We start from the raw sequence: 72,089 nt of genomic DNA, 5'->3' as shown, positions 1-72,089 counted from the left end.
GACCTAAGGTAAAAAACAATGAAGTGATTGTACCAATATGATTAAAAAATGTTGAAGACATATTTAGCGACAAACACCCCGCTATTTATTGAGTTAGATCAATTTACATATTTACATTTGTGATATGATTTTATTTATTGTTTGTGAAATACTAATTTATGAGATGTTTAATGATAAATTCATTTACTTTGTGCTACTTTACCACTTGTTAAGTTAATCTCACCCAATATTTCATATTCCAAATGAATAGCCTCAAAAGTGAATTATACCATATGAAAAATGAAACAACTTTTGAGTTTCATGCAATTTCTAAGTTGCTTAGTTATATTTTTGAAAAGATCTTTTCTATAGTTCCTTTTGTAAAGACACATATATAATTATATGATTTATCTTTTAGCTAACATTACTAAAAAAACTCATATTACTTACCAATTTTGTTTTGAAATATTTTTTGTAGGAAATACTTATAAATTTTGTTATGAAAAAAAAAATTGCAGGAAATTGGTGCAAATTTTTTTGTAAAATGTTTTGTATAAAACACTTTTCGTAACAAATTTTGTAGGAAGTACTTACGAATTTTATAATTTTGTAAGAAATAATTACCCACGAAGGAATTACCTACCAATTAAAATTCTTAGAAAAAATAGCAAGAAAAAATCTTTTCTTGCAAATTTTTTTTAACAAATTTGCATGAAATTTCCCATGTAATATGAGAATTTTTAGTAATGTAAGTTTTGTACCATTATTCAGGGATATCAATGTATAACAAATACTATGTTACATAAATGTTTCTTTATGTAACTTTTATTATTTACATATTGATGAGTGCGTATTTTTGCCCTCATTTAATGTTTAATTCTGGGTATTTAATTGAATTTGTGTGCTTAAAGAGTGATTTAATTGATAATTCTGATAATTAGGTTGTTTGAGCTTGTGTGATAAAAATGTCTTAAAAAGTGATTTTTAGCTGCATAAATTATTTTTGGATATTTTAACGTTTGTTGATGCAGCTGAAGTTAAGTTTTAAGCTCATTTAGAGGTGTGGAAATAAATTGATTAAAGCTTCATGACACCTTAAAGATAAATCAAAGAATAAGAAATTATCAAAAGCACAAAAATTCAGGCCAAGCATTGCATGAAGACGACAAGAAAAACTTGGAAAAATGAAGAAGTTTGGCTAAACCAAGAAGAGAGGAACAAAAAAATTGGACCTTACGGTTTTCTTTATCTTTATGATAGAAGATAATTTGGGAAAATATATCTTTAGATATTTTATTTGATATTTTTAAATAATTATCTTATTTAATTATATCATAAAATATTAAAAGATAATAACTACCAAATCTGTTTAAATATGACAAGATCTTCTTGAATCTTTTTAGTTACACAACAAACAAATATATCTTGAAGATATTGGATTATTTAGAAGATAATTTAAGGAGATTGCAAAGGGTTGATTTGGAAAATTAATACAAATAGTAATTGGTGATAATTTATCATATATCTTTAATTAATTAATTAATTTAATTATATTAGATATTGATATTATCAACCAATTATATTTGTCAATTATATTTGTCAAACAGTCTATATCTCTCCAAATATTTTTAAATATTTATCTTTATCTTTATTTTAAAAGATATTTGAGAGATTTTAGCAACAGAAAAGCCCAATCCAATTCCTATATAAAGAGACCAAGGAAGAAGCAGAAAAAAGGAGATAAGCTCGGGACTTCGGAGTTTTGGAACCCTTAAGGGTGCCTAATTTCGTTTCCTTTCTCTCTCTTTTCTTCTCTCTATTCTTCTTTTTATTTTGTATTCCATGAATTGCTAACCTTCTTGGGTTGATTCCATTGTAATTTCATTATGGATTCTGAGGTTAGAATGAATTAATTTCTTTGTTCTTTTTATTATTGTTGAGGTTTTAATTTATCTATGTTTTTTATCTTTGAATCACATAAAAAGTAATGATTTTAGATCTATATGCATATTGATCATATGAGTCAAGGGTTTTTAAATTTAATTGAGACTTTACTTTGATTTTATTTAGAAACTTTCATATGATTAAATGAGTTTTTACCAATAATTGAGACTTTACTTTGATTAAAGGTATTTACTCTAACGAAAATTAATTGAGACTTTACTTTGATTAATTAAGCTTTTTATTTGGTGAGGAGATAAAAGAATAGACATGATTAGGCATAGTTAAATTTGATTGAGACTGTACTTTGGTTGAATTTACTGTGGATAATCAAAAAGTTCTCACTTTTAATTGAGACTGTACTTTGGTTAAAAGTGAGAACGCCAACAAATTCATTGAGACTTTACATTGATTAATTTGTAAATCTACAACAATAATTAATTGAGCAATAATCTTTAGATAACCGATGATGAATCTATTTTGAAAAAGCAATGGAATCAATCTATTTTCTTTACTATTGTTTTTATTTCTTTTTATCTTTTAAATTTTATTTCTATCTTTGTTTATCTTAATCCCCTATATTTTTTATTTTATTTGACTAACCGCTTTGTATAGTTTTATAAGAACTAATTTGTTAAAAATCAATTCCGTGTTCGTTGGGAGACGACTTTGGGTTACTTTACCCTTTCTATTTTGTTGACTACTTTCTTAACAATACTGAAGTTGTTATAGATAAGTAGTATTAATTTGATCGCTTGACGACAGCGTTATCAAATTTGTCTACCCACACAGTTATCCTTTTGCACTCCTGGGCAAAATCAAACAATTTCAAAACTTAATCTGAGGTATTTTATTTCACATCAACACTGGATCAAAGGAATGAACATCACTGGAGACAAATCAATACTCTAGAGATCAAATTATCATGTATATGCAAACAGAAAGGTTCTATTTTTCACACATGAGTTAATCTTTTGAATTCACAAGACAATCAATTATGAAAGAAAGCACTCAAGTTAAATGTGTATTTTCTCACCAAAATTCTCTCAAGTGTTTTGGCTTGTGTTGTCACTCAAAATACTCATGTAAGTAAACTCTCATAATACTTAACAAGACTCTAATATTCACAAACTTTCAGAAAATATGCATTCAAAGATCATGAGGACTTTTCACAGGTTATAATGGGGCTAAGGCAAAGGTAGGAAAAAATTTAAGATTTTTGGGATTTTGAAATTAAAATATAGAAAGATAATGGAACATAATTTCAAAAGCAACCTCTTTTCGTTTATTGCTTTGTTGCTCTCTCTTTTTTTTAGAAAGCAATTATTTCAACACTTTTTCATCAACAATTTTTCCTTTTGCCATTTTTATTAATTTGTGGGTGAGGTACTCACCCACACACTTTATTCCTCAACCATTCCTGAACATAACCCATTAGCTCCTTCTTTCTTCCTAAGGTAGAATATGGTCTTTTTCTTTTCAAGGTTATGCAATAGGCTTAAAACAAGAAAAAGAGGTTTAAAGCTCAAAGGGGCTACCAATGGATTAATATCAAGGTGGGCTTATTTGGCCAAGTAACTTAAAACAAGAAATGCCTCAGTCTTATCAAATCATGCATATTCACCTAAGATGCAAAACAAAAGAGTCAAGCTAAACATTTGAGTATAAACAAACATGAGCAAGTCACTCAAGAAAAAATAGGAATGACACATGGTAAACCATCCTTTACATTAAGGCTCAAGACTCACAAGGTCAAACTCTTTCACAAAAGATTTAATCAAGAAATTCTGAAATGAACTCAATTAGCAAATCATAGAAACAATCCACTCATATCAACATGACTTTTATTTTTCTAGAATTATGATCATCCCAATTACTGAATCAAATCCTAAAAATCCAATGTCAATATGTTTTATTGAAAACAGGGAAATATTTTTAGTGGATTTCTTATGAGACATATTGTTTAAAAGTTTCACTTAGTAAAAAGTTAATACTTTCACAATTTTCTCAAAAAGAAATCACAATTTTTTTCTTTTTAAAGGAAAACAAAAACAAAAAATTGAAAAACAGAAAAAAGAAAAAATCCTACCTATAGTTTGTCTCCCCCACACTTATTTCAAAAAAAAAAATGTCCTTGATGGACTTATTTTGGGGAGGAAACGAAAAATCTTGTGACTATTGGCTCAATCTGGCCATATGTCAAAATTTATTTTCTTTAATTTTATAAAGTACAAGTCATCTTGTACAATTTTATTAAAGAAAACAAAAACACATATTTTTGAAATTTTTTTAATATTTTTAAAATTAAAAACAGAAACAAAAAAAAACATGCATGCAAATTAACTTTTCTATCAACAATGATTTCAAAAGAATTTGAATCTAAGCTTTTTACCTGTTGTAGCAACCTTTCTTCTTTTTCTACAGCCATGTCAACAAAGATAACCACTGAAAACTTATTTGCATCATTCACATCAACAAACTTGATGTGTGGAGTGTGTGGCTTCAACTCAACTTGAGCATCATCAGGTGCATTCGAATGGTTAAGCGGATCATCAATAATCCTTGTAATCTCATCTTGTGAGCAAAAATTTTCACCTGGTGTTATTGACTCTGCTGCTTCATCATTAACCAAGTCAGTTATAATAGTAGATGCTTCAGCTGCATCTTCGAATATTATTGGCTCTTCAACTGCACTTGGTTCCTCTATTGTATTATCCTCACAACTTTGCTCTTCAAAATGATCATTTGTACTCATATCCTCATCAATGGGTACAACTTTATACTCACATTGAGCAGCATCAACATATCCATCAGTAGATATGTTTGTGTGAGAATCTTTAATTTCTTCATTAGCAACATCTTTAGCAAAATTGATATGTCCATCAGTAGACATATTACTATGACAATCATTATATCTATCAGTCGATATATCAATGTGATGTGATTCCGCTATTGGTTTTTCAGACTGACTCTGCAAGCTTTGTGTGGCGGCATTCATCATCTCTTTATGATCTGTCTGAGTCATCTTCATCTTTTCAGTCATCAATTTCATCATATCTTCCAAAGTGACCTTTCTCACTGCATCATTCATTAGCTGACTCAAATCTTCAGACATTTGTTCAGCTCTGATGGCCAACTTCAGAAGCACATCTTTGATTTCATGACGAAGTTCATTAAAATCTGGATTTTCAGGAAATTTCTGATGGGGTTGAGGGGTGGTATTAACAGTTACAAGTAATTCTATGAAGTTGTTCTTACTTGCATCCCTCAACATATTAGACAATATTTGCTTATTTTCATACCACTCTTGCTCAATATTTCTACATCTTTGATCAACTCGCAACCTTTCATCCATGGACTCTAATTTCTCTATAACTTCACCCATTAATATCATAACTTCCTTGTAAGATGGTCCATTGGTTGCTTCTACTTGTTGTGGTGGTACATATTGTTGCTGAAAACTATTTGGAACATATGGTTGCTGAGGTGGACACTCAGAATATGGTTGTTGCTCATATCCCAAAAAAGATGATCTAGGATATAGATCATTAAATTGTCGTAAAGTTAACCCACTTGTATCAGGTGCAGACGTAGGTATGACAATTTGTTGCTGATAATCATATGAATCACGTGGTTGCTGTGGATAGTAATCATAATTCACTTGAAAATCACACTGTTGATTATTTTCATATGAAAAACTATTTTGCATTTTTGAAAGAGGTTTTCTGAAAAGAAATAAGTTGAAAGCTTGTTGAGTAGACTTCCAGGAAAGAGAGGTGTGTCTCAATGGACAACTTAAGTACCTTGTCTTTCCTTAGCCAAAGTGTTTCCCAACTAGTTTCACAAATTTCCCAACAAAAATCCTCAAACAAAAATGATGCTTAAAAAAATAAAATAAAATAAAGTAACTAAAAAAATAACTAAAGAAAATAAAATAAATGTTAGAAAAAAAAATTTGAGAAAAGAAAATGTTAGTGATAAACAAAAAATAAAAATAAAAATAAAAATAAAAAATAAAAAAATAAAATAAAATCAAAAGAATAAAAATAAAAATAAGAACTAAAATGATAAAAATTCTAACTGTGTTCCCCGGCAACGGCGCCAAATTTGATAACGCTGTCGTCAAGCGATCAAATTAATACTACTTATCTATAACAACTTCAATATTGTTAAGAAAGTAGTCAACAAAATAGAAAGGGTAAAGTAACCCAAAGTCGTCTCCCAACTAACACGGAATTGATTTTTAACAAATTAGTTCTTATAAAACTATACAAAGCGGTTAGTCAAATAAAATAAAAAATATAGGGGATTAAGATAAACAAAGATAGAAATAAAATTTAAAAGATAAAAAGAAATAAAAACAATAGTAAAGAAAATAGATTGATTCCATTGCTTTTTCAAAATAGATTCATCATCGGTTATCTAAAGATTATTGCTCAATTAATTATTGTTGTAGATTTACAAATTAATCAATGTAAAGTCTCAATGAATTTGTTGGCGTTCTCACTTTTAACCAAAGTACAGTCTCAATTAAAAGTGAGAACTTTTAGATTATCCACAGTAAATTCAACCAAAGTACAGTCTCAATCAAATTTAACTATGCCTAATCATGTCTATTCTTTTATCTCCTCACCAAATAAAAAGCTTAATTAATCAAAGTAAAGTCTCAATTAATTTTCGTTAGAGTAAATACCTTTAATCAAAGTAAAGTCTCAATTATTGGTAAAAACTCATTTAATCATATGAAAGTTTCTAAATAAAATCAAAGTAAAGTCTCAATTAAATTTAAAAACCCTTGACTCATATGATCAATATGCATATAGATCTAAAATCATTACTTTTTATGTGATTCAAAGATAAAAAAATAGATAAATTAAAACCTCAACAATAATAAAAAGAAAGAAGAAATTAATTCATTCTAACCTCAGAATCCATAATGAAATTACAATGGAATCAACCCAAGAAGTTTAGCAATTCATGGAATACAAAATAAAAAGAAGAATAGAGAGAAGAAAAGAGAGAGAAAGGAAACGAAATTAGGCACCCCTAAGGGTTCCAAAACTCCGAAGTCCCGAGCTTGTCTCCTTTTTTCTGCTTCTTCCTTGGTCTCTTTATATAGGAATTGGATTGGGCTTTTCTGTTGCTAAAATCTCTCAAATATCTTTTAAAATAAAGATAAAGATAAATATTTAAAAATATTTGGAGAGATATAGACTGTTTGACAAATATAATTGACAAATATAATTGGTTGATAATATCAATATCTAATATAATTAAATTAATTAATTAATTAAAGATATATGATAAATTATCACCAATTACTATTTGTATTAATTTTCCAAATCAACCCTTTGCAATCTCCTTAAATTATCTTCTAAATAATCCAATATCTTCAAGATATATTTGTTTGTTGTGTAACTAAAAAGATTCAAGAAGATCTTGTCATATTTAAACAGATTTGGTAGTTATTATCTTTTAATATTTTATGATATAATTAAATAAGATAATTATTTAAAAATATCAAATAAAATATCTAAAGATATATTTTCCCAAATTATCTTCTATCATAAAGATAAAGAAAATCGTAAGGTCCAATTTTTTTGTTCCTCTCTTCTTGGTTTAGCCAAACTTCTTCATTTTTCCAAGTTTTTCTTGTCGTCTTCATGCAATGCTTGGCCTGAATTTTTGTGCTTTTGATAATTTCTTATTCTTTGATTTATCTTTAAGGTGTCATGAAGCTTTAATCAATTTATTTCCACACCTCTAAATGAGCTTAAAACTTAACTTCAGCTGCATCAACAAACGTTAAAATATCCAAAAATAATTTATGCAGCTAAAAATCACTTTTTAAGACATTTTTATCACACAAGCTCAAACAACCTAATTATCAGAATTATCAATTAAATCACTCTTTAAGCACACAAATTCAATTAAATACCCAGAATTAAACATTAAATGAGGGCAAAAATACGCACTCATCACATATGTTATTAATTTATGTTATGTCCAAATCCTATCTAGGGTCTTCTTGCGATTTCCCTTTCAGATTCTTCATAAAGGTAATGTGTTCATCATCTTCCTTTATTTAATGAATGTTGTTTCCTTTATGTTACTTGTTCTTATTTCTACATTGTTTTTTGGAATTGACTGAACACCATGGGACATGCTTTCATAACCAAACCTTGTCCTTGCATGGACTTTGGATTTTCCAACACCTAATGAGTTGATTAAGATCCTCTCATCCTATTATAGAAAAAGTCCAAGTGATTTTGATTAAGTGTTGAAAATAACTAAGTATAAAACACATGATTATTATGGTTTGTTTGAGAGACGAAGATTAATTTCAACAATAATAAATAATATAATACATAAGTATTTCATTTGATAGATGATACAATAATATGAAATTTTTTTTTTATTGACATGACACATATATGTTTAAACAATAAGCACAAAAAAGTAAGATAACCTCATAGTAGATAAGATACACGTAGTAAATGCTTACTCTATGTTGTAGGGAACGACTACCACTTTCGTCTACCAAAAAGATCTATTAGACAAGTTACATCATAGGGACTTTTGAATAAAGAACTAAACCTTTTTTTCTTTAGTGGTAAGAATTCCATGTTACAAAAACTTGTTACGGAATTGAAAAGTGTACCAAATTGCACAAGTAATACAGCGCACAAGTTCAGATATCGTATCCTACAAGGACTAATGTGGTATTAATTAATTGGTTAATTACTGATAAATAGTTAGAATAACAAAACATTTGTGGGTTAAAGGAAAAATAAATGTAGAATATAAAATATAATGAGAATTGACACAATGGAAACAAAGAGCTTGATTTAGAAAAATTAAAAGCTTCACCGGGATTGGGTTTCAGGATTCTATTCAAAGCAAAAACACCAAACAATATTCTTCTAATTCCTACTCTAGCATTCACACTTTAGGTAACAAGCCCTAATTTCTTAGTGGCAAGTTTAAACTTTGTTAAGAACTCTAATGTATTTAATCTTTCCTTATTAAGAATTCACATTAATGATCAAAATTTTGATGTTATGAATGAACAATGATGTATTATATTTCTAGATGCATAGTCAATTAGTTGTCTATTCTATCAATTAGTTTTCTATTCTAGTCCAGGTTCTAGTATCGTGTCAGTTAAAGCAAAAATAGAACACAAGAGTGGTGGAAAAGAATTATATTGATTAATGGAATTCACAGAGAATTAAGAATACATTACACCCAACCCCCGTGAATAAGGGAGTTAGCTAATCCTGATGTTGATTGAATGCCTCAATCCTTCAAAATGCCATTCTACATTCAGGTGTAGAGATATCAAGTTTCTTTCTCTCCCAATGTGTATTTTTCCCTCTCTCCCCTAAAGGGGTTTTTCCCCAAAAGGTGTGTTTATTTCCTAGTAGGGTTATTTTTCACTTTTGCCAAGCCCTTTATTTATATATTTTTCAAATTGGACTGGGCCTGCAACTTTGTACTTGATCTTTTAATATCTTGGATATATATATATATATATATATATATATATATATATATATATATATATATATATATATTAATCTTTTGAGACTCAATAATATATATATATATATATATATATATATATATATATTAATCTTCTGAAACTCAATATTTTTTGGATATTCTTCAAATATTTTGACTTGTAATTTTAGTAACCAACTTTGTGGATATCTAATACTGTTAATAATTTTTTACTGTTCAATATTTCACTTATTTTTGTTGATAATCTTTCTAAATCTATGAGATTTTCCCTTATTTTCAATCTCTCTAGTAAGCAATCATGTGATCAATCTACAAACATCTTATCAAAGCCAAGAGTAACTATTTGGTGAAGAATACTTTGTTGACCCATGAGTGACATGTTGAATGAGTACTCAAGGGGGTTAGCATAAAGTGAATACGAGGCTAAACAACACTCAAATTGTACTTTACATCATTACTCTACTTAGTAGCATTGAATCAATTGATTTAGAACTTAATGTAGTCTGCGTGGCAAGATGAACCAATATAAAAGTACAATATGTATTCTCTTATTTTCCATCTCTTTACTTTGCATGCCATTTTGTTTTTATTTGCACTAACTTAGAAGTGTCGCAAACAATTTACGTGCAACTTGTTTTGATGCATGGAACATGTCTACTATATCGCAATAAGGTGAAATATGCTATTGGAGACAAAGAAGGATACAAAGAATGAAAATCATGCATGAAACTCAAGTTTTCCAAATTTGACAACTTGTGAACACAAGTTCAGATCCAACTTTGTCTTCCATGAAGACTAATGTAGATTATATGTATGCAGTACTTTGAGCAAGTCTAAAAGGATAAGACTACATGAAATATGTGATTTAATTATAAGAAATTCATGCAAGATCGAGAATCACAATTTGGACCAAATCTTGATAGATTTGACAACACCAACGCACATATCGGGATATGGCTAAACTAGTATACAATGCAATTATGCAAAAGTGATGATCCAAACTAGTCTAGAATGATGATAAGAGATGGAAAATGTTATTTAATCAAACAAAATATATGTAGAACTCAAAACCACATTTGGAACCAAATTTAGAATTTTTGAGTGTGACAACTTTTGGGTTAAACTATGAATGCAGTTTTTATGCACTACAATGATCTATCTAAGATGCTAACAACTGGAACATGAAGTGTAACATGCAAAGAATGTAAAGAATGTTATTAAAGATCACTAGCAAACCAACTAGGTAAAATAAAGGATTGAAAACAAGGAAATTAAAGAACAAATAAAACACACTTAGAAAATAATTTTAGACTTAAAACTTTTGTTATAATTATTGAATCAAATTTTATGCTACTCAAGAAGACCTCTTGTTAAGTAAGGTTCCCACATGTAAAGGCGTATTTGTTTTAATTTTACGGGACATGGAACCATGTAGGGCAACCTTGCCTTTCCCTTTTCTTCTGTAACCATGCATTGGGTTTTCATTTTTGAAATTAAAGTTATAAAGTTAAACCAATGGGATCTTTCTTGGTGGGCCACATGCAAATTCAACTTTTATCTTAACACTTTTGAGTTGCATACACGTAAAAGCATGTTTCTTTTAATTTGTGGTACTTTGTATGTCTTCATGTCGTGCATAAGGGTCATTAAAATTGGATAATGGTATGTTAATGATAACGCTGTCGTTGACGCGATCAAATTAATACTACTAAACTATAGCAACTTTAGTATTGCTAAGATAGTAGTCAAGAAAATAGAAAGGGTAAAGTAACCCAAAGTCGTCTCCCAACGAACACGGAATTGATTTTTAACAAATTAGTTCTTATAAACTATACAAATGAGTTAGTCAAATAAAATAAAAAATATAGGGGATTAAGATAAACAAAGATAGAAATAAAATTTAAATGATAAAAAGAAATAAAAACAATAGTAAAGAAAATAGATTGATTCCATTGCTTTTTCAAAATAGATTCATCCTCGGTTATCTAAAGATTATTGCTCAATTAATTATTGTTATAGATTTACAAATTAATCAATGTAAAGTCTTAATTAATTTGTTAGTGTTCTCACTTTTAACCAAAGTACAGTCTCAATTAAAAGTGAGAACTTTTAGATTATCCACAGTAAATTCAACCAAAGTACAGTCTCAATCAAATTTACTATGCCTAATCATGTCTATTCTTTTATCTCCTCACCAAATAAAAAGCTTAATTAATCAAAGTAAAGTCTCAATTAATTGTAGTTAGAGTAAATACCTTTAACCAAAGTAAAGTCTCAATTATTGGTAAAAACTCATTTAATCATATGAAAGTTTCTAAATAAAATCAAAGTAAAGTCTCAATTAAATTTAAAAACCCTTGAACTCATATGATCAACATGCATATAGATTTAAAATCATTACTTGTTACGTGATTCAAAGATAAAAGACATAGATGAATTAAAACCTCAACAATAATAAAAAGAACAAAGAAATTATTTCATTCTAACCTCAGAATCCATAATGAAATTACAATGGAATCAACCCAAGAAGTTTAGCAATCCATGGAATACAAAATAACAATAAAAGAAGAATAAAGAGAAGAAAAGAGAGAGAAAGAAATTAGGTCCCCCTAAGGGTTCCTAAATTCCGAAGTGCCGAGCTTGTTCTTTTCTGCTTCTCCTTTGGTCTCTTTATATAGGAATTGGACTGAGCTTTTCTGTTGCTAAAACCTCTCAAATATCTTTTAAAATAAAGATAAAGATAAATATTCAAAGATATTTATAAACTATTTGACAAATATAGTTGGTTAATAATTTATGATATAATTAAATAAATTAATTATTTAAAGATATCTGATAAATTATCACCAAATAATATTTGTATTAATTTTCTAAATAACCCATTTCAATCTTGTAGTCTAATTTTGCAAAGACATCCAAAAATATCAATATTTGCAAATAAAACCCTCTCCTTTGACTAGTCTTTGACCAGAGTTGACTGTTTGACCAACTTTTGAATGTTTGACCAGATTTGACCATTTGACTGTGCAATGACAGGATGACACGTGGCAGAGTCTTCTCTCTCCCAAATGAAACTCTCTCTCTCTCTTCTAGGGTTTCTGCCACAACACGAATTATGAGCTTCCATGGCTGCTGCTCTCACGTTTTTGCTGCTGCAGGTCCATCGCCTTGGTTGCGTCGTTTCGCGTTTTCCGGCGAGTTGCAGATCTGCGGTGGCTGGCGTCATGTGCGGGGAAGATCTGGTGCGTTGCAGATACAGTGTGGTTGCTCCCGGTGGCCATGGTTGTGCGCTCGTTGCTGCTGCGCGGTGGTTGACGGTGCTGGTAGCTGCAGGTGCTGCTGTGCGTTGCAGGTGCTCGCGGTGGTCGGAGGAACTCACGGTAGCTGCCGGCGAGGGTGGAGGGAGGACGACGGCTGAGTGCTGCTGTGGTGCTGTCATGGTTCGTGCTTTCCGGCGTGGTGGCTCACGGTGGTGGTCCGTGACATGGCTGACGGCATAGAGATGGAGGCTAGGGTTTGGGAGGTTAAAGGTGATGACGTGGCAACATGTTATTGGCTGAATTTTGAGTTGCTAGATCATGACACATGTCTTTATCTGATTGGTTAATTTAATATTTGGAGGATTGCCACATGGCATGATCTGAGTGAATTGGGTTTAAGTGGTAGGAGGGGTGTAAATAGATATATTAGGGGTGCAGAACAGGTTTTTGTAGGAGGAATGTGTAAGTAATGTATGAGGTACAAAAGTGAATTTTCCAGAACTTGCTAATTTCAACCTTTTAAAGGTGGTTTGTAACTTCAATCAATCTATTTTCCCACCTATAATGAGCTTAATCTTAACTTCAACTGCATCAACAAACGTTTAAAATATACAAAAATAATTTATGCAGCTAAAAATCACTTTTAAGACATTTTTATCACACATGCTCAAACAGTCTAATTAACAGAATTATCAATTAAATCACTCTTTAAGCACACAAATTCAATTAAATACCCAGAATTAAATACTGAATGAGGGCAAAAATACGCACTCATCAGTTAACTACCATTTTTTGACTCCAAGTTGACTCCCTGATGTGGCAAGCATACGTGGATTTTCTTCTTTAATATAATTATTTAATAAAAGAATTATGTGGCAGTAAATTTTGTAAAGGCAGTTCCACTTTTTTTTTTTAATTTCTCTCCCGCAAATTGTCTTTCTTCTTCCTTTAATCAAACGTTTTCAGTTTCGCAAATAAAGTATTGATTCTCTCACCCATGAAAGGTTCTTTCTTTATTTTGTGATGCGAAGAGGGAGAAAGTGTTAGGGAGAAAAGCAAAAGGTGGAAACATTGTTATGTATTCTCTCTCGCGCGTTGTCACAAGTGTTAGGGAGAAGAGGTTTTTCTTCGTGCAGAGGACGTTGAAGTGGTTTGGGAGAAAAGGTGAAGCACTAACATTTTGGTGGACCTAGGGATGAAATTAAATCCAGGATAGGGTGAGGAAGAAGACGAATTTCCATGGTCCCCTTTTTCGAAGGATCTATCTTGTTGTTGAACCCTAACGCAATCCCATACCCAATTGGTTGAAGGATTATTGTTTTGGATGTAGTGGCTTTAGGGTTATGGCTCCCTTTGTAGTTTTGGATCAAGTTCCGTTGCATGTGTTTTGCATTAGTTTGTGTTTTCGATTCATTTTTTTGTGTATTAAATAGTTTGAGTTATGTAGTTATCAGGTTTGCGAACCATATTTTCGTGGTGAAGAAGAAAGTAAAATTGGTTTTCTAAAATCTGAGATTCTGATTTTGTACAAAAAATGATAAGCAGGTCATCACTTAATTATTGAGTGGTCAATACATAAAGTTTGCAGTCAAATAAGGTCATGTGTTTTGGCTATTTTGGCCAAGTAATGCCACAATAAACAATTTCTGATAAAATTAAAGGTGGTGAACATATTTTCTCCCTTATAGGTGATCTTAGATTGTAAACTTGTACAAAAAGGGATAAACAAGCCACTAATTACTTGTGAATTGCTCACCAAGTGATAGTTGCAGTGAAATAAGGTCATGTGATGTTGGATAATTTGGACAAGTTATCCCATTTTAAACTACCTAAATATTATTTAACCCTGAAAAATATAATTTATTAGCATTGTATGATTTCCTAAAGGTTGTGAACATATTTTCTCCCTTATGGGTGATTTGAGATTGTGATCTTGTACAAAAGGGGATAAACAGGTCACCACTTAATTGTTAATTGGTCAACAATTAATAGTTGCAATGAAATGAGATCATGTGATGTTGGATTATTTGGACAAGTTATCCCATTTTAAACTATCCAAATATTATTTAACCTTGAAAACAATTTATTATCATGATATGACTTTCTAAAGGTGGTGATCATACTTCATATCCCATTGGTGATATGATATTTTGATGTTGTTCAAAAAGTGATAAGTAGGTCACCACTTAATTTTTAATTGTTCAACAAATAATAGTTGCAGTGAAATGAGGTCATGTGATGTGGGATAATTTGGACAAGTTATCCCATTTTAAACCACCCGGATATTATTTAACCCTGAAAATAGTTTATCCGCATGGTATGATTTCCTAAAGGTGGTGAATATATTTTCTCCCTTATGGGTGATATGAGATTGTGATCTTGTACAAAAAGGGATAAACTGGTCACCACTGAATTGTTAATTGGTCAACAAGTAATAGTTGTAGTGAAATGAGGTCATGTGATGTTGGATTATTTGGACAAGTTGTCCCATTTTAAACCACCGAAATATTATTTAACCCTAAAAACAATTTATTAACATGGTATGATTTCCTGTATGAAGCATTAGAAAGGGGTTCTCTTCGCCTGTGTAAAGCAATGGAAGAGAATTGGTTTGAGTGTTGTTGAGTATAATGCCCGATGTGTGATTCACCGAAGTTGTTACTCGTAAGTCCTTGAGGAATAAAGGAGATAGGTCTGGTGATGCAATGGCAGGACGACTCGAACCTTCTGGTTCTAGGAAACTAGATGGTGTGGTGGGGTAAAAGGTGGCAAAAAAGTAGAGCTTGGTTTTGATTACTATGTTTATTAGTTGGATGTGATGTTGAGTATTATTTGCAATGTCTTATTTTGCTAAATTTCATTTATATATTATTATTTATGGTTAGCTTATCCCTATTTATTTGTTGGGTGTTTGTTGTATGTGCGATGATCATATGACGTGTGTGTTATACGAGAGCAGGTGATAATGCAGATATTTCTGGTGTGGAGTAGATCAATGAGAGGATGGGATGAACTTGTGATTTTATTATATTTTACGTAGTTGTTTAAATCAAATATTGAAGACAATGTAATTTCTTTTATTCGCAGTTGTTATGTGAAATTTTTTACACAATTGAAGTTTTGAACTACGCATTTAAAATCTGATTATAAACTTTTGCTTAAGTGCATTTCCGGAAGTATCCATTTTATGTTAAAATGTGCATGAATTATATCTTTCCGTGACATCCTAAATTGGGGTGTTACACTTGGATTCTAAAACAAAACCACAAATGCGCATAATTTTAAAGATTCAACTCAATCAATTACAACTAAGAGACTTAATTCTGAAACCACAAATTGCAATATATGAATTGAAGAGGAAATGAAAAAATTGAATTTTAAGTGGGCAAGAACAAAACAATTAACACAGAGCAGTAATGGGGTATGTTCCCATCGTACCCAATAGTCTCACATTACTTACAAGTCGATGTCTAAGGATATTTAAATACCCCTTTCTCCTTCCACCATCTGAATCGCCTTCTAAGGACAAAACCATGGTGGATCACCAAATTCAAAAGCGGACAATACCTCAGATTAAGGTTGATTGACCCTAATGATGTCTCTCGATGGACTTAGGATCAGAATATTGGTGCCCACTGTAGGGCTGATAACGGAACCATCGGTCCTGTGGGACCAATAATGGAACCATCGGTTCCTTAAATCATAGATTGGGGATGATCCGTTCATTCTCCTTAGACCTTGACTAGGGGGCTTATGTTCTTACCACACCCAATAGTCCCACATTGCTTACGCGTCGAGGCTTAAGGCGATTTAAATATCTTTTTCTCCTTCCACCCTCTAAGGCATCTTTTAAGGACAAAACTGTAATGGAGCACACGCTCAAAAGCGGACAATACCTCATATATATGGTGATTGACAATGATTCTATCAACGAACTTGGGATTGGAACAAGGTATAAGCAAGAAAGTAAAATTCACAAGAAACACAAAGTTAAAGTGCAGAAAGGTAAATTTTGCAAGAAAGGTTTAAAGAAGACAAAAAGTAATATGTCAATTCGTAAAACTAAAGACTAAATGTAGAATTGAACCGAAGATAGAAAAGAAAATCATACATTGTATTAAATTCAAGATAAAATATATAGAAAGTTGCACTGAGGATTTCTTGAGGTTGCTTTGTACTCATACATTGTACTCACTAAGTTACCTCTATGGTTGGTAAAACTCATGTTGTAATAAACAATTGTACTCTCTACAACACATTAATCTCCTCTAACTCTTGAAAAATCACTCTCCCCACACATGTTCCACCTAGTTCAATCTACCTAATATTGCTTTATATAAGTAAGTACTTTATTTTATAGAAGAAAAGAAAAAAAGAATACTTAACCCTACAAAGTTTCGCGTTATCAAACCAGCACCTCTGGTAAATCTCGAGTCAGCAACACCCCTTTGAGTTTACTTTAGACTAATCTTCAAGTTTGAGACTTGATATTGAACCAACTTTACTTGGTCTTATACCCACAAAGGAGTTTCAATCATACCTTAACACACCCTGACTTAGTCTTGTCCAAATGGTCCAACATCTTGATTCAACATGGTCTAACTATGTCAACAACTTTGATTTAAAATTTTGAGTGTGATAATATTCCCCTATTTGGGGTTTCTGTATTTTGACCATAAAAGGATAAAAGTCCACAACTAGAAAAATAAAATAAATTTCTAATATATTTTATTACTCTTTTATGAATTTTCTATTCTTTATTTTTTCCAAAAAAAAAAACACAAAAATTCTATCTAAACAAAAGTTATAATTAAAATACCTATTTTTATTCTCAAAACTAGAAATGTACATAGTTTTAGAAAATTAGAAACTAAACCTAACCTTAAAAGAGAGTTTTATTTAACAAAAAATATGCAAAATTTGGGACTTAAACAAGGACAATTAAACAGTTCTTTCATTATATCATCTATAGGCAATTTATGAGCTCGTTTACAATTCAACTACACAAAGCACGAGTTAGAACGCTCAAGCAACATCAAAGTTATTTATCATATCATCAAAATTATGTTGATGGTCCAATACAAATCCCATTTTTCCAACAATTGCACTGGTTCAATTGTAGCACATCAAGGTCGTATCCACATGTATTTTGTTGGATAAAACAACGACTTATGATCTATTTGAGTTTGTAATGAAACAATAATAAAGTTTGGTAGATTTGAAAACATAATTTGCTTAATATTGAAAGGAATTGATGTTGATAATGATGTTTGGATTGAACTTGGCTACTCTTCTTCTATTGCACTATTATTGACTCGTTATACGTTATGTTTATTACTTTAATGTTCCTAAATGTACTCATTATAGTAATTTTAAACCCAACCTTGGCCTTTAGAACCCAAGGTTAGCAAAATCAGTATGATTCATCACCCCTGATTGAATGAATCCTTGTAAAACAAGACTATATTCAACTAAAGCCTTAGATCTATTCTTTTTTTTTATGAGATATAATTTGTTAGTTTCTTATTCATCACCCTTTATTGAATGACTCCTTGTAAATGAACAAGACTATATTCAACTAAAGCCTTAGATTTATTCTTAGCATCTAATGAAAACAAATCTAAATAAACAAATTGTTAATTCCATAAAGCTTAAAAATAAGAAACTGACAAATTAGATCTCATATACAAATAAAAAAAAACTAGAAAGATAAAGCCAATTGAAGTCCTAGACTTTGATGCCAAATGATGGACCTCTTTGGAGTAAAAGTGGAAGAAGATCCATAACAATGCAACAAAAATGGAGGAGGAGATGTTGTAAAGTCTCGACCATGGAAGATTGGTGAAGATGAAGAGTAGAAATGGAACTATGAAATGGAGGAGAAGGTTAACCATGTGTGCTCTCAAATTAATAGAAGGGTGGAGTGATCTCAACACTAGCATCTATTAGCAATTCAAGAGTAACCATTACAAGAGTGGAATGGCCCCATTTATGGGCAACATGGCTGGCCAAATGAAATGTAGATGCAATAAAGATGTAATGAAAATGTAGATTGGAGGAGAAGCTTGATTGGACACCATGTGATGTAGGAGATGAGCCTTGATGATGCCAAGTGGCATGTCACACTCTCCTTGCCAATGTCACACGCTCCATGCCACTGTCACACTCTCCTTGCTTTGCTCATGCCTAGCTTGTTTGCCTCCAAGTGTAGAGAAATGTCAAGGATTCTCGACCAAAAGAGTAAATTAGGCTCGACCCAATTGATCCATAGTGTTCTAGCTTATTTTATTGAAACCAAAGCCTAAACAATGGCCCAATTTAAATCTAGACTACTTCCTTCATGCATCAACTCATATTTTATAGATTTCTTTAGCCCATGTGAATAAAGTGGAAAGCCCATGATTGACTTGATCATCTTGTGAGAGGCCCATGTGAATCTTCTTCATCATGCTTCTAGTGATTGGGCCTTATTGTGGGCTTGGGCTTGTTGGGATCACATCACCAAATGTGATCATTATCACTTTTATGATCAAATAAAGTAGAGCATGCTTATACTTTATTCAAGATATGAACCAACCCAAGTTGTCTTTCAACGAATTCAATAAGAATTTTACTTACATTAGTACTTATCAAAGTTTGCAGAAATGTCAAAAACATAAAATAATACTAAAAATACTAAAAGGGAGTTTGCAAGAAGTAAACGATATAAAAAACAACAAATATATACAGATAGATTGATTCTCTAGCTTTTTTAGAGTTAAATTCTTCACCAGTTATCATATGATTATCATTCATCTAATTCATAAATAGATATCAAATTAACTAAACACACGTCAATTAATTCATTAAGACTCTCACTCGTTTCAAGCATCTGAGAGTGAGATTACAATTATACTTCACATGTTCCAATCGTGTACATGTTTTTTATTATTCTATTCTTTTACATTTTTAGTTAAGCAAACAAGTATACAAATTGAATTAAGTAAACACCCATTAATTAATTCATTTAGTTTCTTACTTATTCCAAGCGCCTGTGAGTGAAATCCTATTTACATCGAGTGAGATTCTAATTACATCACCAATTACAACGTCGAACCTGTGTCAGACGTAAAAAGGCCAAAATAACAAACATACAAAACTTATTTTGTGTTGGTGACAACGTCGAACTTGTGTCAGACGTAAAAAGCCCAAAATAACACATAAAAAACTTATTTTGTGTTGGTGACTTCACTCATTCCAAGCGTATATAAAGTAACTATTGTTTTTGTGTCACATGTTCCAAGCATCTACATGTGAAGTTTTACTGCTTTATCTAAAGAAAATGCTATCATGATTAAGTAAGCAAACAAGAATTCTAACTAAAAATAAAATTGAATTATCAACGAGCATTATCATACAATGCTAAAAACAATTATAAAAACTTAAAAAAATAGATAAAATAGACTCATCTTTAAGAAAGTTAAAAAACAACACTTCAATTGCACATAACTTCAAAATTAACTATGAAATTACAAGTAATCAGCCTAAAAGATTTAGTCTTCCACGTACAAAACAATATGAAACATAATATAAACGGTACATCAATGATGAGTGATAGTGAGTGATGGATGATGGTGGATGGTGATTCAATGAGCTCAACTAAAACTCTATTTATAGCACATTTAGTTATCAAATCTATTTTTCAAAGATGCAAACTTTGTGCTTTGATTTAATCCAGCCAAAGCAACCACTTTAATGGACCCGTTCAACGAATCCTTGTATATTATTTAGATTTTTTTTAAAAGAATTCTATTTATAGTAGCTTATTTTAGTTGGTTTAACTCAAAAACATGAATGTATGTCTCTTATGTATAAATGTCTCTTTATTATAAACTTTGTGTATGGTTATATACGTTTGTCCATATCATTTTTAAAGTCTTACACATTCTACTCAATATGGACATACCAACTAAAGATGACATAACAAATAAATAAAACCACAAAATTAAATATGTTTCTCGATTAATATAAATATCTTAACTAATATTTTATTTTTTAGATACTTATAGTTAATACAAGCAATTTAAAAAATACTATTAAAATGTAAAAGATAAAAACTTAGCAAACGATTTGCCAATACAAAAGTAAGGCAAAATCATCAAATAAGCTAAAATTTCATTACTAAAAATTCTTATATTACATGGGAATTTTCTTGCAAATTTGTTAAAAAACTTTGCAAGAAAAGATTTTTTCTTGCTATTTTTTCTAAGAATTTTAATTGGTAGGTAATTCCTTCGTGGGTAATTATATTCTACAAAATTATAAAATTCACAAGTACTTCCTACAAAATTTGTTGCGTAGAGTGTTTTATGCGAAATATTTTGCAAAAAAATTGGCAGCAATTTCCTGCAATATTTTTTCATAACAAAATTTATAAGTATTTCCTACAAAAAATATTTCAAAACAAAATTGGTAGAAAATATGAATTTTTTTAGTAGTATTTGTTTTTGTAAATGCCTTAATCAAGGTAGTAAAGTGCAAAAACTAAGAGTAAAATTTTTTGTTAACTTTCCCTGTAACCATTCTCAAAAATTAATAAACATTTATCAATTTTCTCAATCGATTCTCTTAATTCTGCAAAATATCCATTATTATATAGTGTATATAGCCAAATATACCCTAAAAAAATATAACATTTTAGTTGAGGTTTATTATTTGGGGTTATCATAACCTCCAATAAAATATACACATTGTGGAGGTTTTAAAAGCTCCAGTAACTACCTGAGGTTTTTCCAAGAAACCCAAAGGAATGTCTCTTTATTTTTTTTTTCTCTTTTTTCGTAATTTTTAATTACTTGACCTGTGCACGTTACCTTTCCTCCTCTCTTTCTTTCTCTTTGTTGTACCCTAATACATTATAAAAAAACTATTTTTTTAGTAGCAGTTATTTTGTAGCAATTAAATAAAACCGTTTGAATTGTTTAAACTTTTTTAATTTTGGTTAACCGTCAGAAATTATTTTATAACTTTTATCAAGTACTTAATCTATGTTATCCTTCAAACCCTTAATTTCTATACCTTAACCATTTTCGAAATGAAAATTGTGTCCCGTTGAACTTTTCACTCCAATTTTTCGCTACATGTTCCTTTGATAAACAATGAGCACCGCGAGCTATGTCAGGTTGGATGGATCTAAATCCAGTAGTGACTGCACCTGAATCCATGAAGATGATGAGGTTGCACCACAATCAAGAGGCAAAAGTGGTTGTTTGGAGACGAAGAACCCTAAGACAATGATCGCAGTGATGCAAACGTATGTACGTTCTAGACGCTGAATTTGACTGATGTTTTCCTATCGATTACTTTGTGATAAATTACATAAACTGGTTTTTTTATTGATTACTTCATTTTCCTCCTTCTTCTAGGTTCTTTGGAATTTTCAACAGAGTATTTCTTTTAGCTCTTTTTCATGTGTCAAAGTCATCTCTTGTATTGCATCTGCTCCTATATGAAAATGATTGGCCTTGTTTGTTCTTGTTTACAATCTGTTTAATGTTTCAGATTTCATGGCTTATCTTTGTTGGGAGTTTAAGCAATTGTTTTGTTTTGTTGAGAAGGAGGGGGATATAATAGGTTTATCCAATATTTAGTTTTGCTTGGTTCTGATACTTATTGTCATTTTGATGCAAATTTTTGGGAGTCATCTTGTAACTTTTTCTATCTTAAACTTTTTGATTTTGCTTGTTTGTAGTTTCAATTTTTACTTTTGTGAATAATGTTCTTTGGAAAAATGTTCATTTGTACTCATTTTTGAGATCCTTTATTCCACATTGTTTTTAAACATGTCTTTTCAGGTTTGATCAGCCTACAAAAATTAGAATTATAGGCTTCATTTTGGGTTCCACGCTAAAACTCTCTGACCATGGAAAGGTTTGATGTCTTCACTCTCTTCTATTTTTCTATTTATCTTATAGATATAGATATTAGATATAGTGATACATATGAAGGTTTTATATGTTCATTTCATATTAACAATTCATTGGAATTAGCCCTGCAGAAATGCATGGAGATAGGTTGAGATTGTTTCTCCTTTCCTTGTTTGAAAAATCATTATCAAGTTCCTAGACTAATGCAATTAGATTCATTTAATTGCAGAGTTGTTACTCAAAATAAAGGAAGATGAACTAAACTCAATTATTGTTGAAATGAGACGACATTGCACTTCTTTACAGGAGAAATTAGTGAAGGAAGAATCAGAGAAAATAGTAAGTGAGATTTTCAAGTCAAGTAAGTGGAATTTCGTGGGTGAATCTTTGGAGAAAAATGGTAGGGAAAGGTTATATTTGATAACAATTTATACTTATCTGTCTGTAAAAAACCCAAATCAAATACACTATTGCTTCCCCGTGTTTTGTGTTGTTCTGTTTTCAGGATTGTTAATTCGTCTCTATTATCTTGTTTTTCTGCTATCTGGAGGAACTTTTTTTACCCTATCCAAAAAAAGATAGATAGAACCGTGCACTCACAAAGAAAAGGAATATGTAACTTTTATGCTACTATAATTAAAGTTGTTAAAAAATATTCAAAATTGATCAAATAGATACCGAATTGACTTGTTAAATTTTTTCAACCATTTTGTAAAGTTTTTAACTAAAATTATCATATTTCATGAGCTCTATATACACAGCTGATTAATCTATTTGGAAACATGTTACTAAACCAATTAAGAAGAAGTAAATAATTTTCTGCACTCACAGGGCTTTAAATATGCGAAAGCATTTATACCTTGTGAACATTATAAGTGGTTTCATGTAGTTGAATTGAAAAGTCTGTTGGGATTTGAGGAGCAATGAACCTGCACAAAACCAACTCAAAAAAAGAAACAAAAAGAAAACTAGCACATAAAGGGTTCACTCAAAACATGTTACTGCAGAATTTTTATCTGTCTAATCCATAAAAAAAAATGGTATTTTGCAATTGTACCATGAATGTTCTCCTCTGAAGCTATCAGCTATTGTCGTGAGTTTGTTGGGAATGACAATGGTTTTGTTAGAAAGCTTATCACTTCCATTAGAGTCTCGTTGTAGTTGAAGGGAGTTCATGGTAATAGAGTTCATTCGAAGCCTATAATGTTTTTCATTCTCTAACTTGATATATATATATATATATATAGCAATGTTATATATATCTATGATAAAAGATACCATGTCCAATTCAATACTGTTCCAACAATACAATTTGAGGAGCAAATTGTTCTGGTGCTTAGATCGCACTATAAATCAGACATGAATAGCAACTATTGCAACTTGGAGTAGAATAACACGATTCTTGCATAGGTTCTACGAGGTCTTAAGTGTAGTTGCGGCACCTTGTCACTCCTCCAAGGCCCATCACGCCTTGCTTTAGCAGTGATTTTTTAAATTGAAAAGGGCAGCCAGAGTGGATAAATTGCACTGCATCACAGTTCAGAGTTCTATTCTACTCATGGCTGCACTTGCATCTAGTGTGATAACAGGAAAGAGAGATGACCGTTTTCACAAGCCTAATCCTATATGACTATATTGTATTTATTTTTACTTGAACAACTTTTGTGTTTTAATTGCAAAGACATGATGTGTTTCAACTTTTGGACCATTAGTTTTAACTTTTATATCTTTGCACAAGATATTTAAATATTGTCAAACGTCTAGTTTCAAATAAAAACATATTTAATTGAGATGATAGTTTTTTATTTCAACAACTGTTAGTTTAGCATTTTTTATCATAAAATTTATGTAAAACATAGTCAAATTTGTTATTGTTTTTCAAATACATATATTTAATATCGGAGTATGTATTATAAATTCTAATGTGAAATAATTATAATAGCAGAATATTTATTTTGAATATTAATATTATTCTATTATAACATATTTTAACAGAATTCATGCTCCTAGATTTATTTTTTCGGTTACTGATCATGAATATGTGCTTATATTTGTTTTCTTAGTTTGTGAATGTGAGAGGATGTTTTATTATTAATCTTCAATGTGAGAGGACAAGCCAACAACACCATTGCTGAACTCACTTCACTTAGAAGAGGCCTTGAACTAGCTCGTGAAAATGGTTGGAATGATATTTGGCTTGAAGGAGATGCGAAAGCATTGCTTGAGATAATAGAGAAAGGGAGAAAAGTTAGATGCATGGAGGTAGAAAGACATATCAGTATGGCATTTATTGTTGTTTAATGTGATGTGGAAAAGTGCTAGCTCACGTGGTTGAGAGTACTCTGATTATGTGTGAGGACTTGGGTTCGAGTCCTATGTATGCCAATTATGTGTTGTTGTTTATGCTTTATTTTAATAATATGTAAGAGTGTGTAATTTGAAATGTAAACTTATGCTGAGTGGGTAGATCACCAAAGGTGGTTTGGCATAGTGGTTGTGCTTTGGCCTTATGAGTGGAAGGTCATGGGTTCAAACCTTGGTGGGTAAAGCATAAGCTTTATTTTTGCTAATTATTAGTTGTGGCATGGATGTGAAGGGGTAAAGAAAACCTAGCAGAAGGGTAACTAGTAGGTGCTGAAGAATCACTCACTTAGGGACTTGAATAGCCATTAAGCCCGCACTAAAGCCAAAACTCGTTTTATTTTTAACACCAGTCTCAAAGTCACCTATAAAAGCAAAATTTTAGGTTGATGGAAGGGCGTGCAAGGGCTGAAGCAAGAGGGAGGTTGGAAATCAAGGTGTTGTCTTATCAATTTTGAGCACCAATTTCAGGTTAGGGGAGCTGAACTGTAATTTTTATACTTTTGGTCACATTGTATGTTGAGATACTGTCCTATTGGTATGTTTGGCTATCAAATTTTGGGTTCCCCATGAGAGGGATTTGGGGTTGGTATTTGGGTATGGTTATATTGGTGTTTTACCTAAATTTATGTGTATGATGGATGTTGCATTAGGTACGCTGCCTTGTGAAAATGTGAGGGTTGGGGGATGGTATTGCATTCTAATTATATTGTATGTTTGTTGCAACTTGTATGAGTTGCCTTGGTACGAAGTGAATCGTGAATTTGATGTTGGTTGCTGTTATTGCGTGCGTGATCAGAGTAGGAGTTTGCAATTCTCGCTCAGGCGAGCCAGGCTCGCCTAGGCGAGATTAGTAGAGACTCATATCCTGTTGCCTCACGAGCTTCTCGCTCAGGCGAAGAGGATGGCTTTTGAGCGACACCAACTCTCGCTCAAGCGAGTGAGGTTCGCCTGAGCGAGATAGTGAAGGAGTTGCGCATGTTGAGCGTGATTTCTCGTCCAAGCGAGAGTCTTGTGTGTTTTGAGCGACCTAGGGTCTCGCTCAGGTGAGATGGCCTTGCCTAAGCGAGATGTCTTGGTCATGTTTTGGAGTTTTGCGTGTGTTTCAGCCCGGGCGAGTTTGAAATGTGTTTTTGGGCGAGAGATGATCTCGCCTAAGCGAGATAACTTGATGTTGTTGTTGTTTAAAGCTCGCTCAAGCGAGGTGAGTTAGCTTAAGCGAGGATGTGGGCTTGGCTTGGGCGAGAGGTCCCTGGCTTAAGCGAGTTTATATGATTTACTATGTTTCTATGTGCTTGTGAAGTGTGTTTGGTTGTTATACCATGGTTAGATTGTATATGCATGTGTTGTGGTGTGTGGGCTTGAAGGACTAAGTCCATTAGGGGTCTGGGATGTGCTCGGTGGTTGGACACATGATGGGCATGGAACTGGTTGAGTTCCCGTCGGCTACTATTGGGCGAGGAGTCCTTAGTATGGTGATTGCATGTGTCGGGCGCACAATGGGCAAGAAACTGTGATGTTCCCGTCGGCTACTATTGGGCGAGGAGTCCATAGTATGGTGATTGCGTGCGTGCCAGGGTCCAAGTGTGAGACTTGGATGTTTATACTACAGGCGAGGAGTCTGTAGGGCAGGACTATGAGCGGGATAGGCTCATAGGGTTGGACCACGAAAGAGTTAGTTTCGTGGGAGCACAGGGAAGTCCCAAGACCTAGTTCATGCATATGACTCATGAAGGACTATGAGGTCATGGTTGGGTGGTTTGAAAAGTATGAGGATTTAATTATATTGTTTTGGGTGGGGAAGCATATTTACTTCATATATATCTGTTATGTTTTATTGTGCATAGCTCACCCTATCTGTGTGTGTGTGGCGATGATCGAATAACTTGTTATTCGGGAGCAGATGATGTGACAGGTGGGCCAGGAGATGCGTAGACATGGAGCGGGGGTTATCCTGGGATAATTTTGTAGATACATATGTATACTTTTACTGTTTTGTTTTTGAGAATATTATGTAAATCCGGCTGGAGCCGTTGACTTTTATTCTAGTTTTTATGAATCATGGATTCTTGGATTTACTAATTTTAATTGTTAAAGTTTTAATTTTTCCCGTGTTTTTGGGAAATAATTCATAATCAATGTGGACTTTAATGAAATTCGAATTTTATTTATTTTATATCAGTAATATTCCTTAGGGATGTTACATGCGAAAACATTGCTTGAGATAATAGAGAAAGGGAGAAAAGTTAGATGCATGGAGGTAGAAAGGCATATCAGTGATATAAAATGTATGCTACCAGACTTTAACAAGTGCTTGGTGAGTCACATATACAGGGAAGGGAATGGAGCTGCTCATAAATTTGCTCAAATGGGTTATCACTTGGACCATCCTACAATTTGGAGACTCATTCCTCTTGAAGAAGTTGTCACTCAATTGCTTCAAAATGCTCAAGGTATAATTGTTTTTAGAATGAAGGGATAAATCACACTGATTTTTTCTTCTTGTTGGTATATATGCAAATATATGATTTTGTTTTCAAATAATGTATGTGATATAAACTATCGAACATATGTGATGTACCAAGTATCTCTCAATCAATTGATCAAGGAGGAACAAGTACTATGGTGAATGGGTTACTAGCTCAACCAAATGTCTAAGGCCAGCTAACAGAGAAGCTGCTCTCGACACTGAAACAAACAAGCAGAGCTGGGCACCACCTATGTAGGTCTTACTTTCTGTCCTCTTTTTAAATTATCATTTTCAGACCTCCATAATTGATATTTGGTCTTGCTTGAAATTTGATGATTATCTTGCTTTGTAGTTCTTATAGCAGCAAATCTAGAATAGTTCTTAAAAGTTACTCTAAGTTTATCATGAGTTATTTTATGGGGATTTAAAAGTTACTCTTATATCATGATTATCATGAATTATATATTAAATAAAGTCTGTTGATTTATAAGATATATTTATGGGGATATTCTTTCTTTGCTTTCCATAATGCATATATTCATTTAGCATAAGGACAAGGTTTGTAGAAATATTGTGAATTATTTTTTTTTTCAAAAATGCCAATTAACCAAAATCTATCCAAAACCATCTTACTGTAATCACATTATGCTACCTGATTCACTACAGGATAAATTATGGCTATTTCCAAGATTTTGGTGAGTTTTTTGGTACCATAATTGCAAATGCCAATAGACTTTGCTAGTCCCAACTTGTAACACTCTTCCATAATTCATCAATTACATATTCATATTATTATATTGATATAATATAGTGTAAAATGATTGTTTTAGTTGTGAAAGTGTTGTTTTTCTTAAATATTGTTTGGAGCTAAAAAATAATATTAAGATAATTAATTTCATTTGGATGCAATAATATTATGAATCATTTAATGAACATTAAGACAATGAGTTTATGAATCATCTTTTATTTTTACTCAGTGTGGGACCTAGACTTGCTTGGATTATTTCCATCATATTCATAGACTAACCTTTGAATATCCTTGACTATGCAGGGCTTTCTTTAATGTTGTAGGAACTGGATTGTTCTAGTTATTGTTGCTTGGGATCATAATAGCAGCATTGCTTCCACATTTGGTTGTAAAATATGTTTATGAATATTATTTTTCGAATGATATTCAGATTTGTAGAGAACCTGAGAAGATTGAGTATGAGAGATTTGTTGAAAGTGCAGCAATAGAGATGCTTCCTATCTCAAACATTCCACCAAGATAAGAGAAGTGATCTTCTGTATTTTTCTTTTTTGTAAAGTTTTGATGAAGGATTATGTTGTTCTGTTTTAAGATTATTGAATATGGTGTGTGTTGATTAAGAAAGTTAAGTGAAATCCCCACTGGACATTAAGATAGCAAGCTATCTAGATGTGAAGGTTCCTTTCACAAAGCTCAAGAGAAGAAGATGATGGATTGATTCAAAACAAAAAGGAAATGGAAAGCACATAAACCATAGAAAACCAAGAACAATTAAAGGAAGAAGAAAACATAAAATGGAAAGGAAAGAAATGGTAAAAATGTGAGAAGCACGCCACTACAAGGCTAGGCTAGAAGCCATGACAACCTTGAAGATGAGTGGATATGTGTCGCCACTTGCTATGCAAGATAAGGCTTAAAAGTATTCACTCCCAAGGGAGGAAACTCTCACAAATGGTTGAGACACAAGTGTTTTTACTTCAAAATGTTCAATCCTTTTACATGTTTAGGAGCACCCCTTATATAGAAGAGTTTAGGGCCTCTAAGCAAATAAAAGATATCTAAGGATGTCTCTACAAAAACCTAACCCTAGCTTCTAGAAATTAGGTCAAATAAGGTTACAAAAAATGAGAGACAAAAGACCTAACTATGGTGTGTGCAAGGCTAATTTCGTTCTAGCACAAAAGGAGACAAAGAATGTGTCTCATATGTCTCAAAAAAGTGGCCAAAGTGTGCTAAAAACAAAGGAGACCAAAGGTACACAGGTACACTTGCTTCATGCCTTTTACTTTATGCTTTATGTCTTTGCTTTACTCTCTCTTCCACATCATTTATGCTCCCCAATCACCATGCACCACCTAGCATTGCTTTCTTATTCTTAATTAACCTACAAAGCAAATAAACATAGATTAGTATGTTGGCTTAAGTCAAGTCAACTATAGTTAACAAGTAAAACCTAGTCAAAGGTCAACAAGTCAACTAAAGTTGATTCAACAAAGTCAACTTTGGGAATCAAAAATAACAAACACAAATGAAAGGGATGAAGGATTAGTGAGCTTCCTTTCTAAACATGCTTAGTCTTCTTAAGCATGTGCCTCCATCCTTGGTTGGGGCAATCCTTCATCATCCTCCCCTCCTTGGAGAGAATTTGACCACAAATTCTTTATGCCTTTGTAGATAGAGCTTGACTTGATTTGGGGGAGGATTTGCACCTCCCTTTTATGAGCTCTTGTTCCATCCCTTCTAAGGGTATTACCCCTAGCTTTGGTTAGGCCATCCCTCTTTTCTAGACCATTCTTCGTCTCATGCTTGTGCATTGGGTCTTCCTTTTGAGCCTTGGAAGAGAAGGAAGAATGGTGATGTCCATCTTGCGTAGGAAATCTTTTTCTGGAGGAAAGTAACACTTTGGAGGTAACTTGCTCTTTTTCTTTTTCATCTTTTCTCTTATCTTTCACTTTATTTTGGTCCTATTTGCTTGATTGGGTGAGAGAGGTAGGAGTGTGAACTTCTTGCCTTGGAAGGAGAAAGCATAGGTGTTAGTATGGCCATCATAAAAGACTTTTCTATCAAATTGCCATGGCCTACCTAGCAAAATATGATTTGCTTCCATAGGCACAACATCACATAACACTTCATCTTTAAAATTTTCAATTGAAAAGTTAATGAGGACTTGTTGAGTTACTTTAATGTCTTCTTCCTTAAGCCATGATAGCTTATAGGGCTTGGCATGAGGGATAGTTTTCAAGCCAAGCTTGTCCACAACCCTTGTGCTAGCCACATTTACACAACTTCCATTATCTATGAGGAGGGGACATAGTTTGTCATTGATATTGCACCTTGAATGAAAAATGTTTTGTCTTTGAGAAGGGTCAAGTTCCTTGGAAACTTGTATTAGTTGGTGCCTTATCATTAACAATCCACCTTCAAGGGGTTTAATCCTTTCACTTGAAGAGGAAGTGTGAGAAGAAGTACTTTTGGGGGAAGGGGGAGAAGAATGTTCACTCATTACTTCTCTTTTAAGGTTTAAGGTGATGGTTCTTTTGGTAGGACAATTTGAAGCTATGTGTCCATATCCCAAACACTTAAAACATTTTATAGAACTTGTCCTTGTACCTTGAGAAGAATTAGGAGTTTCATTAGAAGGCCTAGATGAATTAGTCCTAGGAGGTGGGTCTTGGAAACTCTTGAGTGGTAATTTATCATGTTTTCTTTCTTTATCTTTCCAAGTACTAGAATAGTAGTCATTGTATGAACCATTCCTCTTGGCCTCTTTTTTCTTTTGCAATTGAGTTTCAACTTTAATGGCCAAATGTAAAACTTTGTCAAGAGAAGAGTACTTATATAACTCTACTAAATCTTGTATGTCCCTCCTTAACCCACTCACAAATCTAGCTACCTTTTCCTCTTCACTTTCAAATTGGAGTCCTACTTTGAGAAGTATGGACTCCATCATTTTAAAATATTCATTCACACACATGGACCCTTTTTGAAGTCTTTGGAGCTTCAAAAGAGCATCCCTCCTATAGTAGGAAGGAACAAATCTACCGCGCATCAAGGTCTTGATGTCCATCCAAGAGGCCGCGGGTGGCTCTTGGTTAATATTTTCCATACACAATTGATGCCACCATGTCATGGCATAATCCTCAAATTCTAAAACTACTAAATCTACTTGCTCTTGATCACTAACTGAATGAATATTAAATATTTGGTCCACTTTTTGTTCCCACTCAATGTAGATGTTTGGGTCATTTTCTCCTTTGAACTTAGGAATCTTTGGAGTTTGCTTCTTTTGTGATGGGTTGCGCCTAGAATGCCCTCTTTTCCTAGCCTCTCTTTCTTGCTCTTTAGCTTTAAGCCTTTGAATGTGCTCTTGGATTCTTAAGTCACTTTACTCCTTTTCTTTTCTCAATTGTTCAAAGGACTCCTTCCTAGACAACTCCAAATCCCGAAGCAATCTCATCAATGTATTGTTTTTGTTTGGAGTAGGTGCATTTGATAAACTTGCCATGATTCCTACAACAAAACACTCAAAGCCAAGACAAAATAAATGAATTAGAGGTTAGACAACATGAAAAATGAGACTAATTCCAACCCAAAATGCAACCCAAGTGTTTAGATCACACTCCCAAAGTAACAAGGCAAGGCTAGCACTTAAAATCCACCAAAGGATTGAAGAAAACACTTTTAAAAACTTGTGCAAAACCTTTCAAATGCAAGACAAGTGGCCACAACACCCCCAAGAGTTTCAAGAAAAGAAAACTAGTAAGACAAAACAAAGAACACCTAGTGACAAGCAAGAAAAACACAAAAACAAGGAAAGCTAAACTCTAAAGAAGAAAAGTTTGAGACAAAACTTTTAACAAGACTCAAACAAGAAAAGCACATTTTAAAGACTCTATGGAAACTACTTGACAAGCATCTTCAAGTCTTAAATCATGCATATACTAAGAAAGATCATAACCAAGTTAAAGTATGGAACAAATTAGCCAATATCACCCAATTCTCAAGTATGAAAACTAGTAGCATAACACCTAGTGAAAAACACACTTTTAGTTCACCAAGGAGTAAGGTTGCTCTCGGTTTTTAGGCAAAAATTGGTGCAAAATTTTCTTCTTTCACAACTAGTTTCATAAAATGGTGAGAAAGATTTTTAGGTGGCTTGGACACTTAGTTCCTCAAGTTTTAGGCCAAAATCAATTTCATGGAGCATACGTCAAGCAAGACATAAAGTGAAAGAAAGATTCAAATACTTGGAAAAACAAGAATAAGAAAACTTCAAGTTAACATATGACATATGACTCAAGCAAAAGTTAGACACATTTAAAGACTCAACATGACATACACAAAGACACAAACATGTAGCTATCATGCATTTAAACTCATGGATTTGAGGCTCAAAGACTAAGCATCCAAAGACATGTTATCCAACCACATTTAGGAGCTTAAAGAGGTGCAAAAACCGTAGCCAAACTGCCACAACAAAACCTGAAAACGTTGATTCACGTATTCTTGGCATATCTGACCTTTGCTCACTAATTTGATCATAACTTTGTCCATAGAACTCCAAATGCTTTGGTTCTTTTTTTTTTTGGAAAATAGACTCAAAGAGATTTCTTTTGACACCAAAAACATAATTTTTGGACCGCTGAGCTGGTGTAGTTTAATGTTTTAAAATCGTCAAGTTTTCTGCCAGCACTGTTTTTGTGTGTCATGGAAGTGGCATACCAAGATAGCTACAACAAGACAAGGTTAGCACATGAAAAACACCGTATTCAAGATAACCTAGGCTCTAGATACCAAATGATGAAGGATTATATTGTTCCATTTTAAGATTATTGAATATGGTGTGAGATGATTAAGAAAGCCTAGTGAAATCCCCACTGGACATTAAGATAGCAAGCTATCTAGATGTGAAGGTTCCTTTCACAAAGCTCAAGAGAAGAAGATGATGGATTGATTCAAAACAAAAAGGAAATGGAAAGCACATAAACCATAGAAAACCAAGAAAAATTAAAGGAAGAAGAAAACATAAAATGGAAAGGAAAAAAATGTTAAAAATGTGAGAAGCACGCCACTACAAGGCTAGGCTAGAAGCCATGGCAACCTTGAAGATGAGTGGATGTCTGTCGCCACTTGCTATGGAAGATAAGGCTTAAAAGTATTCACTCCCAAGGGAGAAAACTCTCACAAATGGTTGAGACACAAGAGTGTTTTTACTTCAAAATGTTCAACCCTTTTACATGTCTAGGAGCACCCCTTATATAGAAGAGTTTAGGGTCCTCTAAGCAAATAAAAGATACCTAAGGATGTCTCTACAAAAACCTAACCCTAGCTTCTAGAAATTAGATCAAAAAAGGTTACAAAAAATGAAAGACAAAAGACCTAACTATGGTGTGTGCAAGGCTAATTTCGTTCTAGCACAAAAGGAGACAAAGAATGTGTCTCATATGTCTCCAAAAAGTGGCCAAAGTGTGCTAAAAACAAAGGAGACCAAAGGTACATAGGTACACTTGCTTCATGCCTTTTACTTTATGCTTTATGCCTTTGCTTTACTCTCTCTTCCACATCATTTATGCTCCCCAATCACCATGCACCACCTAGCATTGCTTTCTTACTCTTAGTTAACCTACAAAACAAATAAACATAGATTAGCATGTTGGCTTAAGTCAAGTCAACTATAGTCAACAAGTCAAACCTAGTCAAAGTTCAACAAGTCAACTAAAGTTGATTCAACAAAGTCAACTTTGGGAATCAAAATAACAAACACAATTGAAAGGGATGAATAATTAGTGAACTTCCTTTCTAAACATGCTTAGTCTTCTTAAGCATGTGCCTCCATCCTTGGTTGGGGTCAATCCTTCATCAAGTTTCATATTCTTTAGTCTACTTTATAGTTTTTCTATCTATTTCCGGATTTCATTGGTTGTTATCCGAAGGATAGAGGTTTTGTTATTCAGAGGTTTGTTGAATCTTCTTCATTCTTTTGTATCATAAAATGTAGCATGTTGTAAATTATCATTGATCAAAGCATAAAAGGAAATAGTTTTCATGTTACCTATTGTTATTATTATTAAGATTTACATGAAAGGTTGAATTCCTTACCTCCTTGATGATGTTGAATTTATCCCTCCCTCCTCCTGAGTTTGTTTTCTGTTTTTGTTCAAATTTAGTAATTTATTTGCTCTGAAGAATCACCAAGAGTAATTAGAGTATTGATAGAGAATTAAAATTTGGATCATGCAGTGCATTGTTTGTTAAATGTAATATTGGTAGGGACATCTAAGATTGGATTGTTAAAGGGGTGTAACTTAGTTATTTTATCTTCAAGCGTGTGATTCCTAGAGCTAAATTTAGGACTACAAAGAGGTTTGTTTTGGAGTTGGGTTATTAGACTTGTGGAATTGATCTATAGAATTCATGTATGAACTTGTTAATTCTTTAAACTACTTTTGTTAGATTCAAAATAACAAGTTTTTCTTATGCGTCTTCTCTTTACTATTTTATTCAAAAGAATCACACAATTACACTTAGTCTCTGTTAACATGCTATTTTTAAATTAGAAACAAGCATTAAAAAACTTGGTACTTTTGACTTCACTTTTTATCTACATGTATTAGGTTTATTATAAAAATACGTAATAAACATAAGGATATTGAAAGCAACATGTTGTTCTAAATTGCAGGCAACATTGTGATTTTAAACCCCTGCAATTACCGGGGGTTTTGTAAACCTCCACCATTACCAGGGGTTTTGTAAACTTCCACCATTACCAGGGGTTCTGCAAACCCCCGCCATTACCAAGGGTTTTGTAAACCCCCGCCATTACCGGGGGTCTTGTAACCCCCACCATTACTAGGGGTTTTGTAAACCTCTAAAAAGTTGTGCTAATACCAAGAGTTGCTAAAAACCCTAGTAATCTCTTAGCTACGGTGACTCTTCCAAGAGTAAGAGGAACCCCTAGTAAAACCATTAATGGGGTTAAAACCCCCAAAAATGTCAAAAATAAATCCCACTAAAAATAATTATTTTTGTAGTAATATATATATATATATATATATATATATATATATATATATATATATATATGTATATATATATATATATATGTATATACATATATATATATGTATATATATATATATATATGTATATATATATATATATGTATATATATATATATATATATATATATATATATATATATATATATATATATGTATATATATATATATATATATATATATATATATATATATATATATATATATATATATGTATGTATATATATATATATATATGTATGTATATATATATATATACATATATATATACATACATACATATATATATGTATGTATATATATATATATATACATATATATATATACATATATATATATATATAAATCAATTATATATATAAATCTTTTATATTTTATATTACAATACAATAAATAATTAAAATTAAAATAATATATTCAGAAATAAGATAAAATAGTTAATATAAAATTTATATTTTGTAAATTAGTTTATGTACTACATTCAGGCGACTTATCCTGACTATAGCCGTAAAATCCTCTACATAACTTTCAAGGACGCAAATAATCACCATATATATGCTGAGCGAATAAGAGTAATCGGCCTAAGCCGCTAAAGAGCAACTGGCCTAAGCTGCTAAAGAGCAACCGACCTAAGCCGCTAACTTAAGAAAATTAAGCGAGAACTTGACAAATTCAGAACATCACCAGCAAAACCCCTAGGGCCCACGATAATCGAACTGAGGGGCCTGGGCTAAGGCCCAGGCGCCCAGGCCCACCTACGGCCCAAATAGGGGCCTAACCCATGACGTGGCCAGACATAATTAATAATCTATAAATATGCATGGACCTCAACAATTAAAGGTACGCATTCATTAATTCCTTAATAACGAGATTTGACTTTCTAAGAGTTCTTTGCACTTGAGCGTCGGAGTCTTCTCCGCAGGTAACCCCTCTCGGGTCCAAACCGAGATACCAACAGATAGTATATGTCAGCCAGAAGGAAGCCTACTAAGTAGATTGCGGATTGAGGTAAGGTAACGTTTTTGTTTGACATCTCTTATTTGTTCTCCGCAGAAAAAATTGGCGCTCACCGTGGGGCATGAAGTAATACTTTACGGACCAACTCGCATTCTCTCGAAGATGGTTTCTACCCGCAGCAGAGCAGGAGTTAACAAGCAAGCTAAAGCAGGTCTTGTAGCACTATTACTACCACTTCGGACTTGGTCGCTATCCTAGACGGCCAAGCCAAAATGCAACAAGAACTAGCTGATTTGAAAAAGCGTACTGCTGATGAAATGGAGGCACTGCGATAGGAAAACTCACGTCTAAGGAGAAAGATCGAGGCCGATCCAACTCAAAAGGAAAAGGCTAAGGAAACATCTGATGCCGTAAAGTCCCTAGCTTTCCAGCCTTCTGAAGAAGAAAGCGAGTTCAATCATACCCCGCACACCTTTACCACCACTCAACAAACTTCCATCCTCTCAACCCATCATACACACTTCCATCCCACCCTCCCAGGAAACAATGGGGCTCCTATCCTCGTCGCCACCCACATCCCACCTTACAACATCCCTCTCACCTTCCCCACCACCCATATCCCACCTCACAACTTTACATCAACCTTTCCCACCCTCATCCACCATCCCATCCCTCCTCACCCACTACCATCCACACAACCCAAATGTCGTCACCCTTTTACTGATTTCATCGCCAACACCCCTCTCCCTGGGGGAACCTTTCACACGGGACCGTTATACAGACGAGACCAATCCAGACGAGCACCTCAAAGTCTATATCACCCATGTCGCCCTCTACACTTCTGACGATGTCGTTTTCTACAAGGCCTTCCCTACCACCTTCAAAGGCCCCGCCCTCGAATGGTTTACCACCCTGCCACCATACTCCATCGATTACTTTGACACCCTCTCCCACATGTTCACTACTCACTTCGCCGGCAGCCGCCCACATCAAACTACAACCATCTCTCTTCTTTGCGTTAGAGAAGAACAAGATGAGACGCTCCGAGCTTTCATCGACCGCTTTAGTAAGGTTGCCCTCCGCACACCACACCTTAACCAAGAAATGATTCTTTAGTGTATGGCACTCACTTTCAAACCCGACCCTTTCGCCAACAACGTTTGCCTACACCCAATCGCCTCCATGCATGAATTGAAGCTCCGCGCCGCGGACTACATCCGCATGAAAGGGATGTAAACTCTCCACACAAAATTCTGCAACGACTATACACCCTCCGTGGCAACCCCTCCTGCACAACCTTCACGACCTTATCCTTGACCTAGAGAACCTCGACAACCTCGCTTCACCAGATACGCACCCCTAAATGTTCCTCGATCCCGTCTCCTTGATGAAGCTCTACAGTCCGACCTTATCCCACCACCACGCAAGACATCCACTCCCCCTAACACAGACATGACTAAATATTGTCGCTATCACCAAAACAACGGCCACACCACAGAAGAATGCAAAGCATTCCAAGACAAGATTGAAGAATTGGTTCGTGCTAGCCATTTTCGCCGCTTCATCCGTAGAGACGATCACCCTCCACGATACGACCACCGACGTCCTCCCCGCGATTCTCCCCACGACAAACGTCCTAGCCAACCCACCAGCCGTGACCCCCAGCTTGCTCGCACTGATATTGCTCCGACCAACCCCCCACTATGCGGCACCATTAACACCATCTATGGTGGCTTCACCAGTGGAGGATCCACCTCATCAGCCAGAAAGAAACATCTCTGCCACCTCCAATCCATCAACCACATAACCCATTCCCACCACAGACACCGCATGCCTCTCATAACCTTCAGAAACGATGACTTCCATGGCCTTTATCACCAGCAGGTTGACCCCATGGTCATCACGGTTGAATTGGAAAATTATGTTGTCAAGAAAGTCCTCATCGACCAAGGCAGTTTAGTCGACATCCTCTATTGGGCGACATATCAGAAATTCCAGCTCCCCACCACTGCCATGGTTCCATACGATGAACCCATAGATGGCTTCTCAAGGGAGAAGGTCTCCACCCACGGCTACATCGACCTCCATACTGTCTTTTGCGATGGCGCTCACACCAAGACAATCCCTATCCGTTTCCTTGTCATAGACGCGCCTACATCATACAATGTCCTTCTCGGTCGACCATCCCTTAACACTCTCGAAGCAGTCATATCCGCACCTCATTTGGCCATGAAATTTCTATCCCTATCCGGAGACATTCTTACCATCCACGACGACCAACAACTCGCGTGAGAATGCCACATGGCCAGCCTACGCCCATAACTTCCCATCCTTCAAACCAACCATGTTGAACGTCCACCCGGCTCTGACATAGCCTTATCTGGAGACGATTTGGACCCTAGAGTACGCCGGGATGCCCGCCTTGAGTCAGTCGATGAAACTATACCACTAGAACTCCTTAATGGACGCATCATCAAACTAGGCACTGGTTTACAACACGAACAATGCGAAATCCTTACACCTACCCTCATCAACAACATTGACCTCTTTGCCTACTCCGCCGCTGACTTACCCGGCGTTGACCCTCAAGTCGCAGCCCATAAACTCTCCATTTACAAAGATGCCAGATATGTCTCGCAGAAGAAACGGAAGCTTGGTGAAGAACGTCGACTAGCGGCCAAGATCGAAGCCGACAAGTTACTCAACGCAAGGTTCATCGAAGAAGCCCACTACACCACCTGGCTCTCCAACCTAGTCCTGGTCAAAAAAGCTAACGGCAAGTGGCAAATATGCGTAGATTACACGGATCTCAATAAAGCTTGTCCTAGGGACGCCTACCCTGTACCCAATATTGACCGGTTAGTTGATGATGCCGTCGGTAACAAAGTCCTCAGTTTCCTTGATGCATATTCTTGTTACAACCAGATTCCCATGGCCACAACCGATATGAACAAAATCGCCTTCATTACAGACGACGCCAACTACTTTTACAAAGTTATGTCATTCGGCTTAAAAAACACATGGGCAATTTATCAACGACTAATGGATAAGGTATTCAGCCACTTAATGGGCAAATGTGTCAAAGTCTACGTTGAGGATATGGTCGTCAAATCCTCAAGTCATCACCAACACGCTCAAGACTTGTCTACCATCTTCTCTGCATTACGGCAATACAACCTCCGGCTCAACTCCGAAAAGTGCATCTTCGGCCTCGATTGTGGTAAATTCCTCGGCTTCATGCTGACACAACGCGACATAGAGGCTAATCCAGAGAAATGCAATGCAATCATTGAGATGTGAAGCCCTAACAGTGTTAAAGAAGTACAATGCCTCATTGGCCGTCTAACCGCCATTCCCAAATTGGCCGAGCAAACCCAACCCATCATTCAACTACTCAAGAAATCGGCCAAGTTCTCGTGGAACGACGAATGTGAACAAGTTTTTCAAAAACTCAAAGACACTCTAACTTCACCACCCATCCTCCATAAGTCGGACACTCATCAACCCTCCTTGTCTACACCACTGCCACGGATCACATCATTAGCACCGTGCTAGTTCAGGATGTCGATGGAACTCAATACCCTATATACTTCTTTAGCCAAACCTTGCAGGATCCCGAAACCAGATACCAAATGGTGAAGAAATTAGCCCTATCCCTAGTACACGTAGCACGATGCCTACGCCCCTATTTCCAAAACCACAACATCATCGTCAAAATCGATTATCCCATCCAGAAGATACTTCAAAAGCCAGACCTTGCCGGCCGCATGTCGTCCTGGGCCATAGAATTATCCAAGTTTAACATCCGTTATGAACTCCACGGCCCCATCAAAGCTCAATGCCTCCTAGACTTCGTCAACGATCTGCAACGAACCCCCGAAGAAAACCAGTGGACACTTTACGTTGATGGTTCTTCAAACCTAAAAGGGGCAGGCGCCGCATCGTCTTAGAAGGCCCCAACGACATCCTCATCGAAAAATCCCTCCACTTCGCCTTCAGAACATCCAATAACCAAGTCAAATACAAAGCCATCCTCACTGGCCTATCCCTCGCCCCCGAAGTCGGCGTTAAAACGCTTACGTGCAAAACCGATTCCAAACTCACAGTAGGCCATCTAAATGACGAATTTCACATCAAAGACCCTACCCTCCTACAATACTATCACCTGGTCCGAAACGTCATCCAATCTGCTTTTGAACGAGTGTGCATCCAACACATCCCCAGATCTGAAAATGTCAGAGCCAACATATTATCTAAATTGGCCAGCACTAAGCTAAAAAGCCGACACCGATCACTCTTACAACAAACACTATCCGCACCTTCCACAACAAACACTTGCCATAACCTAACCCAACACCAAGCCGACAATTGGATAACACCATTAAACAATTACACGAAGGCATATGCGGCTATCTTTCCGGCGCACGAACCATGACCACCAGAAGCCACCACGCCAGCTACTTTTGGCCAACCATGGAGGCCGATTGCCACACTTTTGTCAAAAAATGCATACCCTCTAGAAGCATGGTAACCTCATCCATCAAAAGCAAGAACATCTCCACTCTATACTATCCCCGTGGCCCTTCGCAAAGTGGGGAATGGACATTCTCAGCCCTTTTTCCCCAGGAAAAGGCCAAGTAAAATTCCTTATAGTAGCCATCGACTACTTCACTAAATGGATAGAGGCTAAGCCATTAGCCACCATTACAACTCAGCAAGTCCAACAGTTCGTCTGGAAAGATATTATATATCGATATGGCGTCCCACATACGATCATCACCGACAATGGCCGATAATTCATAGACAAAGAACTCGCTAAGTTCTATACCGGCCTAGGCATCAAACATGTAACCAACTCTGTTGAACAACAACAGACCAATGGGCAAGACGAAGCAGCTAACAAAGTCATACTAGTATAATTGCGCAAACGGCTGGATAACAGCAAAGCCCGATGGCCAAAAGAATTAGTGGAAGGGTTGTGGGCCTACAGGTGTACCCTTCAATCAACAACAAACGAATCTCCTTTCAGCCTAGTATACGACGCAGATGCCATGATACCAGTCGAAATTGGCGAACCATCTCTATGCCGAGAACTGTACGACCCAATTCAAAATCACCAAAACATGAGCACCCACATCGACCTCCTATTTGAATTAAGAGACAAGGCCCAAATACGCAACTTAGCATCCAAATAAAGAGCGGCCAGAAAATATAACGCGAACTTATGCCCAAGATCATTCACTAGAGGAGACTTAGTTTGGAGAATGGCCAACAGCGCAAGAAAGAAGGATGGCAAGTTCTCCGCCAATTGGGACGGCTTGTACCGAATACGCGAAGATGCCGGAGGATGAGCATATAAGCTTGAACAATTATCAGGCGAAGAGATACCCAATACATGGAACGTATCCCATCTCAAATTTTACTTCAGTTAAGATACCTATTGTACCGAATACTTGTAACCTTGGGTGTACTCTTTTTCCTCACCTGGTCTTTTTTCCCTAAGGAGGGTTTTGGCCAGGGAGTTTTTAACGAGGCACCCCAAATTTCATGAATAAAACAAAGGGTTATTAATCTCCCGTCTACTCCTTGTCTACTCCTTGGCACACTTTTAATCGCTTAAGTTCCCCACCCTTACCACAAGTAAGCGGCCTGGGTCGAACACTTGTACTTACTTTTAATCGCTTAAGTTCCCTACCCTTACCACAAGTAAGCGGCCTAGGTCGAACACTTGTACTTAATTTTAATCGCTTAAGTTCCCCATCCTTACCACAAGTAAGCGGCCTGGGTCGAACACTTGTACTTACTTTTAATCGCTTAAGTTCCCCACCCTTACCACAAGTAAACGGCCTGGGTCAAACACTTGTACTTAATTTTAATCACGTAAGTTTCCCACCCTTACCACAAGTAAGCGGCTTGGATCAGACACCCTTTATCTACTTTTAATCGTTTAAGTTCCCAACCCTTACCACATGTAAGTAGCCCGGGTCGAGTACTATAACTCACATAGCATACACATAAACGTACTCTTATTACCCTACAAACGTCAATAATACTCATCCAAGTAAAGTGGCATACGAAGTAACATACCGAATACATAACAACATCTTTCAATAAGCGCGTTCCTATCACATATACTATCGCCAACAACCACACAACAGATATCCAGAATATGCATCACATTAAAAGCAAGGAAAAAGATTATACGAGTTATTACAAACTTAGGATTAATCACGAATAGAAAAATAAAAAACTATATCCTAAGCTGCTTGGTCATCATGACCCTCCACGGCCTCTCCAGCATTCATATCCTAATCAATTATCGTCTTCTCTGCCTCCTCCTTAGGACTGCTTTCGGCTTCATTGATAAGTTGGTCGTCCACTACATCCTTATTCACATCGAACTTGGGATCCGCCACATCCACGTCTTTACAGAAAAAGGTCGTTTGCCTCAAGCCTTTCTGGAACCCATTAATATGCTCTTGGATGATGCAACCTTAAAGGTCCTCGAGCTCAACTTCTAGGCCTTCATGCTTTTCCTTCAACTCGTCGTAATCAACCTCAAGGTCAGCAACCTTCACTTTAAATTTTTCCTCTGAATCTAAGCAACATACTTTCCAAGTCCCAAGCCTCTTCTTCTCTTCTTTCCAGTCTTCCCTTTCCTTCTCCCACGCTTCCTTCTCCTCCGCAAACTTTGTCAACTTTACCTTGCAATTCTGCCAGCTTATCCCGGTTTCCCTCCTTTAACTCCCGTTGATATAACGACCCAACCCGACGCCCCAATATCAGTGCCTTGCTACTAAATTATACCATAGTCCTCACTAGATGGTTAGGCTCCATGATATCAATTGAATTGATCAGCATCTCCGGCATATTGATCTCAATATCCTTCCAAACAGTTGTCTCTAGCAGCTCAATCAAGCCAGCCTCCGGTCCTTTTGTGCCACTAGACGACCCGACCCTAACAAAGCGGCCCGCACTTTCTTCACATCTTTGCCTCTACTAGGCCTAGCCGGCAACTCGGCCTTTCTCTTCGTCCCACCGTGCACGTGGACATCCACCAACAACTCCTACAAGTTAGGAACTTTAGTGTTCCCAGCGGCTTTGGCTCTAGTCGCTTTCTCCTTTCGCAGTGTTTGGAAAAGTGTTACATTCTTTTTTCCCATCTGCACCATGTGACCTGTAAACAACAACACACATCCATCAGACCACTCAAACACAATATAACACTCAAAAATACAAAAAGATACCTTCAATATCAATAATCGGATGAACCGAATTATAAACCCTAATTAAGCCCTTAGTGGGCATCTTATCGCTAAAACGCATCACCGCATCCACCACCTCTCGGTCAGCCACCAACAACTCCTCCCTCGCCATCCCTTTATATCTTCAAGGGTTGTTGATCCAGAAAAATGGAAATTTAGTACCCCCATCGTTGGTGTAAAAATGTGAACGTCCAACTTCCTTTACCACCACCTTAAAGAACCCATCTTTAAAATGTTTGAAAGATGTAAAAGCATCCAATCTGTTAATTCCAGGTCGGCTTACAAGCGATAACCACGAAGTCGGACTTTTCAGTCTCGTATCAAAGAAATAGAGGAACGCCCGCAGAGATGGTTGCAAGTACAAGGCCATACACAACAACAGGAACACTTGCAAGTATGCCCAGTTGTTCGGATGCAGTTGAGTGGGAGCAACATTCAACAACCGCAATACTCCCATGGTGAACTCCTCAAACGGCAACCGGATGTGCAGTTGTGAAAAATGACACATGTACATATTGTTGACATGAGAAGCCAAGGTGGTTTGCTTCTTGAAGATTTGATGAAGATTGAATGAAGCTCTTTTGAACTATCTTGAAGCAATAAACATTGGAATGAAGTCTACATTGATGAAGGAAAGGAAATTTGATGATATTCATGGTGATCAAGACTGGAATGTGTGCTCTCCATGTACTTACATCATTAAGAAAGTGTGCTTGTAGTTTGTAATTCATGTTGTAGACCTTAAAGCATTAATTAGATGTAGTTTGGTCTTTGGTGCGTTTTTTTAATCTGTTGAATGGTTTTTCAACAGGTTAAAATGTCTATTTTAATCTGTTGAATGGCTTTTTAGCAGGTTAAAAGGTTGGCTGCAGTAGTCTTAAACTGCAACAAATTCAATCAGTTGATTTAGTTTTTAATCGACTGATTTCACTTAAGTTAAGTGAAATCAACCGATTGATTTTGAAAATCAACCTGTTGAATTTCGTAGCAGTTTGACTATAAAAGCTGTGATTTTTGAAAGAGAGGTCGGTTGATCATTTTAGAGCACGAATTGGTTCTGGAAACTTGTGGAAACTCTCTCCTTCATGATCATAGGTGTTGCAGCTGTTGAAGATTGATCTTGAATCAACTCTTGAAGCTTTTGGCTTGGTTTGAAGCTTGGAGAAAGTGGTTTGTGGTAGGCAATGTTGTGCTACCACTAAGGTTTGATCTTTCTCAAGCTTTGTGTGTGTGCCTGGTGGTTTTCCAGGTCTGCAAGAGGGTTCTTGCTGTGCTGGTGTGATTCTTGTGTGATTCAAGAGTCTTTTGTGGTGTTTTTGCATATTTTGGAAGTGTAAGGGTGGATTCTTTGTAAAACTTTTGAAATAGTGCAAAGTCAAGCTCAGGTTGCCTTGACAAACTGGATGTAGCTCAGGTTTGAGTGAACCAGTATAAAAATTTGTGGTCTTCTCTCTTCTCTAACCTTTCTCTCTTGCATTTTCATTTTAAAGTTTCAAGAACTTGTGTTTTAATCATCTTTTTCATGTTCTTGCATGTTTTCATAGCATCTGAAGCATTGAGCATGTTTGTATAATCATTTGGAACTGATCTTGATCATTCTTGAGCATTGTTTCTGGTTTAAAATTTAAATCACATTTCTGCATTTTTCCCAGTATTTCAGTCGACTGTTTTTCAGTTTCAATCGATTGATTATTCCAGAACAGAATCTGTTTAGTAAAATCAATTTGTTAACTCTATTTTTGATCAATTGAAAATGTATAGTTCAGTACTGTTTGCATCCTAACTTGGTGATCTATTTGATTCAATTAAAGGAGGTTTTTAGCTTGAAAAAATAGCCTAAAGTTTTAACTAGCCAATTCAACCCCCCCCTTTCTTGGCTTTTCAACCATTTCAAAACTAACAATTGGTATCTAGAGCAAGGTACTTGAAATTTGATCAAGTAAGGTCCTAAATCTGTTTTGAACTACTTGAAATGGCTGAAAATAAGTTACCCTTTGGTGAAGGTGCCTCAATTCATAGACCCCCTATGTTTAGTGGCATTAATTACCAATTTTGGAAAATTAGGATGAAAATCTTTATTGAGTCAATAGATCAAGGGATATGGGATGCAATCATAAATGGACCATATACTCCTAAACATATTGTTGATGATGTGCAGGTTAATAAGCCATGAACTCAATGGAATGAGGAAGAAAGGAGGAGAGCCCAATATGATTGCAATGCAAAGAATATCCTCACTTTATCTCTCAACATGGATGAGTTTTTTCGTGTTTCATAATGCAAGAGTGCCAAGGAAATGTGGGAGGTTCTTGAAGTGACTCATGAAGGAACCAATGATGTTAAGAGAGCTAGAAAACATGCCTTGATTCAAGAATATGAGATATTCAAGATGAAACAAGGAGAATCCATAGCGGATGTGCAAAAGAGATTCACTGACATAGTCAACCATCTCATAGGCTTGGGTAAGGAATTTGACAAGGAAGAGTTAAACATCAAGGTGCTAAAGTGTCTTGATAGATCTTGGCAACCAAAGGTCACGGCTATATCAGAAACAAGAGATCTATCTACTTTGACTACAGCTGCATTGTTTGGTAAGCTTAGGGAGCATGAGATTGAGATGCAAAGGCTTAATGAGCTTGAGTCAAGTGAGAAAAAGGTCAAGAACATAGCCTTGAAGACTAGCACTAAAAAAAATGAGGAACTCGAGGATGAGGTGGCTGAATCAAGTGAAAGTGAGAACTTGAATCTCCTTGTCAAGAGGTTTGGTAAGTATCTCAAAAGGAAAGGTATCAAAGGTAATCCCAAAAGGTATACTTCCAAACACAATGAATCAAACTCTTCTAATTTTACATGTTATAACTGTGGGAAACAAGGACATATCAAAATTGAATGTCCAAATGCTAACAAAGAAAAGGAGAAGAGTGTTGATAAGAAAAAGGAGAATAAGTCAAAGGAGAAACGTGCATACATTGCATGGGAGGACAATGATGATTCAACAACAAGTAGATCTTCACAAGATGAGAGTGAAGAAGCCAACTTGTGTCTCATGGCTGGTTATGAGTCATCTTCCTCAAGCCAAGTAAGTTCTCTAGACTTAAATGACTATAATCAATTGTTGCATGATTTTGAAGAGTTGCATAATGAAGCAAACAAGATTTCTGCATTAAACAATCGGTTGAAAGGCTTAAACAATTGGCTGGAAAGCAAAGTTAGTCAACTGGAAAAAGAAACAGCGGATTTAAAAACTGATTTTGAACATTTGGAAATGATTTACAGTAATTCAACCGACTGTTTTAGAAATCAGTCAGCTGAAAAATCCTGTGAAAACTGCACAGTTTTGAAAAATCAAGTGAAATACCTTATAAAGACCTGTGCAAGGTTCACAAGAGGAGAAACAAACTTAGAGGTTGTTCTTGGTTCACAAAATTGTGTATTTGGCAAAGCTGGACTTGGTTTCAATCCTTCTTTTCAAAAGAAAACCAAGAAGTTCTCTAGTTTCTTTTCTAAAAGCATGCCAGGTGACATGCCATTCATTTCATGCAACTATTGTATGCAAAAAGGTCATGTTATTAAGAACTGTCATGCTAGAAAATATGATGTTCCTAAAGGGATTATGAAATGGATCCCAAAAGGATCAAGAAAGGTGTAACCATGTTGGACCCAACCTATCAAAGGGTACCATGTAATATATATTTGTTTTGCAGGTTATCAAAAGTGAAAAGAAAGACTTGTGATACCTTGACCAACTTAGTGACAAAGGTTTTAAAATTGGTTTTGAACCAAATCATTGTCTTATCTATGATGCATGTAGTAGTATTGTATTGATAGGAAAAAGAGTCAACAATATATACTTGATTGATCTGCATCATGCATCATATAGCATACATTGCTTTCTTATAAAAGATATGTTTTTCTAGGCTATGCTACACAAAGTCATGCATATAGAGTCTATAATAAGATATTGATGATTGTTGAAGAGTCTATGCATGTTGTATTTGATGAAACTAACCCAAAATTGCAAGATCAAGTGTCAAAGAATGCAGATGAGGAAGATATACTGCAGGAGCAGATTTCTGCTACAGAAAAGTCCACTGCTGCAGGAAATCAGTTGGCTGAAAAGGAAAAACAGTCGACTAAAAAAGCTGCAGACAACAAATTACCCAAGGATTAGATCCAGCCTAAAGGTTTATCAAAGGACAACATCATAGGTGATATCAAACAGGGAGTATCTACTAGACGTAGGATTGTATTTTGTGAACATGTTGCATTTGTATCTCAAATTGAATCTAAGAATGTGAATGATGCTTTGAATGATAGTAATTGGATTGTGGCTATGCAAGATGAACTCAATCAATTCACAAGAAATGATGTGTGGTTTCTAGTGCCTAAAACTGATGATATGAATATAATTGGAACCAAATGGGTTTTTAGAAACAAAATGGATGAAGATGGTAATATAGTAAGAAACAAAGCTAGACTAGTTGCTAAAGGTTATAATCAAGAAGAAGGCATTGATTTTGATGAAACTTATGCACCTGTAGCTAGGCTAAAAGCTGTGAGATTACTCTTAGCATATGCTTGCATGTGTAACTTTAAATTGCATCAAATGGATGTGAAAAGTGCATTCTTGAATGGTTTTCTAAATGAAGAAGTGTATGTATCACAACCTCCTGGATTTGAGGATCATCTCTATCCTAACCATGTTTTCAAATTGAAAAAGGCCTTATATGGTTTAAAACAAGCACCAAGGCAATGGTATGAAAGGCTAAGCAATTTTCTCTTATCAAAAGGTTATGCTAGAGGTGCAGTGGATAAAACACTCTTCATTAGAAAACATGATAATGATGTTATACTTGTTCAAGTGTATGTTGATGATATCATCTTTGGTTCAAACAATAACACATTGTGTGAAGAGTTTGTTGCAGCAATGCAGGGAGAGTTTGAGATGTCCATGATGGGTGAGCTTGCCTACTTTCTAGGGTTGTAAGTCAAGCAACTCAAGCATGGAACATTTTTAAATCAATCAAAATACTGTTTTGACTTGTTGAAAAAGTTCAAAATGGAGGATTGCAAGGAAGTTGCCACTCCAATTGCAACAAATTGCCTTATGGATGCAGATGAGGCTGGCCAACCAGTAGATTCAACCAAATATAGAGGGTTGATTGGGTCTTTGCTCTATCTTACAGCAAGTAGGCCAGACATTCAGTTTGGAGTATGCTTATGTGCTAGATTTCAAGCAAATCCTAAGGAATCACACTTTAAGGCTGCAAAAAGGATTCTAAAGTACCTCAAAGGAACAACCAATGTTGGTTTATGGTATCCATGTGATTCTAACATATCTCTTAGTGGTTTTTCAGATTCAGACTATGCAGGGTGTAAATTGGATAGGAAAAGCACAAGTGGTACTTGCCATTTGCTTGGATCAAGTCTAATCTCATGAAATAGCAAAAAGCAAGCTTGTGTGGCACTTTCCACAGCTGAAGCTGAATATATTGCTGCTGGACATGGTTGTGCACAAATCATATGGTTGAAACATCAACTTTTGGACTAGGTGTAAGCCTAAGTAAGGTGCCTTTGTATTATGATAATACTAGTCCAATCAACTTAACCAAGAATCTAATCCAACATTCTAAAACCAAGCATATAGAGATTAGGCATCATTTCATTCGTGATCATGTTCAAAAGGGAGATTGTGAAATCAAATTTGTTAAAACTGAAAATCAATTGGCGGATTTGTTTACAAAACCATTGGCTAGAGATAGGTTTAACAAGCTAAGAACTGAACTAGGTATTTTAGACATCAAGAATGTGGTCTGATGTGTTTGTAGCATGTTAATCTTATGTACTCATGCTTTGGTTTAGTTGAGATTAAAACAGACAAAATATGTTTGAGGGCTTGATTTGAATTCCCTCTACTATTCCTGATATTTATATATATGATGAAGGAGATACAAAAAAGGTGAAAAACTAAAGGCTGCAGCTAGGTGCTAGGTTAGAGGTTATCCAACACTCAACCTCCTAGCCTACACATCATGATTGCCTAGATATATTAATTACTCCTACACTCCCCCTCAAGCTGGAGCATACAAATTGTATGTACCCAGCTTGGAACAAATAAACTCAATTCGAGGTCCTCTTAATGACTTGGTCAACATGTCTGCGAGTTGGTCATTCGATCCCACAAACTCAGTACATATTTCCTTTGCCAATAACTTTTCACGAACAAAATGACAGTCTATTTCTATATGTTTTGTTCTCTCGTGAAACACTGGATTTGAAGCAATGTGGAGAGCAGCTTGATTATCGCAATACATCTTCATAGTCTTGATGTCACAAAACTTAAGTTCTTGAAGAAATTGCTTCACCCATATAAGTTCACATGTTAGTGATGCCATGGCTCTATATTCAGCTTCAGCTGTCGATCTAGCTACTACACTCTGCTTCTTACTTTTCCATGAAATAATATTACCTCCAAGGAATACACAGTATCCAGTAGTAGATCGTCTGTCCATAGGAGATCCTGCCCAATCCGCATCACAATATCCAGAGACATGAAAGCTTCCTCGATCTTCATATAACAACCCTTGCCCGGGAGCCTTTTTTAGGTACCTTAGAATGCGGATGATAGAATTCCAATGGCCAACACATGGAGACTGCATAAACTGACTAACCACTCCAACTGCAAAGGATAGATCTGGCCTTGTAATAGTGAGGTAAATTAGTTTTCCAACCAGCCTCCTGTATCTTTCAGGGTCAGAGAATAATTCACCTTCTTCAGTTGTTAACTTTTGATTTGGGTCCATAGGACTCTCTACTGGTTTACAATCAATCATACCAGTTTCTTGCAAGATATCAAGAGCATACTTCCTTTAAGAGATTACAATGCCATGTTTAGACTGTGCCACTTCAATGCCCAAGAAGTATTTGAGGCTTCCCAAATCCTTGGTTTGAAAATGCCTACACAAGTGCTCCTTTAATTGAGATATGCCAACAATATCATTTCCTGTAATGACTATATCATCAACATATACTATTAGGTAGATACATTTCCCAGGAGAAGTATGCGAGTAAAAGACGGAGTGATCTGCCTCACTGCGTCTCAACCCAAAACTTTGAATAATGGAGCTGAATTTTCCAAACCAGGCACGTGGTGATTGTTTGAGGCCGTATAAAGAGCGATGCAATTTGCACACCATACCAGACTCCCCCTGAGCAACAAATCCAGGGGGTTGCTCCATGTAGACTTCCTCCTCAAGATCACCATGAAGGAAAGCATTCTTGATATCCAATTGATGAAGTGGCCAATGACGAATGGCGGCCATTGCAAAGAAGAGTCGAATAGCAGTCATTTTCGCCACAGGAGAGAAAGTGTCACAATAGTCAAGGCCATAAATCTGAGTGTACCCTTTGGCAACTAATCGGGCTTTGAGCCTATCAACCTGACCGTCAGAGCCAACCTTAACTGCATATACCCATCGACAACCAACTGCCTTCTTGCCCGGTGGGAGGGGCATGAGCTCCCAAGTGTGGTTGTGTTCAAGAGCTTGCATTTCTGCAATCATGGCTTGTCGCCATCCAGGATGATCAAGGGCTTCCTTCACATTTTTGGGAATAGGAACAGAAGACACTGAAGATAAAAAAGAACAATAGAAAGGCGACAATCTGTGATAACTAAGAAAATTATAAATAGGATGGGGGTTCCGAGTGGAACGAATACCTTTTCGGAGAGCAATGGGCCAACCAGAATTACCTTCATCAGGAGGCGTGGGAGCAGGAGACGAAGGAGAAGGATCTGAAGTCGAGGAGTCACCAAATTCTTGGATAATTGGGCTATCCGTCAGAGTCCTGTGTGGGAGGTCGGGACTCGGGAAGGTATCAGTAGGTGGGGATAGGGGCTCGGGAGTAGGTGGAGTAGGACTTGGGTTGACAGAGACATCTGAGATAGGGGACTCAACCACAGGAAGAGGGAGGACTTGTTGTATGACATGAGTGTCTTGAACAGAGGAAGAGAAATAAGGGGTTTGTTCAAAGAATGTGACATTGGCAGACATGTAGTATTTCTTGGTTTCAGGAGAGTAACATCGATACCCTTTTTGAAGACGAGAATAGCCCAAGAAGACACATTTGAGAGCACGAGCAGAAAGCTTATCTAGACCTGGAGACAGGTCGTGAACAAAACATACACAACCAAAAACCCGAGGAGGAATGTGAAAAAGAGGGTTATCTGGAAACAAGATGGAGACAGGGACTTTATGATTGAGAGAGGAGGAAGGCATCCGATTAATAAGAAAACATGCAGTTAAGAGGGCATCTCCCCAATGATGGACAGGGATATGAGCACCAAGCAAAAGTGTGCGAGCAGTTTCAACCAAGTATCGATTTTTTCTTTCTGCTATACCGTTTTGCTGTGGTGTGTGTGGACAAGTGGGCTGATGCAAGATACCATGTGAACTTAAAACTGCAGACAAAGCAGATGAGAAGTACTCTTTGGCATTGTCACTTCTTAAGATTTTGATTACTCGACCAAATTAGTTCTTGATTTCGTGTAAAAAAGATGTGAAGATGGATAACAATTCAGAACGATCTTTCATAAGATAAACCCAAGTACATCGTGAAAATTCATCAATGAAAGTAATAAAATACTTAAAACCAAAAGACGAAATACGACTAGGTCCCCAAATATCGGAATGAATGATGGAAAAACTAGAATTACATTGTGAGAGAGACTTTTTAGGAAAAGCAGATCTAACATGTTTGCCTAGTTGACATGATTCACATTCTAAGGTGTGGAGACCACTAAGTTCAGGACACATTTTTTTTAATTTAGACAAATGAGGGTGACCAAGTCGATCATGTAACACTTTAGGACTAGGAGCTGCAACACATGACACTCGTGGACGAGATCCAAAATGATATAAACCGCCGGCTTCATATCCTTCTCTAATCTGTCTCCCCGAACCACGCTCCTGTATAACAAAAGATTTGTGATCAAAGGTTACTGAACAGTTGAACAATTTGGTTAACTGGCTTAAGGAAATTAAATTAAAGGGACAATTAGGGACAAAAAGGACAGATTTTAGAGTGAGGGAGGGAGACAGGATGACTCGACCGACTCCCTTTGAGGAAGTTTTAGAGCCATTGGCAAGGGTTATAAAATGAGGTTTGTCTTGAAATGAAATGGTTGAGAACAAAGAGGTATTACCAGAGATGTGGTCAGAAGCACCGGAATCAATTACCCATGAATGGTGACTGTCAATGGATTGAGAAATGCAAGCTGTTGAAGTACTCGGGGCTTGAGATGATTATGTCAGGCTGCTGGACTTGAGACGTAGGTACTCTTGATACTCGTCCTCAGTGAATTTGGACTCAGTAGTGTCAGCCTGAGAGACATTAGCAGTCTTAGAAGGAAAACCATGTAAGGAGTAACAGTTTTCTTGAGTGTGACCCATCCTCTTGCAATACGTGCATTGAGGACGTCCACGGCCTCCACGTCCACCTCCTCTAGGTCCACGTCCTCCTCTTCCTCGAGTAGCGGCCATAACAGATGAATCTACTCGAGCATGAGATTCTTGAATTTCAAGTGTTGGGACTTTTGGGACACGAATCATACGCTGGATCAGGGTGTCCATGGAAGGGACCTCATGAGAGGTCAACAGTTGATCTCTAATGTGATTGAAGTCTGGATGAATGGCGCGAAGAATCATCACCATATAGTATTTGTCCAGCTTCTTCTTCATTTCATCTGAAGCGTTGACTTCGAGAAACATCCGCAGGTCTTCCACGGCTGATTGTGCTTCATTCATGAAGGAGATCATGTCATGATTGGTCATTTTCAGAGATGCCAACTTGTCCGCCGAATCATATAGGCGTTGGATATCGTTGGCATAGATATTCTGAGTCCTCTTCCAAAACGAGTGACATGTTTTGAATGCCCTAAGAGACATTAACAGTCTCGGCTCCACGGATTGCCACAACAAGGCACACAATTGAAAATCTGCTTGCTTCCACTGTTCGGCTTTTTCTTGAGGCACATGGCTTCCGTCTTTCTCAAGGTGGTCATGATGTCCTTGACCAAGGAACCACATCTCGACAGCAGCGGACCAAGAGAGGTAATTTTGTCCATCTAGCTTCTCGGAAGTAATGGAAGGACTTCCAGAGAATGAAATAACACTTCCAGAGGCCATTTCTGATCAAGGGAACAAAAAACAGAGAGCAGAAACGCAGAAACGCAAAAAATAGTGGAGATTTTTAAACGACCGAGGGAGATGTCCGCAAGGGTGACGTCTGGACCTCACTGAATCGGAGTTTTGAGGGTTGGAACAGCAGCAGAAGACTCCGGCGAGAGCTACGGAGGTGGCGCCGTGAGGTTCCGAGCAACAGAAGGCGGCGCGTGGGCTGCACGCGCCTGTTCGCAGCGGAGAGAGAAGCGGCGCGTGGCGGCGCGTCGACGGGAGGCTGGTTCCGGCACCGGTGGGGTTGGCTGTCGCTCGGAGAGGCGCTCCAGATCCAGTGGTCGCCGGCGAAAACTGAGGTGGTCGGAGACGGCGGCCGGCGGCGAACAGTGGCGGACTGCGGCGGAACAGTGGCAGACAGCGACGGTTTTGTGAACAGTGACAGTGGGTAGCTTTGGATAGTGTTTTATGGCAGTGAACAGCTACAGACGGTGATTAACAGTGACGAATAGCGGCGGACAGCCGCGGACGATGGCAACAAGTGCCAATGGACAGACCAGACGGAAACCAGAGCGGGATCGACCCGCTCTGATACCAAGTTGAGATTAAAACAGACAAAATATGTTTGAGGGCTTGATTTGAATTCCCTCTACTATTCCTGATATTTATATATATGATGAAGGAGATACAAAAAAGGTGAAAAACTAAAGGCTGCAGCTAGGTGCTAGGTTAGAGGTTATCCAACACTCAACCTCCTAGCCTACACATCATGATTGCCTAGATATATTAATTACTCCTACAGGTTTCATAAAAAACTGTTGCAGTATGCAAAAATTAAAAACTATCATAGTCAACCTGTTGATTTTGCATTTCAACGTGTTGATTTCACTTAAATCTGCCTCTGTTTGCAAAATTCATGATATGTCAACCTGTTGTTTCTGTATTTCAACATGTTTATTTCACTTAAACTGCCACTGGATGATGAAAAATTGATCTGCTATGATTTTTGATCTACTGTTTTCATAATTCAGTATGTTGATTTCATTAAAACTGAATCTGGAAAAATAAAGTTCAATTTCACGATTTTCAATCGATTGATTTTCAAAATCAATCAGCTGATTTCACTTAACCAGATTCTGTTTTTTAATCTCTGATACTCTGATGTTGTTTTAGTCGACTGATTCTATTTTCAACCTGTTGATTTCACTTAAACTGTGCTTTTACTCACGAATTGAATTGTTAAGTTGACTCAGTCAAAGCAAGCATCTTTTTGTCAGGTACTATCTGCTCTTAACTGCCCATTTCATCAGCCATGTGTTACTTTTACTGAATTGTTTGACCAAAAAGCATTCTTGTGTACAATTCCAATGTGCATGCAGCTCACATGATCTGAACTGATTGATTCTCTCATAAAAACACATTGAAAACATCATGAATGCACGAGATACTGTTTTGGACTGCATTAAATTGATTTGGGTAACATAAAACGAATTAATTAGAAAAATATGCACCATTTAATCAACTATTTCTGAAAATCAGTTTGTTGAATTATAAATACTGCACTTGTGTTGCTGCATTTGCATCATACATCTCTTAGAAACAGCCATACCAACACTCATCATGCCTCGTCGTTCCCAAAGAGCTACCCAATCTGATGATGAGCACTCCACTCCTCCTACTCCAAGGTCTCCAAATCATGAAAGTCATGGGAGAATTGAAGCATGGTTTGAGGATCATGAGGACAACATTCAAGTGTTCCTCATTGAGATGAACAGGAAGCAGATCAGTATTCATAAGGTGTTGTGCTTCTCATGGCTAAGGACTAAAGGCTTTGAGAGCCTATTCCAACAACTAAAGCATCAAAAGTTGAACTCCTTCCTTGAACTTTCAGGGAAAATATATCCAGACTTGGTGAATGTGTTTTTCACCAACTTAGAGTTAAAAAATGATGTCCTACTGTCCAGCATCAAGGGTGTTCAAATGGAGATCAACAAGAGAGCTTGGAAAGATGTGGTTGGACTCAAACCAAGGGGTGTGCAAGTGAGAAAAGGTGAAACTGGGGTTGTTCCAGAATTCAACAAGATGCAATACTATGGCCAATGCTTGAGGAATCCTATTGCTGAAATCAAACACTTCCATGTTAGTGGTCTCAAGGTGGATCAAAGGTTACTTGGTATGATTGTCACAAAAATCCTTGTTCCACGTGGTAGCAACCATTCAACATTGAATGAGGGAGATTTGATACTCATGTACTACATTCAACACAACATTCAAGTGGATTGGATCTATGTGTTTCGTGATCACATGCTCAAGGCCAAGAGGCTCATGGATTTTAGACTTCCATATGTGGTTTTGGTGTCTAAATTCATTGAATACTTTGGTATTGATGTAGAAGATGAGCTAGAGGAGTCAACTGGACTATTGAACCATACCTCCAACCAAAATCTGCACAAAATAGGCTTTATCAAGGTGGGAAATGGATGGACAACTACTGGAGCTATTGTTGGTGGTGCACATGACCATGAAGCCGGTCCAAGTGGTGCAAATCAAGAGGAAGAGCCAACTGTTGCACCTATGGACTTGATTCCCTACAATCCTCCAGAAGATAGAGGCCCTGTGTACTCACATTTTGAGAGGATGGTGTTGAACCAGCTGCATGAGCTCAATGTGTCTCAACATGAACATCACAACTATTGCAATGAGAGGTTCAATGCATTGGATGGCCAAATCCATGATATCCATGATATGCTCCACTCATTCTAGACCAGAAATGACCCTCAGGATGACTGAGTGTGGTGGTTGTTTAGGATCATGCATTGCATTCTTGTGTTTATGATTTTTCAGTTTGAGTTCTGTCAGTTTCAGTTGGTTGTTTTTCATTTCAGTCGGCTGATTATATCAGCTTTATGCATCTATTTTCTGTTTTCAGTTTCTGTTGGCTGTATTTCCTTCCAGTATTAATCAAATGATATGCAATGCTTGTTATCTTTATGCATTTGTTCTGTTTGATGAATCCAAAGGGGAGAAAAATTGGAAAATTGGAAAGTGGATAATTGATCACATTAAACTAAGCATTAAAAATTGGAATCAATAATCAAATCTGAATTTTAACCCATATTATTGATAGGGGGAGCATGATCATAGTTGTATACTTGTTAGCTTGTGTGTATTGCTGCTGTAAAATGGTTTTTCAGGTTCACAAGCTTCAAGCTAAGGTGTTGCTTCATCAATTGGTTTCCAACAAATGGAAGAAGCATTTTGCAATGGAAGATAGAAGATAGATGGAATAGAGGTTGGCTTCATCAAATCAGGGGGAGATTGTTGACATGAGAAGCCAAGGTGGTTTGCTTCTTGAAGATTTGATGAAGATTGAATGAAGCTCTTTTGAACTATCTTGAAGCCATAAACATTGGAATGAAGTCTACATTGATGAAGGAAAGGAAATTTGATGATATTCATGGTGATCAAGGCTGGAATGTGTGCTCTCCATGTACTTACATCATTAAGAAAGTGTGCTTGTAGTTTGTCATTCATGTTGTAGACCTTAAAGCATTAATTAGATGTAGTTTGGTCTTTGGTGCGTTTTTTAATCTGTTGAATGGTTTTTCAACAGGTTAAAATGTCTCTTTTAATTTGTTGAATGGCTTTTTAACAGGTTAAAAGGTTAGCTGCAGTAGTCTTAAACTGCAACAAATTCAATCAGTTGATTTAGTTTTTAATCGACTGATTTCACTTAAGTTAAGTGAAATCAACCGATTGATTTGAAAATCAACCTGTTGAATTTCGTAACAATTTGACTATAAAAGCTGTGATTTTCGAAAGAGAGGTCGGTTGATCATTTTAGAGCACGAATTGGTTCTAGAAACTTGTGGAAACTCTCTCCTTCGTGATCATAGGTGTTGCAGCTGTTGAGGATTGATCTTGGATCAATTCTTGAAGCTTTTGGCGCGGTTTGAAGCTTGGAGAAAGTGGTTTGTGGTAGGCAAGGTTGTGCTACCACTAAGGTTTGATCTTTCTCAAGCTTTGTGTGTGTGACTGGTGGTTTTCCAGGTCTGCAAGAGGGTTCTTGCTGTGCTGGTGTGATTCTTGTGTGATTCAAGAGTCTTTTGTGGTGTTTTTGCATATTTTGGAAGTGTAAGGGTGGATTCTTTGTAAAACTTTTGAAATAGTGCAAAGTCAAGCTCAGGTTGCCTTGACAAACTGGATGTAGCTCAGGTTTGAGTGAACCAGTATAAAAATTTGTGGTCTCCCTCTCTTCTCTAACCTTTCTCTCTTGCATTTTCATTTTAAAGTTTCAAGAACTTGTGTTTTAATCATCTTTTTCATGTTCTTGCATGTTTTCATAGCATCTGAAGCATTGAGCATGTTTGTATAATCATTTGGAACTGATCTTGATCATTCTTGAGCATTGTTTCTGGTTTAAAATTCAAATTCACATTTCTGCATTTTTCCCAGTATTTCAGTCGACTGGTTTTTAGTTTCAATCGATTGATTATACCAGAACAGAATCTGTTTAGTAAAATCAATTTGTTAACTCTGTTTTTGATCGATTGAAAATGTATAGTTCAGTACTGTTTGCATCCTAACTTGGTGATCTATTTGATTCAATTAAAGGAGGTTTTTAGCTTGTAAAAATAGCCTAAAATTTTAACTAGCCAATTCAACCCCCCCTTCTTGGCTTTTCAACCATTTCAAAACTAACACATATAAAAGAATTCCTCGGCAGCTCCATCTCGGCCGTGGCAGACACATTCTACGACACTTACCCTCTTTGGCACCATAATATCCCTTCGAGCGCCCTTCTCAAAGATAGGAGTACAATTCAGCCATGACTTCAGCAATCGTGACCATCGGAATATTGAGTATTGCGTTCGCACATTCGTTGCAACCCATTCGTATCCCACCTTCGTCGGCCAACTACTCTCTGCCAACTCCTCTAGCGGATCCTCCCTAACTTCAACTGTTCTCTCCATAGGGATCCTCCCCACATTTCCCGGGTTCTCCCTATCACTACTGCCTGACTGACTACTCCCACTTCCCCTTGACCGCTCACTACTCGAACTCGACAAGGAAACCCTATCACTACTACTAGACATACCAGTTCTTTTTTAGGATGACGGTGGAAATAAGTGATGAGTTCAAATTTTTGCCCTCATTTAATATTTAAATTTGGGGATTTAATTGAATTTTCTGTGCTTAAAGATTGATTTAATTAGGATTTGTGATTATTGGATTTATTGAGTAAGTTTGGTAAAAGTGGCGTAAAAATTGATTTTAGTTGCATAAAATATTATTGGATATTCTAACGTTTGTTAATGCAGCTGGAATTTATTTTTGGTCAATTAATAGTGTGATTTTAAAATATTCAAAGTTACAAAATAAGTCCAAAATCAAGAAATTCTGAAAAAGAATAAATCAGGAGCTAAATGCACCCCCAGATTGCACCCCCAGTTTTCACTAAGTTGCACCCCTCCTACCACTTAAACTCCACTCAACCAGATCATGCCATGTGGCAATCCCCACCTTTTAATATTAGCCAACCAGAACAAGACACGTGTCATAATCCTCCACTCACCAAATTGACCACTCAGATCTTGCCACGTCATCATCTCCTCCATCTCACACATGAAACCCTAACCCTAGTTTCCCTTCCACCCTCCACGGCAGCCGCCGCCGCCATCTCCGTCAGCCACCATGGAAGCTTTCTTTCCGACCACCGCGACACCGCCAGCGCGAGCAGCACGCATCTTCTTCACTCGCCCCGCGCCACCGCACCTACAACCACCGCGCCCACCGGAGCAGCCGCCATTGCCGTCAGCCGCGCAGCCAAGGGAGGAAGGAGGAAGGAGCAGAAACCCTAATTCTGGAGAGAGAGTACTCTGCGCCACGTGTCAGCATCTGATAGGACAGTCAAACTGGTCAACTGGTCAAAGTATGCAGTCAACTCTGGTCAAAACTGCAAATATGGCTAAATGAGAGGGGCAGAATTGGAAATTGGACAGGAATTAAGTTGCTAATTAATTAAATAAAAATAAAAGATTTTAGCAACTGACAGATAAAGCCCAAAGTCCAATGGAAGCCTATATAAAGAGACTTAAGGGAGCAGAAAGGGGGACTGACAATTTACAGCTTACAGCTTAGACACTTAGAACTCTCTGGTTTTGGCAGATACCATCTCCACCACATCTCTCATTCTTTCTTTTATTTTCTTTCCTTCATATCATCATGTATTCCATCAAAGCCATGGAGGGCTAAGCTTTTAGGGTTGATTCCACTGTAATTTCTTAACTGGATTCTGAGGTTAGATGAATTTATATGTTTTGTTATTTTGATTATTGTTGTGGTTTTTGTTTATCTATGTCCTTTGCTTCTTAATCGAATAGAAAATAATGATTTTAAATCTACATGCATGCTAATCATATGAGTTAAAAGGTTTTTAAATTAAATTGAGACTTTACTTTGATTTTGTTTAGAAACTTTCATTTGATTAAATAAGTTTTTGCCAATAATTGAGACTTTAATTTGATTAGAGGTAATTACTTTAACTAAAATTAGTCAAGACTTTACTTTGATTAATTAAGTTTTCTATTTGGTAAAGAAACAAAGGAATAGACATGATTAGGCATAGTAAAATTAATTGAGACTGTACTTTGATTAAATTTACTATGGACAATCTAAACAATTCTCACTTTTAATTGAGACTGTACTTTGATTAAAAGTGAGGATGCCAACAAATGAATTGAGTCTTTACATTGATTTATTTGTAAATCAACAACAATAATTAATTTAACAATAATCTCTAGATAACCAATGAAGAATCTTATTTAGAAAAAGCAGTGGAATTGACCTATTTACTATTACTGTGTTTACAATCTTTCGTGTCATTTTCTTTGCATATCAAAACCCCTCTATTTTTGTAGTTGCTAGTTTTAATTGCATTTTTGAGAATCAAATATTTGAGATCAATTCCGTATTCGTTGTGAGACGACTCAAGGTTATCTTAACCCTAACTATTTTCTTCACTACAAACTGGCAATACTGAAGTTGCTAAAGTAGTGGTAATTTGATCGCCTAACGACAGCGATATCAATAAGGAAGATATCAGACTACTCTAACGCACACAAATAATTGATCTCAGATTTCTTACAAATGAAGCAACATGAGTACACTTTCAACAACACCCTCATTTATAAACATGATTCCCAAACGGTACAACTTCTTCCTGCCAAAAGTCATAAGCCATACAAAGCATCACAACGCACACCAAGGGTCACCAACCTTAAAATGACGGCGCAAAACCCCTTTGAATAGACCTCTGACATCTGCCACCCCTCCACCTACCACAAACCTATTCAGATTCAAAGCCTTAACACTGTTGATCACACTTAAAGGCTGGGGAACTGGTGTACTACACCTAGCCGGCCTAACAAAAAACACACCAATACTTCTCATCCTTTGCCGATATAGATACACCGGCAAAGATTGGGGGACTGGTGTACTACACCTAGGCAACTTAGCCTGACTATAGCCATAAAATCCGTTTACATAACTCCCAAGAACGCAAATAATCACCATAAATATGCTGAGCGAATAAGAGTAACCGGCCTAAGCCGCTAAAGAGCAACCGGCCTAAGCCACTAACTTAAGAAAATTAAGCGAGAACTTGACAAATTCAGAGCATCACCAGCAAAACCCCTAGGGCCCACGATAATCGAACTAAGGGGCCTGGGCTAAGGCCTAGGCCTACCTACGGCCCAAACAAGGGCCCAACCTATGACGTGGCCAGACATAATTAATAATCTATAAATATGCATGGACCCCAGCAATTAAAGGTACGCATTCATTAATCCCTTAATCACAAGATTTGACTTTTTGAGAGTTCTTTGCTGACTTGAGCGTCGGAGTCTTCTCCGCAGGTAACCCCTCTCAGGTCCAAACCGAGATACCAACAAATAGTATATGCCAGCCGGAAGGAAGCCTACTAAGGAGATTGCTGATTGAGGTAAGGTAACGTTTATGTCTTACATCTCTTATTTATTCTCCGCAGGAACAGTTTACTTTAATATATTTTTTTAAAAAAAACTTGTTTTCATTCTAATTAATAATTTACAAATAATTTTTATATCAATTTGTTTTTAAAAAAAATATTTTAATTTTTTTAAATTAAATAAAAAAATTATTATATCAATCTTTTATCGACTATCCATTCACTTTTCATTCTTTTCCCATCAATCTAAATAACCTCACTTTTCACGAGTCTTAAAACTTAACCAATAATTTTATGAAAACAAAAATAATACATTCAAAATTTATATTTTAATATTTGTCATGGATAAAACAAAAATAAACAATTATATCATTAGCATCATGCTTAGAATAAGTGAAAAAATTAAGTTTGTGTTGTTTTTATCTTCATAACTTCTTTTTTATCACTTTTAATAAATGAATCTATTATTTTATTCTTCATAAATATACTTATTTGAAAGTAACTTCAATAATAAAAAATAAACTTGAGAATCTAATAGTGAGGAACGTAATTATTAAAAAAAATCTATGATAATCAAGTCATATTAAAAATAGGTCATGAAAAAACATAATAGTTAACCTTTTCTTTTATGTTCTTAAAACTTACTATACAAAGGACTCTTGAGATAAAAAAAAAAACGAAACTAATATATCAGTATCAAATGGAATAAAAAAAAGTTATATTTTTTTTGTTATCCAAAATGGAACATAAAATGCAAGAAATGAGAGCAAAAATAACCAATTTGTCTTTTAACTTCATTTCTTTTCAACAAAAAGGGAATGTAAATCAAGAGGTAAGGAGAGAAAAAAAAAGGAAAAAAATCTTAATAATTTTTTTATTCTGTATTACATTTAATTTTATATTTTACTATATATTAATATTAACATTAAATGACGTGTTATTTTGTAAAAAAATACTTAAAACTTACCTTGTTATGAATTAATGATCATCCATAGATTTAATACAATTACTCATTACTAATATCACTACAAAATTTTGTAGTTTAGACCACACTAAATTAGACAACAGCTAAATAAATGTGACCTAAACATATAATAAACAACATTTTTATAAATGTTATATAAATATCATGAAAACCCATGATTATATAATTATTGCTTTAAACTATATGGGCAAAACCAGTAAAAATATGGTATAAAAATATAGGTGAGGTCTAAAATCAACCTGAAAAAATATTGTCCATTGTGAAGATTTTAAGCAATTATTTTAAAAGTATTATCGTACTAAAAATCGTTGGATATTACCTATAGCTATATTCACCTTTACCACGCCTAAAAAATTGTGGTCTAATCTTTAGACCACCATTTTTATAGTTTAAATCACAATTTTATGCAGTTGTTCTAAGTGATTTTTGTTGTAGTGTATGATTGATTGATTTGCTTCAATTACTCGTATGTATCTCTTAGTGAGATTTAAATATTTGTATTAACTATTTTATTTATTTGTATCTTTTATGAGTTACATCTTATATTTATAAATAGGATTCTTTCTATTAGTAGTAAGACACAAACCAAAGTTGTTCCACATCCTTTCTTATTTTCTGAGTTATATCTTGTATTTATAAATAAGATTCTTCCTATTAGTAATAAGACACACACAAAAGTTGTTCCAAATCATTCTCTCTATTATTAGCTTTTATTTTATAACAAATTATCAACACGATGCTCTAACCAACTGAGCACTAGTGAGAGTATTTTATGTTATAAGAATTATTTAACTTTATTAATTTTTCATCTCTGTCTTATTATTATTATTATTTTCTTATGATGATGATGATGATGATTATTATTATTATTATTATTTATATTTGATTATTTTTTTCTAACATTTAATATTGTTATTTGAATTTTATAGTTTCATACATGAAATATTATCATTATTATTATTATTATATGTGCTAGTTTTAAACATGTCAAATCTTGTAAAATTTGAATTTTGCCCTTTAATGATGTCACTAAAGAAATAATAAAGCATCTGAGCAACTAATTTGCTCCTGTAACAACATAATCACAAAATCATGAAAAAGGGATTTCACAAATAGTTCTGCTTCATTCCCAAAAATAAATGCAACAAGATCGGACTCATATTTTCATCGTCATGGTCATGGCCTTGGTCCTCGTAATGGTCATACTAGTGATTATGATTGTGGACATGGTAATAAAGAAAAGTTCAAAGAGATATTTTATCATCAAAAATAGAACAATAATACAAAAATGGTGAAAATAATGTTAAATAAGATGAAAATATAAATTATCATTGGAGTGGTAAAGGTCATTTAAGTTATATTTGTCGTACACTAAAGCATCTTAAGAAATAACGAAAATAACATAGAAACACATTTTGCTTATTATGACAATGATTTTGATTATGACCAAAAGGATGCCACTTAATATTGTTGTTTTCTTTGCTAAACTAGATGGAAACATTGATCACCTCAATTGGTGATGAGAGTGTTAAGAAATATATTCTTTTTATATATAAAACGGCAAAAGAAGTCTATGTGATGAAGTTTTTAATTTATTTTTATTATAATTTAATTTATGGTGGATTTTCTATGGTTGAAAAATAAATGATTAGCCAAAATGAAAAAATGTAATAATAAAAGCATAATTAGATTTTTATTATAATTTAATTTATGGTGGATTTTCTATGGTCGACAAATAAATGATTGGCCAAACGAATGGTTTGGTTTTTGAACTTGTAGTTTACACACCTGAGGGTGTAAAACCAGTTGGATGAAATATTTAGACACAAAGCATGGTTAGTTTTTCAAGGTTTTTGCACAAAAACCTCGTATTGGTTTGTGAAGAGACACATTCACTAGTATTGGATGCAATAACATTTCAATATTTGATTCTAGTTGCACAAGAAGGTTTGTATTTACATCTAGGGGATAATGTTACAGTCTATTTATTCAATTATCTTGAGAATGATATTTATATGAAAAATCCCTGAAGGATGTCATTTTCCCAACATGGAAAGTTCTAAAGAGGATTATTCAATAAAATTGAATAAGTCCCTTTATTTTAAAACAATTAGAACATATGTGGTATAATGGTCTTAGTGAGTACTTGTTAAATGAAGGGTATAAAAATGATCCTATTTGTCCTTGTATTATGAAAATATTAGAAAATGAATTTTCCATAATTGTTATTTATATAGATGACATAAATATCGTTAGAATTCCTAATGAGCTCACAAAGGCAATTAATTGCTTTTAAAAAATATTGAGATGAAGATCTTGGAAGGTAATGTTTTGTTGGAGATTAGAAATTGAGTATTTTTTGTTTGTATCAAACAAAAAATAATTTAATGAACAAAAAAAAAAACTAACAAAAATCTAAAATACATCAAACCTAAATCCAAATTTTCAAAAATTTCTCCTCACCCGCTACGAATTAATAACAATGAAACAAAGGAGATGAAAATTCACATTATTGAAGAAGAACAAAACAACTATGTGAATGGTGCGATGCGATGAAATAAGGTTGGAAGAAGGAAAGAAAAATATTTGGAGAGGGTACAAGAGAAGGCAAAGAGGTTCTGCACTTAACCTAAGCTTTCTTTCAAATGAATCACTTCACACTTTTGATTCATCTATTTCCCGTGCATTTGCATTAAAGAAAATAAAAATACAAAATGAATTATCATATGACATAACACGACAGGTAATAAGAGAAGTAGTAAGAAAATGATTGTTAACATATCATTTTTCTTTTTTTTTTCTTTTTAATCTATACTATGATGCTTGTGATTAAGTATTTAAAAAAAGAAAATCCCATTGCAATGTGGTCTTAGAGAAAATAATGCTTTATTGTTCATTTGCATGATTCCCAAAAGGTTTAAAATGCACTAAGTTAACAAAGTTAAAAATAAACAAAAACAAATAAAATATAACCTATATTTTATAGCAAACCAAAATAATTAATTTAAACTTGAAATCAAACTTCAAAAAATAGAGTGCAAAAATGCACTTTTGTCTTCATTGATGACATTAGCACAAATAAACTAAAATATTTAAGCACAACAATTTGCAAAGACAAATTCATGGTGGTGTTTTAAGTAGGAAGTGGGTGGAATAAAAAAAGAGTGAAAAAGCAAGGAAGATCTTGAACCTCTCCTGAACGATAAGAGAAATCCAAAATCCTCTCACCACACCCAATCGTTCCTTTGTACTTCACGTCCACATCTTTCGTCTCTCTCCCTTCGCCAAATACTATATCACCAAACCTCTTCATTCGCACTCGTTTTTCCTCAAACTCACTCAAATCAAACACTCTCTTTCTCTCCCTCTGCAATGGCCTCAGCCGCAGCCCCCACCACTTTCTCTCTGCTCCACTCCGCCGCCTCCGCCTCCTCTTCCTCGCGCGTGCAGCTCTCCTCCTCCCTCCGCGTCCGCCCGCTCACGCGCCACCTGGGGTTCAGGGCGGCCGACCCGCTGCTGGCGGCGAATGTGGCGGCGCGGGTGGCGGCGGTGAGGGTTGGGAAGGGCAGGAGAGGGGTGGTTTCGATGGCGAAGAAGAGCGTGGGCGACCTGACTGCTGCGGACTTGAAAGGAAAGAAGGTGTTCGTGAGGGCAGACCTCAACGTCCCGCTCGACGACAACCAGAACATCACTGACGACACCAGAATCCGCGCCGCCATTCCCACCATCAAATACCTCGTCGAAAACGGCGCCAAAGTCATCCTCTCTAGCCACTTGGTTTGTCTTCTCTCTTTCCTACGTTCACTTCGGGCATGGCTTGTATTCTTATTTTACTCATCTGACTTTATTCTCCTATAGTGAGAAGTTATCAGAATTGAATGATTATCGGAAAATTTTTGCTCATTTTTTTACTTTTGCCGTGTTATTCAGTTAGAATTAGAGAATTCGAGTTCCATCTAGATCGGGGTGACAAGGGTATTGTGCTACTCTTTTCGTGAAGTTCTAGCAATACAGTACGGAAGCTACTTCTATGTAACCAAAATTTTTAATAACTAAAGTAGCATCTCGGACCATGTTGTATATTTGCTCCCAGGTTTTAAAAAGCAGTATGCAATTTCGGTCTCCTTAAGGTTTTTTGGTGTCTCCGTGTCCTTGATTGCAGCTGCATTTGGGATGAGTGCATGAATGAAGGATAGAAATAGAAGACTTTAGACTGGAATAATAATTTTGTGTTTTGTATTCGTTTTTACATTTTTGGAATTAGAGACTTTCTACCGGCATTACTTATTGGATGACTCTAAGTAGTGGATGAACTGAGTAGTCTTGGTTCATAGTATAAATAGGTTTATGGTAACTTTTGTAATAGTTTAGACTCATATTGAATTGAAGCTTATGTTCAGTGAGTTCTTATGTTTGAATTGTTAATTCAAGCATTTGTGATTGTAACATGTTTATCTTTCGATCTCCTCTCGCATTTTCTATTTTTTAAATAATTGTTTACAAATTGTTGGAAACGGTCCATTTTTCATAATCTTTGATGAGGCATTCATCAAGTTGTCTCCAATTTCCAACTATATCAATAATTGTGAGGGAATTGTCACTGCAAGTTATAGCCTTGTTGTGCTCATCTTTGAGGGAATTTAAGTGATTTATTTACTTCAAAGAGCTTTTTGTTTCTGAATTTTTTACTAAAATCAGTTTTTAAGCAACTCGGTATGTAGATTAAAGTTGGATTCGTGGATTTTTTAATTATTGCCAACTATGGTGTATTTGCCTTGTCATATTTAATAATTTTGAAGTTTAATTATATGCTTTGAGTTTTGGATCTGTGCTTATGAATGTTGTTATTTTCTTAAAAAATATTAGGAGAGAAAGGCTGCTTCAATTAGTAGAATAATCCAAATTCTTGTCTCAGATGTGAAATTTGTTGTCAGAATAAATGTCGGGATTGTTTGAAAATTCGATTTTGTTATAGTTTTGTAATGAAGATGTAGGCTGTCTTGATGCAAGTATAAGAGTACATTTGTGCGTACTATTATGGTTGAACTTGTAAGTTGAATTGTTGCAATTTTTTATGTAATTTTCAGGGGCGACCGAAGGGTGTCACTCCCAAATACAGCTTGGCACCTCTTGTACCCCGGATTTCTGAACTCCTTGGTTTCCCGGTATGTTTATGTATTGATCATTGTGGATTATGTATTAAGAGATCTTTTGAGTGTTGTAATTTTCCTGGTGATTATGAAAATGTTTTTTACTTGTGTTTTTTATTTGGATAATTTGCAGATTGTCAAGGCTGATGATAGTATTGGTCCAGAAGTGGAAAAGTTGGTGGCTTCTCTTCCAGAAGGAGGTGTTCTTCTTCTAGAAAATGTGAGGTTTTACAAGGAGGAAGAAAAGAATGATCCTGAGCATGCAAAAAAGCTTGCCTCTCTAGCAGATCTGTTTGTGAATGATGCTTTTGGTACTGCTCATAGGGCACATGCATCAACAGAGGGGGTTACTAAATACTTGAAGCCATCTGTTGCTGGTTATCTTTTGCAAAAGGTGTGTTTATCACTTCGCCTTTAGCTAACTCAAATTCTGCAAAACTAAAGCTCCTGAAAGTCTCAATGCCACATTACCACCATTTTCATTGTGAATGATCTTATAGAATTAATAAGTTTTATCACTTTATGTAAAATGAAACTTTATCTAAAATGTCAATTAGTCTACTAGGAAAAGATTTTGTTGATTTTTTTTTTTTTTAATTTGTATGTATATTTGATCAAAACATGTAATAACTATTTTCACGTTCATTGTTCATTTTTTAGGAACTTGATTACCTTGTTGGGGCAGTATCAAGCCCAAAAAGACCATTTGCTGCCATTGTTGGTGGTTCCAAGGTGTCATCTAAAATTGGAGTGATTGAGTCACTTTTAGAAAAGGTTGACATCCTTCTTCTTGGTGGAGGAATGATCTTCACATTTTACAAGGCACAAGGTCTTTCAGTGGGTTCTTCCCTTGTAGAGGAAGATAAATTGGATCTTGCTACATCACTACTTGCAAAAGCCAAGGAAAAGGGGGTGTCTCTCTTGTTACCAAGTGATGTGGTGATTGCAGACAAATTTGCTCCCGATGCAAACAGCAAGGTTTGTTTTCTGGTTTCTAAGCTTCTTTAGCTAAAGATATGGGTCAAAGTAAGTTAAATCACATAAAATATTAATAATATTGCAAACACTTGTAATATTATTCTTTATTCAATCTGAATCATTTGCAACTAGCACTTAAATTCTTCGTTAACCTTTTAGGTCGTGCCAGCATCTGCCATCCCTGATGGCTGGATGGGATTGGATATTGGTCCAGATTCTGTTAAATCATTCAGTGAAGCATTGGGTACAACCAAAACCATCATATGGAATGGACCAATGGGAGTGTTTGAATTTGACAAGTTTGCTGTTGGGACAGAGGTATGCGAGAACACACTCATAACGAGCTCTGTTCAAAATAAATTTTAAAGCAAGCATGTTTGCTGTAAATATAAACAATGTCCATTCAAATTGATGCGTATACTCTCAGTAATACACAGTAGGAGTTAGTTTTCGTGATGTGACTTGTACATCTCCGTAAACTATATGCTTTTCATTTATGAAAATAATGTGTTCGATTAGGAGTGATTCAAATGTCGGTTTACAGAATAATTTATTCTGTTTGGCTAATAAATGTGTGCACTGTACATAATTTACATTTTGTACCCTTCTTTCAGGCTATTGCCAAGAAGCTAGCTGACCTCAGTCAACAGGGGGTCACCACGATTATTGGAGGAGGAGATTCTGTTGCAGCTGTAGAGAAAGTTGGAGTTGCCAATGTCATGAGCCACATATCTACTGGTGGTGGTGCCAGTTTGGAGTTATTGGAAGGCAAAGAGCTTCCTGGAGTCCTTGCTCTTGATGAAGCCACACCAGTCCCTGTCTAAGACAATTTTCAGCTTGGAAAATTTTCCCATCCTGAGTTGTCAGTCTTGTGAAAGAGCATGTGTTTTAGGACCCATCCGAGTCTGTTAGTGTAAATTTAATCATGCTTGAGTTATTGACTTCACTCATAAATTGCGTGTAACTGTAAACACTGGCTGAGAGCCATAAATTCAAATAAATCCTTGAGTTGCTGCCAGAAGCATTTTGCGCTTGATTTGTCTCCTGAGTAGCGCCATTTAGTCCCGGGTACACGGTGTAACAAGTCTTAAACAATTACGAGGATTATTGTAGGAACAGAAGATGAAAGGTATGGTGCAAAATTTGCTCAGTGTAATCTAATTTAAATTCAAATAAATCTATTGGTTGCTGCCACAAGCACTTTGCACTTTGTTTTTATCTTCTGTCTTACAGCAAAATCCTTGAACACGAACCAAGTTTATGTTGGCATTGTATGCACGTCTTTATTTTATCTTCCAGGGGCGAAACTGTTTGCACTCAATGACGTGATCTATCAACAGAGATTGCAACCAATGATTCTTGTGAATTTAGACCTTTTAGCCAATGTTTATTTCAGTTTATTTAACTCTTAGAGAGGATGTGAGAAGATTAGAGAGCATTGTAATGGTTTGCTTGAGTTGATTTCCTAGAAGTGGCTTGGAAAGTTCTGGGAGCTCCACTAGTATTACTTTCAATGGGTTGAAGGTGAGATGAGATTTGCAGTTGACACATGCATGTTCTCATAAGTGTACTATTATTTGATTTGATGTATCTAAACAATCAATTGTGATGGTTTTATATATGTATTGAACATATGTAGTTCTTAGAACAAGTATTTAATATAGATAGTTAGCCGTAGTATTGGAAAGTTATACTATGATGTATTTTTTTTCTAAACAAAAGACCAACTTAGAGATAACCAATTGCTTAAGCTCTTTCTTTCTCTATATTTTAGTCTTAAGTTGGTATTAGAGCGAGTTGATCCCAGTATGCTAGTTTTGTAGTAGTCCATTGTCATCCACCAGTATCCTCCATCGTCGTTGTCAATCATCTGCGGGCCATTGTCTGTTGCCTGTTGATGGCCATCACCAATTGATCACCATTAGTAGGTGCCAGCCACCTTTTTCTCACCAAAACAACTCTACGTCATCTCCCCAAGGCTCGCCAGACCTTTTCTTCCTTGTTGCTACCCTTGTTTCTTCAATTTCAACTTTAGTTGAAAGGCTCCTCTCTCCTCTCTCTCTCATACTCTTCCTCCACCATTGTTTGTTGCCTTTTATAGTTGGCACTAGCTGTGGAGAGTAAATTGTTGCTGTAATTTTGATTGCTGCTGAATTCTTCCTTCAAATGTTTTCCTTTTCTTAAAATGGATGCAAATATCCTTAATGCTCCTTTTGTAAGAGATTTGGTCACACACAATAGATGTTTCTCCTTACATGGTTTTACATGGTTTTCTTAGCAAGACAACAAACATTTTCCAATCTAATAAAGTTGAATCACATTTTTCTAATGAAAAACATCTTAGTTTAAAGTATGACAACCAAGCACAACTTTTGTCACTTTGTCAAAAGTTTGCACTCTCAAATATTGGAATGTCAAAGTCTATGGATAATTGACTTAAGTTCTTCTAATCATATTTATGGTAATGCTTCCAAAGTTACTTCTCAAATATTTAATGTATGTTCCTTTTGTTTCTAGATGTCCTTTTTTCCTAATTTTAAGTATTCGTTTTGTTATACAAGAGCGTAGTACAAGTCGAGTGATTAACGAAGGACGTGAATATAGGAGAATCTATTATCAATGCACTAAATTGTCAATATCTTTTTTAACATGCCCATTTTCTAAGTTTATACATGATTGCTTGGGTCAGCCACATTTATCAAAATTTAAAAATAATGATTATCAAACTTAGCAAACTCAAAGTTTGAGAATGTGAGTCATGTCAATTAGGAAAAGTATTTAATCTTGTTTTCCAAAAATAATGAATAAAAAATACAACTTTGTCTTCTCTATAATTCATTATGATATTTGGAGTCCAAATTTAGTGATGTAGGATTATCTTGATCCTTTTTAAGATTATTGAATATGGTGTTAGTTGATTAAGAAAGTTAAGTAAAATCCCTACAAGACATTAACATAGCATGCTATCTAGATATGAATGTTTCTTTCACAAAGCTCAAGAGAAGAAGGTTCTCTATAATTCATTATGATATTTGGAGTCCAAATTTAGTGATGTAGGATTATCTTGATATTTTTTAAGATTATTGAATATGGTGTGAGTTGATTAAGAAAGCTAAGTGAAATCCCCATTGGGTATTAAGATAGCATGCTATCTAGATATAAAGGTTCCTTTCACAAAGCTCAAGAGAAGAAAATGATGGATTGATTCAAAACAAAAAGGAAATGAAATGCGCATAAACCATAGAAAAGCGAGAACAATTAAAGGAAGAAGAAAACATAAAATGGAAAGGAAAGGAATGGTAAAAATTTGAGAAGCATGCCATTACAAGGCTAGGCTAGAAGCCATGAC

At 35.5% G+C, this 72,089-nt stretch overlaps 1 protein-coding gene, 1 long non-coding RNA gene and 1 pseudogene across 4 annotated transcripts; 2 read left to right on the top strand and 1 right to left on the bottom strand.

The window, feature by feature from the left end:
- Positions 1 to 21,597: 21,597 nt before the first annotated feature.
- On the top strand, positions 21,598 to 28,951 carry LOC146888685 (uncharacterized). 3 transcript variants are annotated; one of them, XR_014983937.1, is made up of 5 exons: positions 21,598 to 21,996; positions 22,538 to 22,613; positions 22,839 to 27,423; positions 27,579 to 27,692; positions 28,492 to 28,951. It is a non-coding gene; the product is annotated as an uncharacterized LOC146888685 (long non-coding RNA). The 3 variants fall into 3 exon arrangements; XR_014983936.1 differs by having other exon boundaries at positions 27,556 to 27,692; positions 28,492 to 28,950; XR_014983935.1 differs by having other exon boundaries at positions 22,839 to 27,692.
- A 20,389-nt stretch (positions 28,952 to 49,340) lies between these two features.
- LOC146888684 (secreted RxLR effector protein 161 pseudogene) lies at positions 49,341 to 50,301 on the bottom strand (annotated as a pseudogene).
- Positions 50,302 to 65,851: 15,550 nt separating this feature from the next.
- LOC114185042 (phosphoglycerate kinase, chloroplastic-like) lies at positions 65,852 to 69,761 on the top strand. Its single transcript, XM_028072537.2, has 6 exons — positions 65,852 to 66,389; positions 67,700 to 67,777; positions 67,896 to 68,156; positions 68,423 to 68,740; positions 68,900 to 69,058; positions 69,355 to 69,761. Exons 1-6 carry the CDS (start codon positions 65,985 to 65,987, stop codon positions 69,562 to 69,564), a joined length of 1,431 nt encoding a protein of 476 aa, XP_027928338.1. The 5' UTR covers positions 65,852 to 65,984; the 3' UTR covers positions 69,565 to 69,761.
- Positions 69,762 to 72,089: the final 2,328 nt, after the last annotated feature.

This window comes from Vigna unguiculata, chromosome 1 (genome assembly GCF_037176805.1).
Source record: "Vigna unguiculata cultivar grain cowpea cultivar isolate G323 ecotype 2 chromosome 1, ASM3717680v1, whole genome shotgun sequence".
In the NCBI taxonomy this organism is placed as follows: domain Eukaryota; kingdom Viridiplantae; phylum Streptophyta; class Magnoliopsida; order Fabales; family Fabaceae; genus Vigna; species Vigna unguiculata.
The sequence above is the reverse complement of the archived record's forward strand: the minus strand, read 5'-3'. Positions and strand labels throughout refer to the sequence as shown.

Bases quoted from the DNA above. Each gene is read 5' to 3' on its own strand.
- LOC114185042 (XM_028072537.2), top strand. From the start codon at position 65,985: ATGGCCTCAGCCGCAGCCCCCACCACTTTCTCTCTGCTCCACTCCGCC. The intron at 67,778-67,895 runs GTATGTTTATGT...GATAATTTGCAG, and splicing joins CTGAACTCCTTGGTTTCCCG to ATTGTCAAGGCTGATGATAG. The intron at 69,059-69,354 runs GTATGCGAGAAC...CCCTTCTTTCAG, and splicing joins AGTTTGCTGTTGGGACAGAG to GCTATTGCCAAGAAGCTAGC.